Source organism: Mizuhopecten yessoensis, unplaced genomic scaffold (genome assembly GCF_002113885.1).
Source record: "Mizuhopecten yessoensis strain PY_sf001 unplaced genomic scaffold, ASM211388v2 scaffold4819, whole genome shotgun sequence".
In the NCBI taxonomy this organism is placed as follows: Eukaryota; Metazoa; Mollusca; class Bivalvia; order Pectinida; family Pectinidae; genus Mizuhopecten; species Mizuhopecten yessoensis.
Genome location: NW_018405737.1, coordinates 426,938 through 499,026, shown reverse-complemented (window position 1 = coordinate 499,026; position 72,089 = coordinate 426,938). Strand labels below are relative to the sequence as shown.

The following is a 72,089-nucleotide window of genomic DNA, read 5'->3' as shown; positions in this document are numbered from 1 at the left end:
ATGGTTGTTCGTCATTTAATAAAATAACATATACTGGACAGATTTTACTCTTTGGTGTTCTTGATGCATATTTATCCAACAAACTACCTCCAGTCGTGATTCGATGATCGTGATGGAGATTTATAGCATAACAAGTATTTCAACAAAGAGCTACAACAAAAACAACAGCATTTGGAAGTTTTTATTTTCATTTGATAATTAATTATTATTTACATGCATTGTACACTGCTATAGTTTGTGAAGTAATAAACAGTAAGGGTGAATTAATATGTCATCGTGGCATATAAACTATGACTTATACAATAAAGTAGAACGAAGTGAAAGGTGCAAGATCCAAGTTCAAAACCAGAAATCCATAGGTGACTCATTAACATACACTATAACCTGTAAACTCGTTGGTTATGAAAAACATTGTTATTGACGTTATAAAGCTGACAGTATCGCCCCTACATCAATCTTAATATGTCCGTAACAAAATTGTTTGTCACCTATCAAGATAACAAATATAAATCTAAAATTAACTTTGTACACGACGTTATATATACTTGCTGAAGGAGATGCCCCTCCATCATCTGTGCCTCTTACGGGGTCCACGTGCCCCTGTCAACACTTCCGCTAACAACACAGATTACTTTATATCACAATGGCTGGTTGGTGCTCGTAACGTTTACATTAAGATGTATTAAACAAACTTGAATCGGATACTAATATAGCAGTAGTCGAATGCGGTGCAAATCAGCGAAAATGTCACAAAAGAGATTTATTTGACTCGGGGTACACCGTTTCCGGTTGTTATGTCAGTTATCCCCAATGTGTGCAGATATAGGGGATAATATCACTTGCTGTCTTTGATATGACAGGAAGCTTGTGATAAGGACTGGGGAGTCGGGCGACCACGTAGGGGTACGGAATTACTCCATAATTGCCCCTCTCATCACTCTGTTACCATACATTAGCCTCAACTGGTTTTTAGTTGAATTTTGATTGTCGGAAGTAAGACCATGTCCTATCAATTTTAAAGACTCATAACTCTCCTGACAGCTGTTGTGCAATGTAAAATTTTTATAACCGGCTGGAAGGAAGGTATATACTTAGGTAATTAACAGCAGGCATGCAAAGTGACCTCTTGTACCCCTCTTAAGTGCATATGATAATATTTGTGTAATATATGCGTTTTGCCAATGGAATGTGTTTTTTATTTCCATATTTTCCTTCCAGCTTGTAGATAGTTCTTTCTATTGCAGTTAGAAATTTCATAACCTATGGCTCTGCGAGGAAAATCGTCTCAACTTCCAAGTGTTTCTTCTGGTTTCAAACGTTAGTAGCATATGTCATGACATAATTGAATGCACGTTTCTACAACATAGATGGAGAAAGAATAGTTGCTCTGGATACTTGTAGAGCGATTTACTTTTCTAAGTACTGTGCCATCTGACGCACTTCTATGATTGACAGGAGCAAAGATATGAATTAGTCCCAGGAACTTCAAACGGTCCTCTCACTTACGAACCTCATCAAGGATATTTAAATAATTTAATGTCTCGGTTCGGTCTTAGCCCCATGGTAATGTAGCAATTGTCAGTCCGCCATTACAATAATGTAGGCGGAAATGGGCTGAGCCGACGTGACAATTGCTGCGCAGTAGGGGCCGCAGTTGCCCGTTAATTGGCAATTGCTATACTTGTTTGATATCCACCACGTATGAAGAAGTCGTGTCTTTGGCGGAAGAAATTCAGAGGGAACGAATGTGAATTTGATGGAAGACAAGCCATCAAACACACAGTTTGGGATTGATTTCCCGACTTTCATTCACGGATTCAAGGGAATAGAATATCACCCGATTAACCATTGGATAGTACATGTACTCATGAAACTGGCAGATACTCAGAAACTCTGAAAGATCATAGAATCTCATAAAAATGGGTGATATGTAAACCTATAGAAGAAATAATCTGCGTATTACAGTGGAAGAAAAAATAACCAGAATTTTTGTTAAAAATTAAAGAACGCCAGAGCGGCTTTATTTATTCCAAAATGTATGATAATTGATGATCATTCTCTATAGCCTACACTGTCATTACTAATAACAACACATCAATTTGGACAAAGATTTATGGTAGCGGCAATAGTACCATCGTCCTATGGTCTAGGAATATGTTTCACCATCAAATGTGCCAGTTCTGAAATGTCAAATGCTAGAAAGTAGTAATTTATTTCAATATAATTACCATTTGTTAGGGAAATGTTTAGCCATTACCCGAGTTTACGCCGACCCAGTTTCGTTAGAACAGTGAACAGATACCTCAATTTAGGTTTACCAAGCATGAGTCAGAAATCTCCTGGGAATTTCTCACCTCGTGTCTTAAATAAATGGTAGTAATATGTATTTATTAACGGTTATAATACATATGACTCAGTACATTTACGGCGTTGTTACATACAATTAGGGAGGAGAACAGTTCCGGACATTGAATAACGTATCCGGTTTTACTAGTAAGAATTAATTACTTTATTTCCGGTTAAAGTAGTCGTGCTGCCTCTACCATGTCATTTCTGAAGTGACTAAAAATGTTCTTACAATAAACGATGATTATAATATATGTTTAATATATCAAAATATACAATAAAAATGCATTTTAACCTATTGAAATAATAATTTTGTATAGAGTCAGGCCCAAATATGCTAATTTTGTTTTGGAAACTATCACTCTAACGATTATATCCCAATAATACATTATACATGCAAGGTAGTGCTCGGTCTTGGTATTTAATGTCGCAATTAATTGTTTTACCTGATGAAAACTGGTTTTGATTAAAAAAATAATGATGCTTTCTTTTCGACCTCCTAATATCTTTCCTATAATAGATGAATCGATGCATTTGTATTTACACTTTTCACGAAAAGAAAAATTGTAGATAACATACACTTGAACTATACATTCAGTGTAAATATGGTTTCTCCATAACAGCTGCCCTGTACAGTGTGCAAGCGCATTAGTGATTACTTTCTTATACATTTTCTTTTGGAAGTGTTATTTCGCATGTAAAAATGAACCATGGAAATGAATTTTAAATGGAGTTCACACCTGCATGTTAACGAAATATACATTATAAATGGAATACATGATTTTCGTTTCAAGATGCTTCTGAAATATTGAAACAATGGCTACTTATCATTAGATAAAATGTGTAAACAGTTAAGGTAGATCAGTTACATGTATTAAACATGTATTTCCGTGACTCAGCATTCGGAATAGTGACGGTTTAAAGTTGAATTATGATGGTCAACATCATATAATAATAGTTAAAGTAAATGTTAGTTATCTACATTGTCTTCGAATTTCATTTGTTAGAAAATCAAGTTTATTTCTTTGTGCATATTACATACGTTTATCCCAATATATCATGCACCTTATATAAAACATAAACGGTGTAATAAAAATAAAAAGACATTTTGGAGATTCAGTTATTTAATCAAGCTATAATTGTATGCTTAGGTATCAAATAGGTACATACATTTTTTAAGAGAATTTTTTTTTACTCGAATGCATATAAATGCATCTAATTTTCATGTAATTGTCTTAATTCTAATTGTCTTAAATGTGATCATGTGAAAATCATAATGCAGAAAATAATAGGTATACTAATCATAACTCAATACCATGTAAACGTATTCAGATATACAATTACAACATATAGATAACCCCACAATGAAGACAGCATGGTCATATAGAATCAGAAGCCTTAACATGAGACTAACAACGGCTCATTCCCTCTCCTCTGATATCTCGGAATTAATGTCGAAAAAGAAAACATCTTGGCATTAATGTCTAGAAAAAGAAAACATAAAAACATTTAATCAAAGCAGCTATAATGTACGTAAAATTCAAGTTCAAAGATTTTGTTAATTTCGTCCTGTGTACACGTGCTATATGTTTTCAAAATAGAAAACGTGTTGTTAGCATTGCACACGTTATATTACCACGCAGATAGATGATGTACCGGAGAACTCGATTCCCATTGGATAAGGTAAAATTATATACAGAATTTCTGACATATTTTAATTGTGTACAGTGTACACTCAACAGTATGGATATAGAACAGTTTCTGAATAGTTAAGCATTCTTAATAGTCAGTCATATTTTGAAGGTACGGCAGCATTTGGCAATTATGGTTACAACGGTTTTTTTTAAATAGCAATCATTATATACTTTACCATTTTTTTTCAAAAGTAAAAAAGAATTAAATATACGTATTTAACAAACAAGATTGCTGTTGAATCTAAAACCTTCCCAGTATATCCATTGTACCACCATTCATTATTTTAAGATTAAACAACGTCCAAACTATTCCTATCTGTTTCAAGTCTAAAACTGCCAAACACAGATACATTTTTACAACTATATTGTTGACAATACAATTCAAACTATTTTGCTGGCTAATGTTTCAGGTGTACGTTACTAAAGAAGAAACACGTGGCCAGGGCCGTATTGCTGAATGCCAGGCAACATTCGCCCAGTCCAATGTTCGTCCTTCACTGGTACAACCACTCTAGCACAGCGTTGCTTTCACCCTTACCGTGTTATTTCTATGTTTATTATGTAGTGTACTTATTTATACTGTCATGATAGATTCGCCCTCATTGAGGAGGGCGAAAACGGGCAAACTGCGGCGAACAATTCTTGGTATAGAGTATTTGCCGGTGGTACATGCATGTACTTTGAGATTTCTTCTTTTATTTACTTACAATGTAAATACATTTTCAAAACGACTCACAATTAGATCACTGCAACTTTAAACAAGAATAGGTTTGAAACATATCATTGTGAATAAACAAAGACAACCCCCAAACAATATACAAAGTGACAATAACAAGAACTGATGGGAAAACAAAAGAGGAATCAAGTTGAAAGGTGTCATGTAACCTTAAAGGTATCGGAGTCGACCCAGATCTATCGGGAGGTTATGCACATAATATATTGCTATTTTAGCTATAAAAGTTTACGAATGAACGCATTACATGTACCTACAAATATAATACAACAATAAACCCAACCTATTTAATAACAAACTCGCTGTCGATACAGACTTAAGTTTAGGCTGCTCTTCCTTCTGGGAAACAAGTAGTGGGAACGAGGTTAGCTTGCGTTTGACCGTACTTAGATATGGTGCGCCTTGTTCCGTGGTATGATTCAGCATACGTTTTGTATGTATATATATGATTAAATTAACAAGTATAATGGACTATTAATAATTCGTCAAAACCTGTGAAACGTACGCTAAGCAACTGATGTGCTTACGTATTGACCATGTGGCATATTTCTTCCCATTTTACTCAAATGTTTGTTTGTGTGTCAGAACTAAACCGCCCATCAACGCAAAAGGTCATACAAAATCACTTGGTAGAAAATGGTTAAACGATAAGTGTACCGAAAGGGACACTGAATTAAAGAAGTTATAGAAAAGCGTTAGACACGAAACATTTAAATACGCAAACTGTTGATGGTGATGCAGCATGACACTCGTGCTGTCTAAATTGTCACCTAATGTGAGGAGAAAATCAAATCCCTCCCCTAGATTCTATAAACCGCTCCACATTAATAGCCTCATACAATCATTCAAATGCAGTATGCTTATTTTGTCCATGGGCCTGCAGACCAAACCCAACCAACAATACGTTGTAATGCTGATCATTAAACCTGTTCAGGTAAGCAGAACACATTCTTACAGTTTCGCGTACATGTTCTCTTGATAGTTCCATACATGTGAGACACTTACTATCAGTACCATCATAGTTGTATAAATATTTATCACACATGTGTACATATAAATTACGCTCTAGTTATCTTTTCTTATCAATCTTGTACAGCTGATCAGATGTACTGGTGTACGTTGTTGTATGGTATACATCTGTAACATTTGTGACTAGATCTTGTGTGTAATTCATTAAGTACACTTAGGTCGTTGTATATTAATATTTTGTATAAGCTCCATGTAAACCAATGCATATGTTGTGTAAATAACTCGTCAGTATTGTGCAACTTTTCATATTGCAAAGCTTAGATAAACATCCTGGATGATGATGTAGGCGTTAAGTGGCGTTGTTTTAATTTTGTGTACTGATTCAAAACCTCGTGTTCCGTGCATACAAATTTCTAAGTATGATTTTATTGTCGTCATGTGACTATGTAAAATGTTTCTGTTACATCACCGGTGGATGTCTCATTAGAATAGCTATACTTTTTAGCTAACTCATATAAAACTCAAAATTTGTTGACATTCTTTTCTTACTATTTGATTACTGTCATGGTATCGCTTTATTACAACTTACTTCATACCGCAGACTATTAGAATCATGAAAATACCGTTGAAATGAAATTATGGAAAAAATGCTATAAAAAGATAAAACAATGAAAACTTTGAAAGAAATTTTCCAATTTAAATAGTTTGATTTCATAAATGAAGACTAACATTCCTCTTCCACAAAGGAATAAACACTGTTTGTGTACTGTATAAGTATTACCATATCATGCTAACTAATTACATTAAAAGTTACTGTAGCTTTTGTTTGTGAACTGGATACTTTTATGTAATATGTCGAAAACAGTTTAGAAGTAAAATATTATAACGGTTTAATTTTTATGTACCATATTATATTTGCGCGCTACATGTTTACTCTAACATGTAACTGTATTATCTGTGTACGGCTGTGTTAATTAATTGTACTGGGCAAGGTTCGGTTAGTGTTTTGTGTACGGTATTACACTGTACAAATGTAAGGTACCATTTTTATACTATATGTGTATTTTGTCATGTTGGTGAAATGTATATGTAATGTACCATTTTGTATACTATATGTGTACGATGTCATGTTGGTGAAATGTATGTGAAAGGTACCATATCTGTGTTCTATTTGTATACGGTGATTTGTTTTTGAAATGTATGTGTAAGGTACCATTTTGTATACTATATGTGAAGGATGTCATGTTGTTGAAATGTACGTGTAAGGTCCTTATCAGTGTGCTATATGTGTTCGGCGTCATGTTGTTGAAATGTATGTGAAAGGTACCATATCTGCGTTCTATTTGTATACGGTGATTTGTTTTTGAAATGTATGTGTAAGGTACCATTTTGTATACTATATGTGAAGGATGTCGTGTTGTTGAAATGTATGTGTAAGGTCCATATCAGTGTGCTATATGTGTTCGGCGTCATGTTGGTGAAATGTATGTGTAAGGTCCATATCATTGTGCTATATGTGTTCGGCGTCATGTTGGTGAAATGTATGTGCAAGGTCCATATCAGTGTGCTATATGTGTTCGGCGTCATGTTGGTGAAATGTATGTGTAAGGTTCCATTTTACTGTACTATGTAGTGCCATACACGTGTATCTCTCCTCTGTTAACTATGGTATCTGCAGTGTGTTTAAGTACGGACCCGTCGACCCGTGTGACCGCCCTCTTAACCCTGTCATGTAACAAGTCTGTATCGTTCACAGCGAGACGATAATGTTCTGTTTGATCCCATATACAGACTCCCGTTCAACACTATGCACACATTCATTGAAACATGAACATCAGCGCTAACCGATATGGGATTTGAAATCGAAAACATCAAATAGCGTTAAACATCCAATATGTATGGATGTGACGTTATAAAGTACGAATAGTGTTTCTGCAGGCCTATGATAACAGTGAAAAACTACACCATTTTAATATATCGATAAAACGTTTAATATGGCAATAATAAGTAGTTATTATTATCAATAGAAATTCAACAAGACAGTCATGATGAAAGGCATCACTTTTGTCAATAAAACAATGCCAACGTTGTATTACAGTGATTTTACTTTCACAAAGCGTGGCCGGCTTACAGATATGCACATATCTATGGTTACTATTGCTCCCCAATGTTGCTTGAATTGAAATAACATGTCTTGAATCATACCTAAATAGCTGACGTATCTAAATAAATAGTTGACATTTCTAAAAAGTTGATAGTACATTGTATAAGCTAAATTTTTAATGGTTTAAGATCAACTTTAAAGTAGTTTCATCTCCGGAAGCTGATATGATGGAATTGATCGAACGATATCAGTCATCTCACTAACATACTCTGTAGTAGCTACATGTACCTAGAGTATAACAATAACTATCACCTCACTACCGAACTCTATAACAGCTACCTAGAGTATAACAATAACTGTCACCTCACTACCGACCTCTATAACAGCTACCTAGAGTATAACAATAACTATCACCTCACTACCGAACTTTATAACAATTACCTAGAGGATAACAATAACTGTCACCTCACTACCGAACTCTATAACAGTTACCTAGAGTATATCAATAACTGTCCCCTCACTACCGAACTCTATAACAGTTACCTAGAGTATAACAATAACTATCACCTCACTACCGAACTTTATAACAATTACCTAGAGTATAACAATAACTGTCACCTCACTACCGAACTCTATAACAGTTACCTAGAGTATATCAATAACTGTCACCTCAATACCGAACTCTATAACAGCTACCTAGAGTATAACAATAACTATCACCTCACTACCGAACTCTATAACAGCTACCTAGAGTATAACAATAACTATCACATCACTACCGAACTCTATACCACGTACCTAGAGTATATCAATAACTGTCACCTCACTACCGAACTCTATACCACGTACCTAGAGTATATCAATAACTGTCACCTCACTACCGAACTATATAACAGTTACCTAGAGTATAACAATAACTATCACCTCAATACCAAACTATTCCACGTACCTAGAGTATATCAATAACTGTCACCTCACTACCGAACTCTATACCACGTACCTAGAGTATATCAATAACTGTCACCTCACTACCGAACTATATAACAGTTACCTAGAGTATAACAATAACTATCACCTCACTACCAAACTATATAACAGTTACATAGAGTATAACAATAACTGTCACCTCACTACCGAACTCTATAACAGTTACATAGAGTATAACAATAACTGTCACCTCACTACCGAACTCTATAACAGCTACCTAGAGTATAACAATAACTATCACCTCACTACCAAACTATATAACAGTTACATAGAGTATAACAATAACTGTCACCTCACTACCGAACTCTATAACAGTTACATAGAGTATAACAATAACTGTCACCTCACTACCGAACTTTATAACAGTTACCTGGAGTATAACAATAACTGTCACCTCACTACCGAACTCTATAACAGTTTCATAGAGTATAACAATAACTCTCACCTCACTACCGAACTCTATAACAGCTACCTAGAGTATATCAATAACTGTCACCTTAATACCGAACTCTATAACAGTTACAAAGAGTATAACAATAACTGTCACCTCACTACCGAACTCTATACCACGTACCTAGAGTATATAAATAACTGTCACCTCACTACCGAACTCTATACCACGTACCTAGAGTATATAAATAACTGTCACCTCACTACCGAACTCTATACCACGTACCTAGAGTATATAAATAACTGTCACCTCACTACCGAACTCTATACCACGTACCTAGAGTATATCAATAACTGTCACCTCACTACCGAACTCTACACCACGTACCTAGAGTATATCAATAACTGTCACCTCACTACCGAACTCTATAACAGTTTCATAAAGTATAACAATAACTCTCACCTCACTACCGAACTCTATAACAGCTACCTAGAGTATAACAATAACTATCACCTCACTACCAAACTATATAACAGTTACATAGAGTATAACAATAACTATCACCTCACTACCAAACTATATAACAGTTACATAGAGTATAACAATAACTGTCCCCTCACTACCGAACTCTATAACAGTTACCTAGAGTATAACAATAACTATCACCTCACTACCGAACTCTATAACAGCTAACTAGAGAATAACAATAACTGTCACCTCACTACCGAACTCTATAACACATATCTAGAGTATAACAATAATGGTCACCTCACTACCGAACTCTATGACAGTTACCGAGAGTATAACAATAATGGTCACCTCACTACCGAACTCTATAACTGTTTCCTAGAGTATAACAATAATGGTCACCTCACTACCGAACTCTATAACACTTATCTAGAGTATAACAATAACTGTCACCTTACTACCGAACTCTATAACAGTTTCATAGAGTATAACAATAACTGTCACCTCACTACCGAACTCTATAACACTTATCTGGAGTATAACAATAATGGTCACCTCACTACCGAACTCTATAACAGTTACCTAGAGTATAACAATAACTGTCACCTCACTAGCGAACTCTAGAACTATCTAGAGTATAACAATAATGGTCACCTCACTACCGAACTCTATAACAGTTACCTAGAGTATATCAATAACTGTCACCTCACTACCGAACTCTATAACAGCTACCTAGAGTATAACAATAACTATCACCTCACTACCGAACTCTATAACTGTTACCTAGAGTATATCAATAACTGTCACCTCACTACCGAACTCTATAACAGTTACATAGAGTATAACAATAACTATCACCTCACTACCGAACTCTATACCAGTTACCTAGAGTATATCAATAACTGTCACCTCACTACCGAACTCTATAACAGTTACCAAGAGTATAACAATAAAATCTCACCTCACTACCGAACTCCATAACACTTACCTAGAGTATAACAATAATGGTCACCTCACTACCGAACTCTATAACAGTTACATAGAGTATAACAATAACTGTCACCTCACTACCGAACTCTATAACATTTACCTAGAGTATAACAATAACTGTCACCTCACTACCGAACTCTAGAACTACCTAGAGTATAAAAATAATGGTCACCTCACTACCGAACTCTATAACAGTTACCTAGAGTATAACAATAACTGTCACCTCACTGCCGAACTCTATAACAGTTACCTAGAGTATAACAATACCTGTCACCTCACTACCGAACTCTATAACAGTTACATAGAGTATTACAATAACTGTCACCTCACTACCGAACTTTATAACAGTTACCTGGAGTATAACAATAACTGTCACCTCACTACCGAACTCAAGAACTACCTAGAGTATAAAAATAATGGTCACCTCCCTACCGAACTCTATAACAGTTACCTAGAGTATAACAATAACTGTCTCCTCACTACCGAACTCTATAACAGGTACCTAGAGTATAACAATAACTGTCACCTCACTACCGAACTCTATAACACTTACCTAGAGTATAACAATAACTATCACCTCACTACCGAACTCTATAACAGCTACCTAGAGTATAACAATAACTGTCTTCTTACTACCAAACTCTATAACAGTTACCTAGATTATAACAATAAATGTCACCTCACTACCGAACTCTATAACAATTACCTAGAGTATAACAATAATGGTTATCTCACTACATAACTTTGTACAGGTGTAACAGTTACCTACTATATGACAATAATGATCACCTCACTACTAAGCTTTATAACAGTTAACTAGAGTATAACAATAATGTTCTTAATTAAAATTGTGACAGATTAACTTTGCTTTTATCGTTAGCACAAGTAACAATGTTTCACATTAGCCTGTTATCATGACCTTTTGGAGAGCTGTGTATTGCTGATCAGTACACAAGGGTTCCTGCCTGAGATGTTTCAATTTATCCTGGTAAGGTCAACATCGTGCATGCTTTCCTGTGTTAAGTGAGATTGATATGCTTTATGTGACTAAAGATTTGTTCTTAAAACTTAGGTCGTTGGTGAACTACGAAATTTCTCGAATATGACTGTTACCACTAATGGTTCAGGAAACCCTTTGCTCTTCTGGATAACATTGTTTCGGCACTTCTGTTTGTTGTTGGTGATTCTTCTATACCCTTCATTGAGTTCGGATCCTGTCCTTGCTCACTTATGATGTTTCTGTTGCCCTCAAATCACGGTACAGGAAATTCTATGTTATTTGTCAGATTTCGCTGCATTCCTCTCCGCAAAAGTTGGAAAAGTTCAAATTGGAAGATATTAAGATAACGTAGATCAAAGGCAATAGATTTTTATCTGAACTGAAATGTGCTGTTAATATCAGAGAGTTATAACTAAGACCCACGCTGCGTATGTAATCGGGTACACTGGCAATCAAGAGACTAGCACCACTAAGAGCCCTTTTTAATAGCTGGTAGTAATCTCATACAAATTAAACCACCCACAGAAACAACGGCGCTGGAGTACAAGGTGTGAAGTGTGGTGACGATTAACGCGCGCACGTGGTTGCTAATCCCAAAGTTTTCATTGATTTTAACCCACTCCCTAACTATATCACTCAAATGTTTGTTATGGTCACATAGGCAACATTTGGGTGTCAATGGATACATTATGTATAAACGTCCAGAATTGTGGGCAATTTTACGTATTTTTAGATAAAAAAAACCTTTAAATGAGAAATTGCTTCCCCTGTGATACTACCATTGTGTTACCATGAATATGTAAGAAAAGGGTCATATAACTAACGAAACTACCGTTTATTTTTTGCCATTAAGCTTACAATGCATGCAAGTAATATGCATTTCTGACGGATGTAATATATTTTTAATTAAATACACCTAAACATATCACGTGTAAATGGAATTCCTGTGTGCCGTTTTATGTTCGATACTAGAACTCTGTGTGTTTGATGTGTCCCGGTCGTTGTGACGTCTTGTTTACATGCACCTGCTATATGACCGACGTTTGCGTATGTCATACAGTACACAAACTAATGAAAGTCCTACTTTTAAAAACCAGGGCATCATTGAGTATTCATGAAATTAATGTCATACTGCATCAGGTTTATCATGAAAAAACTCTCATCGTAGAAACAAAGGGAGACCCTATATAAATCCCTGGAAAGCTTCGTCTTTAGAAAAAGCATCTTATGATATTTGCGGTGTTTTTTTAAACCAACAAGATGAACTAAGAAAACTATAATATCATTATCAGTATTTTCCTAAAGCAAAACGTCCAGCACTTCGAGTTGTATGTAAAGACTATGGGAGGCTTCATGTAAAGTTAAAATGTACTGTTGACATAAATAAAACAACAGAAACAATAATATAAACTCTTCACAGACAATAAAATTGTTCTTCATTGACTGTTTACGTCAAAATTGTGAACATTTTTATATCATAAAGATACCATTACCTACATAATATCATTCCGTACCCACTTTACTGATAAAAACCTAATTAACTGCATATGCAGGTCTCCTCATGTGTAATTAAAACGGAGCTACACAAGTGGTGTTCGATAAAATTCTATTTATCTACAGCATTCAAAAACCTTCCCCGATTCCTGCTTTATTCTTCTATCACGTACAGTTTATTTTGATATGTGTCTCGGATTTAGATTTAAGCTTGCAATTTTGCAATTAACATGGTAAATATTACCTCTTCCAGTAACGCTGATGACATTTTACAGTGTTTGTTTTCTGTGAACGGTTTTTATATTCTGTATATTTATGAAACTAAACTCAATAATCTTTTCGTTTAATTCTTTATTCGTATTATGTTAACGATAAACAAGTGACTGTAGAAAATAGAAAAAGTTTTAATATAATAATACAGTAGTAAGTTAGGTTATTATTTATCAACTGTTCACAATACAGCATTAAGATAAATATCATCTGTAATGAACAGGATTTCCTTTTATTTAAACTAATGAAAAGCTTGTCAACCATATTTACATAAGTAAGTGTTCAAAGCACCTTGTATACATGGATCCAGACCACGGACATACTAATATAGACATTTTCCATGACGTAGTGCCGCTCATGCGTTGCACTTTTATTTTATGTCTGTATTTTGTATCCTATACACGTCAATAGATAATTAAAAATGGACTGAAACTCGAAATGAGTAAAGTCATCTCCCCTCTTGAGTCGTGCACATCAGCATCATCAATGCAGAACAGGGTCTGGATACCATTTACAAGTTCTGCCTAGACAGTCTTTTCTTTTGATCAGATAAGTTACAAACGTGGCCATAAAAATGTTCCAGAGACATGTGTCACACTCGTTTATCAATATTTAGCTTTTACCCAATAAGTGTTTTGAATTTTCATTTATGTATCAAATGTAGGCAAACTTCAAACTACTCGAATCGTTTTATTCGATCATTTGATATCCTCAATGTCGTTGATGCGCATGCGTGTTCATCGACCAAATGCACGTCCTTTACCTGATGTATATTGTGTGTGATGTAATGTCTCGCATCACGTCATACACAATTTGGTACAAGAGAAGCATGAACATAAATGTCTGTATCGATTGCACGAAACATCAGTTAAAGAAGAAAGCTAAGGTCGGTTTTTGGTTAAAGGCTCCTAGCAATTATTGTCAGTGACAATGTTCTTTTGATGGTTAGCCATGAAATTGGTAAATACATGCGCATAATGCGTACAAGTCCAATGCAGGCCCTCTACCATAGCGATAAATGCACAAACCACTCTGCATAGATCCCTAGCAGATTTGTGTTAGTTTTCTGTAGTACAATAGTACAATAATTACCTTTTATATTTTTGTTCGATTTTTTCCCCCTTTTGTACTAGGATTGTTATGATATCAGAAGACTGTTAAATCGTTTTATGCAGTAATTTGTTTGATCAATAGGTACTATGTAATATATTATACCACGTGTGTCAGGTCGATTGTAATAAGACATGCTATATGGAAAACAATTTATGATTTTAACTAAAATCTATACTGACTTATGGTCGTTCATTATTTTCAAACTTCTTAATATGTACACATTTAGTGATGAACTGATTAATAACGGACAAACTTTCGTCTATTAGAAAAGGAGCAATGACAGCGGGGAACCAATTACAGTAATTGCATTGACCTTAAACAAACAAGAGAAATTGTTTATCATTTCACAAATCCCAAATCTCTTATCGAAATAGTTAAATATCATCAATGCTGGACGTTTGCTGATTACCTTTTCGTTTGTCTGATGGCATTTCCTTTAACATACTTTATTACAGTTTTATTGGCCAAAATGACTTCATCTGTGTTGAGAGGCCATTACCACTGTAATAACACAACAAAACTTCCTCAATGCCAATTTGAGGGGATTATGTTGCCTTTGCTTTTATTTCGATGCCTTCGCTGTTTCTTTTGTTTGATTTACGTATCCATTGCGTCTTCCAAACTGTCTCAATGTGTTGTCGTTAGGTACAGCTATTATTTCTAACATATTACCTGATTGTTGGTCTCTTTGTATATATGTGTGGATAAGTTGTCATTGTTCTCTTACATTAGGATTCGCTATGGGAATTACTTTTAGTACGATGCCCTTCTGATATATACTTACCGTAGTAATCAGGATTATCATCATACGATTGAAAGGTATCTGACACGTGTTGACTGATTATCGATAAAGATATATTATTTCAGTATTTAAGTCGATGAAAATAGTAGACGTCACCAAAGTAGGTCACGACAGGACCTTAAATGGGATGTTATTAGCTACATTTTTGTACTTCGTACTTTTGCATTTTTTACTTGACTTTACTCCATTGTATTTTATATAAAAAAAAATCCAGATATGAAAAAAAAGTTATCCATTAAGTTCATTTCAATAATTACAAGAGACGTTATCGCCTTTCAATGTTTTGTTACACTTGAAGAGATATTATCTGTTCTCGGCTTGCAACAGGAGGAAAACATCCTTGTAGGCAAGTGATGTATGACACTGTGGTTGAGGATCAAGAGTCAACGATATGCAGCATGCCCTTCCCCGATAAGATAAGTGTCACCCATTGTCTACAAGGAAGGATATTTAATTCTTTTCTCATCGAGTGGCGCTCTTCAATATTTCCTTAGCTATAATAAAGAACAGTAAAAAGGGGGCAAGCACTTTTTGATTTAATCACTGTGGTCAGACCTAAAGAGATTTAAAAAAAAAACATACTGATATACTACTATTGTAAAGCTATATTAAGATGGATATACAGTAGACTTTTAGCGAACTCATCAATCCAGAAAACAACCTGTCCTTGTACGAAATACTCAATTGAACTTTATATGTGAACAATATAAAGCATTATTAAATAAAAATGTAATACAAAATATTAGGTTTAATTGCATTGTTTTGTTTATGTTGATTCAAACATTCAAGAAGAATGAGAAGCACGGTAAACTGATTAATTAGCAAGTTAGGTTTGTTTAGAACTGGTAAAATGTTATAAAAGCAAGTTGTATGCAAAGAATCAGAAATTGAGAAATACAATAAACATAAAAGTGTATCCTTGAAGTCAATAACTGCCTCCATTGAAAGTTATTTAGAATTGTTTACTCTGAGGTATGAGAGATAATTTCAATAAATAATATTAAATATTTTTAGAAGGGTCGATTCTTTTTTGATATATTTTAACAACATATACTCAATGCATTTTTTTTTTTATTATGTTTTCCAAAATTGTATGACATAAACATGTATGTATAGATATATATACATACATGAGCGTCTAGAATCGACTTTAAATAATGTACATACCGTGATAGTACTTCGTACATACTTTTCACATATTACTTTCAAGATTTAACACACTGATCAGTACATCTTTCATTCGCCTTCACATTTCATGCTGACCGCTTCACTTAATTCTTCTCCTAATAACAAATTTATTATTTATATATTATATTGCAAATAAATGCATAGTTTTACAACAGATAAAGCATTTATTTTAGAAAGTAATATTGATCAGAAGTTGAGACATTACTTTTTAATACAAATTTTAGCTTTTTTGCTGAACGGCCTTCATTTGTATTTACAACATCTTTTCGTTTCCTATTATACGTCAGGAAACTTTTATGGCTGTACCTTTACGGTGCATTATGTACCGAGGATAATTATTGTGAAACCATATAAACAGTGACAGCAAATAAAATCAGGAATCAATAACAGACCATTAATTCGTTTGTGATTATTTTCAAGCACATTTTTCATCCCGTGATATCATTACACTATAGTAAAAGTAAAAATAATGCATTAATTACAATTATATTTAAACTCAAAAGAATAATATAAAACATAATATACAAATTTGTTTTACGATTGTAAATATCTTTTTTAATAAAGACTAAAAGACTTACACATAATTTCTTTTACGACGTTTCCATTCAACTTTGCACTATTTTTTAAATTTATATTTACATTTTGTCCCCGTGTTTAAGGGTCTGCTAACAAATTCTTATTAAATTATTGACCAGGAATGATATTAGGTTAGTGTCATGAACGCCGATACGTGTACGTGTTTGCATTATAACACTGAAAATTATAAGGATTGTTCGTTAGATTCGATGTGTTTGTATTGTAATCCTAAAAATGACGATAGGTTTAATATTACATACATGTGTAACATTTGTATAACGCTGAAAATGTTGATAACTTTAATATTACAATTATCTGTATGTGTAATAATATTATTACACTGGAAATGATGATAACTTTTGTATTGCATATATGTGTTGGATAATATCATAATTCAAAAATGATGAAAGATTTTATAATACAAATATGTGTGTGATAGTGTTATTACACTGAAAATGTTGATAGATTTTATATTACACACATGTGTGTGATAGTATTATTACCCTTTAAAGGATATGTATTTGTTACATTACATGTGTGTCGAATGTCTGTATAAAGACATCTTTAATTGCATTATTTAATCGTTCAATATTTTCAAACGATTAAAAGAAATAAGACAAAATAATATCATAATGCGCAACTGTTTCTAAGTATCTTCAATGTTCAAACAAAGATCGATCACTTGATCCTTGCAACATTTTAACACCCCCACCACCCCCACCCCCCCTCACCCCTTAAAAAGGGAACCTATATAGGTTCAACTCAGTTTCTAAATACGTTATAATTCTATGTTACTGTATGTTTTGATTTCTTAGACTAGACATTGTGCTGATACAAGGTCTTACAAAAAAAGCCATCACTAATACACTTTTTTTGCCAATCATAAAAACTGGTATAGCACACAAAAGACTAGGAATCTTTATCCAAAGGCGAGGCATAACGTCTTTAGTTTTCTAATCGTATGTTTGCAATAAGGTTTCCACGACAACATGTATGTCTTCTCAATAAAAAAAACAACTTTAAAATGATAGAGTACTCCCGTGAAGATGGCAGGTGATGTTGTAACAAGTAATTATCGAAAAACATAATGAACAAACCCTCGGCAATAAGTGCTTCAGAAATACATTTTGTCAGCTCTTTGAATCCTAAGTGTAATGTTGTTTTGATACATAATTCTAAGTACCCTACAAGTATTGCTATCGCGAGGCAATTTCCAGTCTTGGTTCTCTGCCAGCGGAGTCAGGCGACAAGATTATGGTATTTGTTGTAAAATATTTTGTATGAATTCATATGTGCTGTTACACTTTGTATTCACAACGAAGTTTTTAAACTTTAAACTTGCACCGAATGGTTCTACATAGTTATCAAGTATCGTTGTATGTAAATTTTCTCAATATGTCATGTCCTCTTATTTTAAATGTTTGATACATAAAGACCTTGTCAATAAAATGTGAACATATATATATATATATATATTTATACAAAAAAACATCCGAAGTTCTTGTGGAATAGAAATAAAAGAAATGACACAAAGAGTACTTCGTCAGTATGCTTCTTTCTTATGAGGTTCATCCTAAATATAAAGGTATTAAAATATTCGTATTTGAATTTATTACATGAAGGGAAAATTACGTACATAGGAAAATTACTGCAGTACTAATGTTACAACATAAGTTTTCAAACACAACCCTTACACCTGTAGTTACTTTCACATTTGACCATTTTATTTAATAGTATTTCCTATTCTGGTAGTCAAACTTTGTTCGAATATTTCGAAATAGCGATATGGTTAATTTGTCACTATTTGGTAGATCTATATTAGGTTTCCACGTGTCAGCCTTAAACAAACTATGACGTATGTGCTGAAAGAAATATAGCCCCTTTAGATTAAGTCCCTCACCAATTATCCTGGTTCTTGGTTTTATAGGTTTAATAGCCTGACAAGTGTCTTGTTCCTTCTCTACGGGCTAATGAGCAGTAGAATTGTAATCCCTTCGACCACAAAGTACGTTACTCGGCCTTATTATAATAAATACATCCTCTCCAAGCCTAGAGTTTGATCATGATCGTTATTATACAACATCATATATGAAACAGCTGTTTAAGTTGAGAATCATAGTATACACGCAGCACAAGCACACCTCAGATTTCATATCTCAAAGGACTTGCTTATAAAGTAGTAAATATTCACAGATAAGTTTCTTTTCATTTGTAAATATGTAAAGTCAAAAAAGTGTCCGTTGTGAGATACTGACACTCGATAAAGAAAGGCCCCTAGAGTCCCAAGTGTTCCCAAAGAAGCTGTAAGATGAATATCAATGCAAGCACTTGTCTGCAAGCCTCCTACAAACCCTTACTTCTAAGTAGCATTACAAAATTTTGTCTATATCAACATCTATATATTTACCTGCCCAAGTCATTTTCAGCTTTCGTATTGTACAACAGAGAATACAACATCTTATTTTATTCTCTCCACATGTGCTTCTGTTTGATTACGTGTTAATAGTTTATTTTGAATATTGACCACATGACATCTGGATACATTCTAATATCGGGATTATACAATGGATATTTCCCATGCTTGAGGTAGGAACGCTTCCTTTATAAATCAGCAATTTAACGTTAAACACATTTTGAAAATGTCAATCTGTCAACATTTTGAAATATTTAGTTGAAACTGAAAATGATGGTCACACTGTCATAACTATATTTCTGTATTAAGCACCGCAATCCCTACTAGCTAACTAGATAAATGTTACCCTTTATCTGACAAATATGCCATTATATCAAGCTTGGGTAAACCCCTAGATTTGAATTTTGAAATAATTGACATTCAAATTCTGATACAAATGCTTAATGGCATTGTCTACTAGATAACAGATATCCAAATCTTATCAGTTTAGGAAGGTTATTATATTCGTCCATACGTAAAAAGAGTATATTAATTAGGAAGTGTGGAGTCACGATTTATTCCGTTGGCTTGCTATCTGATTGTCACAAAGACGACGTTCAGTTTATCGGCCGGGCGGTGTCGTCTGGCGGTGGTGCGTAATAGCAACCTACTTCAGTATACGGACGTATAGATTGAGGCCTAAATTGTACCGCCTATTGAAAATGATGTTAGCTGTAGCCAATTCGTCCCAAGTTTTCCTAACACAAAATAGTAGAAGTTATTCTTTTGAGGATTTATGGCAATCTGTAAGTTAAGTAATACGCATTTGACCTTTCAAAAATAATCCTGATATGAAGTCTAGGTTTCGGATCTCTTATTTAAATGTGTTTTACGCCTTGGCTGTGTATCATTATGACCTTTTAAAAATTGAGATATGATATGTATACGCGGTCATCACTATGAATTATATTCACATGTCTTACTGAACATTGCATATACAAAATATATCAATTTATATGAAGGATATATAATAACGAGAAAAGACAACGGAACTGATACCATGTTACAACATCTGTATGTACAGTTTAAGTAAGTAGGGGTGATTATTACAGATTTGAAACCATATTACAATGTTAGATATACAGATGAAAATGTCTAGCAACGATTTTCATCATCGAAGACTTATTCCAAAGTGATATACAATTTATATAATGAGGGCAGAGATTTAAAGTTTTGATGATATTACTGTATTATATAACGTTATATTACAGTCTCTTTAATTAGGAAAAACAATTTACAATACCGAGATAGTACAACGTTATATATACAATATCTTTAACTAGGAAAAGGGGTTTACAATTCTAAGGGAATACAACGTTATATATACAATATCTTTAATTAGAAACAAGTATTAACAATATCGAGGTATTACTACGTACGTTATATCACATTTTCTTTAATCAGAAAAAAAGGATTTACAGTTCTGAGTAATAAAACGTTATATATACAATATCTTTAATTAGGAAAAAGGATTTACAATACTGAGGTAGTACAACGTTATATTACAGTCTCTTTAACTACGAAAAAGGGTTTACAATTTTGAGATATTACACGTTATATATACAATCTCGTTAATTAGGAACAAGGATTTACAATGCTGAAGATATATCTACGTTATAATATATATAGGTTTTGTTTTAAGAAACCATATTACACCGTTATATACAATCTCGTTAAATAGGAACAAGGATTTACAATGCTGAAGATATATCAACGTTATATAAAGGATATGTTTTAATAAACCATATTACACCGTTATACACAATCTCGTTAAATAGGAACAAGGATCTACAATGCTGAAGATACATCAACGTTATATATAGGTTTTGTTTTAAGAAACCATATTACACCGTTATATACAATCTCGTTAAATAGGAACAAGGATTTACAATGCTGAAGATATATCAACGTTATATATATGTTGTTTTTTAAGAAACCATATTACACCGTTATGTACAATTTCTTTAAATAGGAACAAGGATTTACAATGCTAAAGATATATTAACGTTATATATAGGTTATATTTTAAGAAACCATATTACACCGTTATATGCAATCTCGTTAAATAGGAACAAGGATTTACAATGTTGAAGATATATATCAACGTTATATATATGTTGTTTTTTAAGAAACCATATTACACCGTTATATACAATTACAATCTCGTTAAATAGGAACAAGGATTTACAATGCTGAAGATATAACAACGTTGTATATAGGTTATGTTTTAAGAAACCATATTACACCGTTATATACAATTTCTTTAAATAGGAACAAGAATTTATAATGCTGAAGATATATCAACGTTATATATAGGTTATGTTTTAATAAACCATATTACACCGTTATATACAATCTCGTTAAATAGGAACAAGGATTTACAATGCTGAAGATATATCAACGTTATATATATGCTGTTTAAAAAAAACCCCATAATATACCGTTATATACAATCTCGTTAATTAGGAACAAGGATTTACAATGCTGAAGGTATATCAACGCTATATGTAGGTTATGTTTTAAGAAACCATATTACACCGTTATATACAATCTCGTTAAATAGGAACAAGGATTTACAATGCTGAAGATATATCAACGTTATATATATGCTGTTTAAAAAAAACCCCATAATATACCGTTATATACAATCTCGTTAATTAGGAACAAGGATTTACAATGCTGAAGATATGACAAGGTCATACATGTACATAGGTTAGTGAATCAGAAGAAAATATTCTAACTACCGAAACAATATTACAATATTAAATAAATAAATTCCATTTTTTCATTGGTCATACTGTAGAAACGTGTGGCCTAGGAACACTGTATGTAATATTGGACTGTTATCAATATAATTTAAGCCAACACTTACCATACCATGATTTGTGATGTTGGATTATCTGTAAATATATATATATGATCAATTAAGCATAAAAGCAAAGAATTCCCTGTGTAGCAGAAATGAAATCAAGAATTATGTGGTATTCTGCACTTCCAACGTTCAAAGTTTAATAACAATAGACTTATACTATCACCTTCTTTAAGTTACAGCAAATGAAATGAAATTTGTGCTGATATCTTATAAGTTGTCATACTAAAGAAGTTTATTTTTAAAACTTCACTAATAATGGTTTGAAAGAGGGCAAAATATTTTAAAATAACTCTTATCTAAATGTGTTTGAGATAATGGTAAATATTGTATGAGATGCAGTTGTAGAATTTATTTCAGCTACTTATTCTGTTTAAGTGTGATTGGTTTAACAAGAAAATAATATATGTTTTATGTTGAATAAATTATTTTTTAAATAGAGATGATAAGGTTATAATATGGCTGTTTTTTGTGATAATATTTATCATCCCATGGTGTGACTTCAAAATCTTCAGAAAATAACATATTTATTAATTTAGTTATATAATAACGTTTTAGTATATGATTTTGAATTCCTATTCATGTGTTAATCCATACTTTTATTACAATTCAGAATAACTGCAAAACATATTCGTATGACAAACATAGCAATACCTATACGTATTTCAATGTACGATATATATTACTTTGAAAGTTAAAATTGGGTCCTTTGTGTGTTGACGCTGTGTAAGATATATTCTTCTCACAGGACACTGCTTAACGGAACTCAGTTTTATCGTTTCTGTCACTGTATGATAATACCCACGAGGGACAGCTGTTGCGTGTTTATGACCGAAGTGTGGTATACACCCCCCGTATGGAAATAATCTGTTACAAATTACACATTTCTTTCAACTAAAAATGCAAAGAAATTATATAAGAACACAAAATGACAAATTCTAGAACAATTATCGAATTTAATACTTTTGCGGTAAAAATATTACCATCTTTTGCCATGTATGTTTCGTCTTAAGTCTTATTTGTATCTTTGAGTTTTTTGGTCTTTAGAGTAACATGATTGACGGTGGTTCTGTCTTTCACATATCTGTTCCGTGGGAATGCATGTTATAATTCTTCCTCCGGCGTTGATGCTGACCACAACCACGGGAGCATTTCCTTAAACATTTCTATATCGCGCAAGGCCAGGTTTTATTCCTGAGCTATTTTCACTTTTCTAGAAATAAAACGTTACGTGTACATTGTAAATACAACATGTAAGTTCATCTCCTGCGCGGTGTGTGTTCGGCGAACTATTGCTTAATCTTATTAAAATTGACGGCGGATGCCATCAATAATTATCGTGGGTTGTAGTTTTTACTCCGAAGCAAAATAACTATATTTAAATAGAAAAAAACCGCAATACAAACCTGAACGTTTTTATAAATATCGTTTTTGTAACTTTCTCTATCAATCATATGAAATAGGTATACCACCCGGTAAAATACGTATTCAAATACAAACAACATTAACAATATATCGATTCCTTATTGCTATACAGCCTAATCGATTTGTGTTTAAACATAAATCATTGGTCCTTCGTCATAAAATATAAGATATTGTGCATAATCCAATGCTAAGATAAATCAGAGATAAATTTCTATTCCTGATTCGTACATACATTATCACAACTTCCAGCTATTTTTCTCTTTTGTTTGACAGTTTGAAGCGAATATCAAAGTATTGCTATTATAATAAAATAGTAAAGCCAACGGTTAAATGATAAATACCTTCTGGCATGATTAACGCAGCTATAAAATGTTCAGACCAATTATCTGAATTCTTATACAGTCCTAAACTACAATACAAGTTTGTACAGACATATTATCAAATAAAATACCGGTAACATCATAAGAGAATTTGACAACATGTTTAAAATGGTTTGGTCGAATGTTGCTTCATGGTATATTTTTCCATAATAATATGATAGTACTGATATATATATACTCACAAAATTGCACTGATTTACAATTATTGTTCCTAAACAATGAAATACGTCATGCATTTGAAATATAATAAATTGGATAAATGAAATATTACACTTGTTTTCGAAAACTGTTTTGCGCTGCAATATATTTGTTTTGTTAGGCAATTTAGTTGAAACTGAATTTACCGCAACCCTCTGAAAATTGACCCATCCACTTTAAGAATATTGTCAAAGATTAGAATACCCTCCATCATATGATACATTTGTATTTTGATTTTTAAGACAGGTTAAGCCAATAAGTGTTACGTCACACATTCTCTCACGTTATAATGTATTTTTACTTCTACTGTACGCTGTTCGTGTGGTACATGTACCAGAGACATCAGCACAATCTAGCCAAATCTATTGTTACTTGACACACCTGTTTTATATACCCTACATTGGTTACTGAAATGAGTAAACAGTTATTTTGACCCTTATCATTATTGATATTCCAAATTGTCAACACGAAATGAAACAAGAAGAACAAGGTCGATGCAAAGCAATAATAACTAAAGCGAAATGAACCAATGAGAAAAATAGGTGAGGAAATAATACGCTCTAAAAAGAATTCGTTTCCTAAACCAACTGTTGTCCCGTCATAATGTCTACTGCAAAAACAAGGAAATTACGTAGGAGAACAATTTACTTCTAACTAGTTGAATGCATCAAATAAACTTGAAACTTATACAATATTGTATTTATCATATTTCCCAGAAGGTATGATAGTATTCTTTATTTCCTGTATTCTGATCATCATTAAAGCTTCAGGCCGCGTCGGCCGAGTGGTAAAGGCGTCTGACATTCTGCTATCACAAGACCTCCACCACTATGTCGCGGGTTCTAGGCCCACGTGGGGCAGTCGCCAGGTACTGGCCGTACACGTAGGTCGTAGGTCTCCGGGAACTCCGGCTTTCCTCCACCACAAAAATCTGGCATGTCCTTAAATTATCATAGCTGTTAATATGACGTAAAATACACATAAACCAAAGTAAACCATTAAGGCTTCAACGGTGTTGTCTTGAGTTTATATAAAGTGTGATGACGTCAATTGTTTACCTTAACCTTAACATCACAATATATCAGAAAATACTTAAACAATATATCAACTGTGTGTATAAACTGCCGTAAAAGATGGATATAAAGTAAACACATCAAGGTAAAGCTTAAGTCTGAACAGTATCTTGCCCAATGCTAATAAGTTGGACTGACGGGGAAAATATATTCAAGGGTAAATAACCCATCGTTATTGGTGTTGTTATTATACCTAGTATTGTCCCTTCCATATATCACCATTCCATGCATATTTTGCATTTATCAAAATCTGAATCTTGCTAACAGAGAGAAAAATAAATCTTTTACCTTTATTCGTATAACAACTTAGAGGATTGGTGTGTTGGCGGGTGAATGGGTGTGTGTTTGGGAGTGGCAGGACAAGGAAAGATTCAACGTTGATGTCTACTGCGGTGCCGGGAGAGTAACGATAAATTCATGATAGCATGCTGTTGTAAAGTCATTCTTCGAAAAACATATAACATACAATACTACTTTAAAGTTGAATCTTATCAATATCCCCCTGGCTTCCCCATCGCCCTTCATCCACCCACACGGCATTCTTGTGTAGCGTCACCCTAAAAATACTAGCGGTTTACGACAAAATGCGCCATCACCTTTCCGGCTTTAGTGTATGACGTTCACGTCCGGTATTCCCAGTTAAACGGATAGACAACGTCTAGTGCGATGTGCGCGCGCATGCTGAACGTCTGTATTATATTTAACTTTAATGCAGACCACAGGTATGTTGGTTTATATAGAAATACAAAAGGGAAGTCTTCCTGTTTTCTTGCGAAAAGAAAATATATATACAAATATGGATTTTGCAAAACATCAATTTATATTTCCTAGAGAAATGTTGCCATACTTGCGCTTTCGTTTTGGTGTTACCCAATACAAACTTACCCTTAATATCAATGCCATCTTAATTTTGTTAACCATAGCATTTGGCATTTAATAAAATCTTCGAAATTTTTATCACATCGTTTGGGACCAATTTTTTTTGGCTCGTCAGAGGAAGTCGTTGGGAATTTTAATGACGTCATTGTTACCAAAGGTGACCTTCGGTTTGATTCTACTGTTGAGCTGAGATTGAGAAATATGTTTCGTTGTGATAGGTCGAATACATATTAAAGTCAATTCGAATGGCGTTGTTGTTGTAGTGTGTCACTATTAAAATACGTAATTAATCGTTATTATATGCAACTGTTTAATATCTTGAAAGCTAAATCATAATTATATCTCTGTAGAAAAACGACCAACAGGAGCGAGTAAAATTAGTTAAAGGCAGTAGACGTTATAGACAAGTGTTTTGAAAGGTAGGTTGTACTATACAAAGAATAGGGCTGCTGTACCCCATCGCATTTTATAATAAGAGGCTAAGTATGTCAGTTTCGATTAATACAGGTGTGACTTATTGCATGGTTTACGCATGCGTGTAAAATGTCGCTCATTTTGTCGTGTGCAAATCTAACAATAAAAATACTATACGTAAACGTCAACGTTTTCTTATTATCTTATATGCTTGCAATTACAGCAGATGAGTGGTACTAAACATAATATTGTTAAAAACTAGCCATTTTTTATTTTTGTGATTTCTTTCTTCCCATTTTCTTATGATTATTTCAAACCAGGCGACAGTTACGTTAACAAGAATCAATAATACCACACACACACACACACAAACCGAAACAGGAACTGTGGCATCATAACCATAACATGGAAGACCACGTGACTCTCTTTAACATAGTACTGATACAGTACATGTATTCGATATTGCAACAAACAAGAGGACAACAAAGCATCAACAAAACCGTTAGTTGAATTCAAAATCGATCAAACTCGGACAAAATATGAACAGAGTAGGGATTAACAGTACCAGAAGGTCAAACAAAACATACTGGTTATTAGTTACTCTTTTTTCTATAGTATTTATGCAAATCTTTATTTTTATCCTATAATTATCTATTTAAAGGTGAATTTCGATTTTGATGTTTCTACGGTATATTCTCTTTTTTATTCAATACAAGTACTGTATCTGTAAAATATAACAGAGGGGCACTTGTGTATTGATTTGTTTACCAATAAGGTCATGGTGGTGTATAAAAGGTCATTCAATCTACTTTCAAGGCATTTTATTTTTCTTATGTTTCTTCGATTGAAGGTAGCCTACATACTTTCTCGGATTTGAAGGGAGATATCACATGGGTACAGGAAACGGCTATCCATCAAAAACAGCTAGTTTATTCCCTTTCTGTTAGCTTTGTGGTGTCTTTCCTTATGTGTTGGTGTCTCATTTCTTGTTGTTTTTGTGTATGACATGGTTTATATATATTTTCCCTGCTTTACATTTCGTCGATGTAATGATGCAAAACTAGTAATATATTTTATAAATGCATTGATACAATGTACTAAATATGATAGTTTATATAATTGAATCCTGGATTTATATATCAGCATTCTTATTTTGGAGTTGATCTCTTCAATGTGTCGATTTTCATATGATGAACTGAATTACTGTCTAAATATGGTTTCGGTCTGGACTTGAATGTTTCTCTTTAAGGCCGAAACAGAACGATATCATTTGAGCGCAATATGCAACATACAGCAACACAGACTGTGAACCAGTTTCAAACCTTTGCATTTTATATCAAATAATATCAGACCACGGCAAACATTTATGAGGGAGTAAGGTTATCTGATGTGGCGGAGAACATGTATACTTACTGTCGATCCTATCTGTCAGCTTTCATGTGCCCCCTCCTGGTGTTTTATGGGTAGGGACAGATCGTAGATGCCACACGCTCGATCATTGATATATACGTATATATGTTACACAGTCCGTGGTAAACGAACAAGAAATGCTGCAGTAAAATTCCTGTTAATATGTATAATGTAATTTTTATATAAATTACTATGTTTTTCACGACCTTTTTCTTATATTCCCACGTTTATTATCAATCTACTGATAACACGGTAAAGCCTGAAAATGCATGTACAATTTTAAATCACCATAGAAGTCGATTATGAATGAAAACGTTGCTCAGGCCTGGTATTAATGTATATTTTATAATGGTAAAACAAATATAGACATTATTGGATATATAGAGATTGTTCAATACTCAAATTTACTTATTTTTCATTTTCGGAGCATTTTTATGAACATGTTACTCTTTAACTATTATTGAAGTTGTAAAAGAAAGTAGCCTTCCACATATTTCGGTTTGAATGAATATATGGAAATATAGTGTACAGGTGTTTTTCAATATCACATTATCACATAAGAAAGAATAAAATTCAATTTCTAAAAGAGTATATCTTGATATATATGTAAGGAAGGTTCCATATACAACGGAAGTATATTTAACAAAAAGATTTTCGTTGCGAATTTCGTGCCTGTTTTAGTCTGTCTGTGTTTAGAGTTATATTTCTGTCATGTTACTTTATGTGCTTTAAGAAAAGATTTTTCTGGAGTTCTGTTAAGACATGTTTGTAAAACGCGCATTGATATTACGAATTATCATTGCACATGCATCTTTTAATCTTTTTAAAAGATTTAGTTTAGTTTGATGTATTCCTTTTTTGTGATTATACATTTTACAGTGTTTTTGTCGTTAAATAACTTATATAGACGATGGGCTTTAAAACAATACAACTCTAGCAAGTATGTCTGTGTGTTATATATAGGCAAAACAATATGAAGTATTGAAAATAATAATATGTGGCATTATCTTGGAACGCTTTCAGATCCAATGAACTATCAGGATATACTTACTATTTTCACAAAATAATAAAACAATGGTTCCATACCTCCTATTGATTATGAAAAAAAGTCATATATTTTTTGTTATTTAAGCGCAGTGTATGACCTAAAGCAACATATTTTGAAACCTAGAATTAACCAGAATTTGTCTAATTTATGAAAGTAGTATAATTAAATGGTCTAACGCACTTGCCCTTCTGTTTCAACAGTAGTTTAGACCAATTAAGGTTTCCGACTGTTTGGCCCCTAACATCACTGATGAGTCCCAGAAGGACGAAATAACTGCATTGTGCAGTGTTATTTATTTTTGGCATACTATATCAATTACAAAATTGTAAAATTGCATGTGTCAATCAGATTGTCACAAATATAACAAATAATATTTATCAATATTTCAAATCCAATTAACAAGGAATCAAAATATGGAACGAGTTATAATGTTTAATAGTTTTGCCGCTACATTTAGCAGTTATTTTATGGATTAAAACAAAATGGATGTGCCAATTCTATCAGACGTGTCAGCTGAAGGTAATACCTTGCACTTTTGTTTATTACAACACGAACTCATATATAAGCTGATATAAGGAAACATCATCAAACGTTTACAAGCCAAATCGGTACACATATTAGTTAAGGACTTACCTTATCTCCCCGTGTGTACAACCGTACTTATGTTACTTCTTACAAATAAAGAATTGGTATTCCTTCCTGATAGTTTAAGCAATATTATTTAATTTGATTTGTATCCTTGGTTTTGATAACTTGATGTGTTCATCTGTAAATGCCAATGGTGTAATTAAACCAGATGTTTTACAGTTTACTGTGTTAAATCAACATTAGAGTATTTAAGTTTCGGAGTATTTCCTGATAGGCTGACAGCCGTTAATGTGTTTTGATCTCCTTCTGAAGATCTTTGAGTTGATCAGTTCATATTTAATTCGTTAAGTCTTCAAAAAGGTTCACATTGGAAAGTCAATAACGATGCGAAGCATTTTGACTGATACAGTTTGATTGATAGATCAATCTAGCATATGTATGACATTTATATCATAGGCGCAATCTCAGTTGATTTGCTAGCAGCAGAAAAAATATCAAATCGCAGCGGAATTTATCTTGGGGTGATTTATTTTACAAATTATATTTCCTCGGAAAGCAATTCGAGAATTAGGTAGAGCGATCGTTAGCTTTAGATACGTTTCACCGATTAGAAATGTTGCGTCCAATCAAACACAGACCTAACGCTAAATTAATGTCCTGATACAAATAAAACAGTTTGAATGTCTTAGTTTCAATACCCATACATGTGTTTATGAACATAAAACTGCATATCTGTTTAAAACTATTGGTCGTGTTTTGCGCAGTCAACTTCTTTCTTAAACTTGCCCCCAACTTAACAACATCCTTCTTGTGTATGCGCTATATTAGGACAGTTCCTACTACTGTTAAATCGTTATTTTACGTAATCCCTCGGCTCACGAGTCACAGTTCAATTATTTTTAATAATTTTAAAAAACCCAACACTAAATTCTTATGACAAACTGAATATAATACTTGATTATATGTCAATTGTTTCCAGGTATATTGTAGATAATACAATTTACATAGAAATAATTTCTTAAATGTTAGATAAACTATGTAGTATTTCCCAGAAATGAAATACGAAAAAAATGAAACCCATCATGAAAACTGTCACTGGTGCTCACTTGTATACTTTCTAGAATACGACGAAAGACACATACAGTACAGATAAAAAATGATTCATGGGCTACATTTGATTTCGTGTCCAATTTTTCTTGAATTTTGTTAGGTATTACTATTCATTTGGTTGTTTCCTCGGTTCCTGTTGTTGTCGTTACTTGTTAACTTTGAGGTCAAATTCTTGTCTTGTCTGTTTACGCTGTGGTATATTTTTGTCCTTGCTAATGACGCTACGGTATATCTATTGTTCCTGTCTAATGACGCTGAAGTATATAATTTGTCCTTGCTCGTTGACGCTGTGTGGTTTATATTTTGTTCTTCCCTTTGGAAACTGTGGTATATTTTTGTCCATGCTATTGACGCTACGGTATATTGTGGGGTTTTTTTCTTTTTTTTTTTGACGCTATGGTATATCTTTTGTTCCCGTCTAATGACGCTGAAGTATATAATTTGTCCTGTTTGTCGACGGTGTGTTGTTAATGATTTGTTCCTGTTTATGGAGGCAGTGTTGTTTTATTTTTGTCTATTTCTATTGGCGTAGTGTTATAATATATATTATTCATGTCTAGTAATGCTGTGGTATATGTTTTGATGTATACTGTGGTACAGTATCAGAGTCCAATTTTTCAGAGGTTTTTGTAACAAAATCAGATTATAACATCGTTTATAGCATTCCTTTCGGAGAAAAGGCGTACATAAGCCAGACTCCTCTTTTTTTCTCTTTTTTTTATTCGCAAAAAGTTTGTGTTGGTGTTTTAATACGGAGATGGACAGAAATGATTAAATGCGTCTTTTAATAAGTTTGCTTCAAATTATTGTCTGGTCGGCACAGCGGAACGACAATGTTGCTTGGACTTATAAAAAAAATACCGGAAAAACAGAAAACAATATCACCAGGACTATATTCGCAGCCAAAATATGTGTAGTAACAGATTCCTTCATACTCGTCTACTTTTTGTTTGCGAATTGGTGTTTCAAGACGAAACCGTCTGATGTTATATCCGACGTCCAGTCAGACCTTTAAAAGGTTTAGGTATCATTCAAATGGCAAATGTGGTAACTTTCGTCTTGTTTCTTTGCAAGATTAAAAAAGCAAAAATTGTATAAAATCAAAATATAAGTATGCTTACGTGATGTCTGCGGAAAACATCCGTATTGATGGAAAGCAATATCATTAAAAGATCCCAAGCAATTATAATGTCTTATCAAAAGAGCAAACATAATAATTAAAAAAGGCTGCCCTCATTAACTGATAGTGACGTGTAGTTGTTCACGTTTCGAAGTTGATCATAGATTCAACTGACTAAGGTAAATGTTATGATGCATAGGCGCTCTCTCATTGACAATGTAGTCTTGGTGACTCCAATGTCGTTTTTGATTATGCTCATTAGTATGCCTTGTGACTTGAGGACGTGACAATCCTCGATTTAATCTTAATCAATATGGCGGGCGTCTTCCATGAAGCATAAGACGCTTTCCCTTCTGGAACACCTGGTCTTATTTTTTCTTTTTTTTTCTCTGTTTTTTCCAATGCTCCTTTTGTTATTTGTTTTCTTTCTTCATATCTCGTCCTAGTGTTATCGATTTTAAGTTAAATTGTATCTACATGTTCATGCACTGGTCTAGAAATTTAGCCGTTTGCAATTCCATATATCGTAATCTAGGCTTATTCTAACACGCTTTTTATGGTTCTCCAAAAACTCACCAACTTGTTATGTTATCGTTACACTACTTTTTATGTAACAACGAATTCCTACTTTAGTGAGTACATGCTATACTCTTTTACGAATCCTAATAGCGGACAACACGCAATAAACACCAGGTACATAAAAGACGAATATCTATCCTAATAAAAACTGAGTATAGGTATAACGTGTCACTACCAGAATCAACACTCGATATATGGACGCGGTCCTACATTACTGGGTCCTTGATATAGAAACAACGAGTTTCTCTATCAATAAGAAGAAGGAATGGTTACCGTAAGTACACATGTACAAAAGAGTCTATCCTAAGGAGAACTAGAGCTACAAAAACAACGAGTCTGCCCCTTAATGAGTACCATGTGTTGCACATGTCGATTCCTCAATAAGTATAACGATGCCAAACTTTGTCACCACTTTACTCGTGATATATTTTTTGTTTCGCTCATTTGTTTCCTGTAACTAACTAGTATAATGCCAACGCATCGACCATATGGTTATGTCATGTTGTATGCAATGGAAAACGCCAGTATTGAATGCAGATGAACAGTGATTCCTGTTATACTTATAATGTATAAAAATTCTTTGTAATATGTATTGAATTGCTGCATTTTTAACAATCTGATTATTTTCAAAATTGAAATTTTGTTTTTGTTATTAATATAAACGATAATGTAATTCATAATTTCTATTTGTAATATCTAGGCGTAATATTACCCGTCATACCAAATTTTAAAAAATATGAATTTTATTTATAACAGTTGTTGATAGCGCTCATTTAATTCATCATTTACTCGTGAGTATACCAAATGAATGATTACAAAAGTTACAAATACATTCAGTTTGACAATTTTGCTGACACATGCCTTACATCAGAGATAAAAGGTGTGCGTATGAAGTTATTTTAGAAACAAAAATGAAATAGAAATGCTGCCATGACGAAATGTTAGGTTAGTCTAATGCTCATTACTTAAAATGTTAAATGAACGTAGTATAGATTTCCTTAATATGAGATCCTGTGTATAAAACCTAGGAAATCATGCTCACCAATACAGTGAGTGCTATATATTCTCAATGTGAATAAACATTATGTTATGCTGAAAATGCTGTAGAATAACAGAACATGCAATCATCATTGCAAAACATTACCTATTTCATATTATCATAGCAGCAGAATAAAAGGATTTTCTCCCTCGCTGGCTACCTTGAATTGATTAGGTCATGTCGGATGCGACATATGGTGTGATAAAAGATTAAAGTCAAGATACCCCGTATGTTGCTACCAAAGTAAATATGAAGCCTTTCATTTTTTGTGTGTTAATTGGTTTCTGATTTTTGTCCTTATAGTTTGAAACTTTGTTAAACTTTGTTCTATAGTTGGTTCTATGTTTTATTGCGTTCTTTGTCTTTTGATAGAGCTTTCGGTACATGAATCCGTATGCGTTGACACAATTGCATATTTTGTCCTTGAATGATGGCCCATGGATCGATGTTGACGCGCAGGTACATTTTGTCATTGAATGTTTCCCATGGATGTTGACGCGCAGGTACATTTTGTCCTTGAGAAGTGGTTCTATGGTATATTTTCCCTTTGGTGTCCACACGCTGGCATATTTTGTGCTTTGATTTTATTTCAAAAGTTTATTTTGACCCTGTGTCGTACTTAGGAAATGTTTCGTTTTATAAACAAATATCCATTGTAGCTATTTTATTATTAAACAAAAATGGCAGAATCGTACCAAGGAAATGTTTCGTTTTATAAACGAAAGTAGCTATTTTATTATTAAATAAAATGGCAGAATCGTACCAAGGAAATGTTTCGTTTTATAAACGAATATCCATTGTAGCAATTTTATTATTTAATAACATGGCAGAATAATATGCTTTGATAGCATGAGGTGATAAGGTAGAAATGTTATTCCAGGAGTAAATTCCTTACAAAATGAATTTGACATAAAGGCTTGCATATAAACGTGTTCGCAGGTATGAAATACATTGGTACTAACATTATATATAAACCAGTAAAAGGAGAAATATATATATCTTGACATACTTTACTCTACCTTTTGGTGTACTTATGTATTCTTTACAAATTACAGCACGAATTATGCTGAATTATATTTAACAAATGGAGGGTAAGCAATGTAGAAACTGTTGTTTATTTTTTACAACGTTAAGGATTTTTCAAACAATAACGGTTTCCAAATATTAATATCAGAACATATAATCTTATTTATAGGATAAGGTGCTATTGATCCTAACTTCGAATATGTTGTTTAAATAAGTTAAAATAATGGTTTAACAATTTATAAAACTGCATTTGCATTTAAACTAGGTTGGAATGATCATTTAAAAATTGTTGCTTCCGAATAAATACATGCAATGTGACGTAATGAAGTAAGGAAGTCACAACGTTTCATGAAAATTAATCAAGAACTGGAACAAAGATAGTAAAAGGACAAAACGGATATTATTGATATCTTGTTTTTAATTAAATGTCTTTATAAAAGATATTGTCATCAACATGTGTAATAGACAGATATGACGCTGGCGTTCTTCCTTAGAAAGTAAACTGGCGTTAATCATTTTCATTCCAGTGGTAACTTAATATTGTTTCAATCTAGAAATTCAATTTATAGTTAAACAATTCTTTTAAAGTTTATATCAAATTTGCTTTAAGTTACATTTAATTTGAATTCATGATTATCAATTGAAATTATTTTGCAGAAAATCATAAACGACCTTCTTAGTTCTACCACGTGATAAAGATAATAGAAAATTGCGGAGCTAACCTATTTGTATCCTAGCATACTAGAAATCAGATAAGGCAACTTCTCAAGCGATGAGAGACTGGCTTTTAACCTACGAAAATTTAAAACTTATTTTTATTTAATACTTTAATAACTGGCTTTGGAATATGGTTCTTTCACACGCCTATATTTACTGTGGCAGAACACCAGCGCATACAACGTTCATCCGAACTTCCATCTCCATCGTGCTAAGATCACAGAAAAAGACAAAATTGAAAACTTATCTATCAAATCTATATGAGTATTTCTGTAATAATTGAGAAACGTAGCCAAAGTGTCGGAGATAGCGTGGCTTTTCGTCAGAATGTGGTCGGTATAGAGTTATATGGATAAAACGACTATAATGATACCCGGAGCGATCTTGTGGTGAACACGCAGGATGCCACAGCACCGCCAAAGAGAACTGCTTTCTCTTATCGCCACTGGTCTAATGATTACTTCCCCGTTAGGCCTTATGTATATATTTAATGATTATGGACAAAATCAAAATGTCCCTATTTGAAACTGTGCAGCAGCACATCTGCGTTCTCTCGCCATTACAGTTCCTAGTCAGCACTACATTTGCTTCACATATTGTTAGCATAAGAATGAAACATATGGTTTTCGTTTGTAATTATAATATTCATTGTATTTCATAAACATAAACCCTTTCCAAACTATTTAATTTGATTTCTTACACACTTAAGAGAATGATAAAACGTATAATAAACACATTGAAAAGGAGAATGTTTTATAAAGATATTTTAAGCTGACAATACTGCGAAAATTGTGTTCTCTTTCTGTTTTGTTGCTTGTATATGCATGCCGTTTAATTTGTGTACACTGGGGTGAAAGGTCACATGCTACCACTGCTTTAAGAGAAATTGATTTTATTCGAGATAAAAAGAAGTAATACAGATATAGTGACCTTTTGTCGGGTCACCACCCCAGTAACCTCTGTCCCTACGCGTAGGTCAACTTCTGTTGGTGTGTGCATGTGTGTGAAATTTTGCTGGGAACATTCCTGCTCAAACATGTTTCCCAGCTTCGACACAAACACATGAACAATATGGTGGTCGCGTATTCTTTTTTAGCGTATTTTATTGTATTTTGTCTTAGAATAAAGATATTATAACGATTTTCTTTACAAATAGAAAATGACAAAATGGCGTTCATACTTTGGAACGTATGTTATATATCAACAAGCTAAAAAGATGTTTATACATGCATGTCCTATCAAATATCTGTATCTTTCATATTTAATTGCAATATTTATTTTTAAATATAGTACATTGTTCAGAAACTAAAACTTATGACACAATGAAAGCAAGAGACAATTATAGCACACATGCTAGTAACTTCGTGCAGTCAGTAGAAAATCTGTCCAATTAAACTCTGGGGAACATTCCGAACATGTATCAAACCATGTATCACAGTTCATCACTTAACGAAATGGGTGTTTTTCTTTCCTGGTTCCCGTGTCAAGTATACGGCGCCTGGTATGGAAATGACTACGTTGTAATAATCACGGGATCTTGTCTCAACTCTATTGTATGCCAACATCTATTTTGATGAGTATGCTAAATTTAGATCTTACTTTATCATGCTATTGCTGTTCAACCGGAATTGGACAATCACTAGTTTTTATTTAGTGGAAGAAAAGTACTCCAATTTAAGTGAATTTAAAAACAAAAACGATAACAATTTTAAGTGAATTCAAAAATAGTAACGATTCATATCTAAAAAAAGCAGGAATTGTTGATACTATTTCCGGGAAATATTTATGTGACCTTGTTTATTTCACTTGAAAGCATTTTTTTCTAAAGGAATGATAAATTCAGTTTTTTTGTAACGAAAAAATATATTAACTTATTCGGAAGACCTACGTTATGTCAGTCATTATGCAAATATATGTGTACTCTTTCCAATCGTACATTTCTTAATCAACATAGCACATTATGGCTGTTGGTCAGATAGGCGTGTGTATATATAAAAGTATCACTTACAACGAAAAACTTATTTTGTTTTCAGGTCTTTAAGGTTATTTTGGTAGTATTGCATTCCATTATATCGAACGGTCTGACATATATATACATGATTATCACCACTGAAATCGTTATGAAATGAGGATGGAATATTTCAAATGGTTTTGACGATGCTTGATTATAAAAATCTCTCAACATGAATGCTTTATGACAGGTCTTGAGTATTTTATCTAATTGGTCAAGTGATATTTACTTTATAGGTCAAGTGTAATATATGCAATAGCAATTAGCGAAAGTGTTGTTTGGTTAATGTCGCGGTTGTCTTCGTATCTAAATATAATGTTTACACACGTAGCCGTAGCTATCCAAACAAATAAGGCTAAAGTTAGATGAAAGATCAGTTAAATATTGATGCACACTATAACGATAGAATGAGTTAATTTTGTATTCTAGTACACTTATTTCACTACACGTTGTTGCATATATGGGCAAACCGAAGATCCCTTAATAATTTTAACTAACGTTTGCAAACAATTAATAAAATCATCTTTATTTAAGTCTCACATCGCTTTCTATTGTATTTGCTATGTCCTTGATCTATAAATCTACATTATGTTGTGTTTCTCTGTTTTCGCTTCAAGCTTCTGTCAGAACTGATACAAGACTTCATTTTACATACTGCAAACCATAGCACTGAGGAAGGCATGGATTAACCACAAAAACAGTTTTTCTAGGAATGTCGTACAATTTGTAAACTGGTAATCATAATAATCGTAATATGTTTTAGAAATATGTTTGAATGAAGGATAACTGTGTTTAAGTATGGCATGTCATATACCAACAACGAAATTATACTATTTCATATAATATATTGTTCTTATTAGTTTAATATACATTTACGAGATCACTGTTTCAAATAATTTTGAGAACAATTTAATGAACAACGTTTGCAAAAGTGTGCTTTTCCCTTTTTTGGTTCAGGTACGCATGGTATGCAACTAATTGTAAATTATGTTACAATCGTGTATTTAGTCTTTATTTAACATAAAGGCTATTTTGTTTAGAAAAAAACATTTGGAAATCAAAACGGTTGAAATTGAATTTTTCTTACAATGTATCAAATCCGAAATTGAAGAAATATACATCGGGATTATTTCATTAAAAGAAATATCTTTTTTCCTTTTGTTGATAATTTGAACCAAATTTCATGATATCATTTATGCATTTTTATTATATGTTTAAGAAATAACAAAAATATATATCTGTAGACAACCACTCAACACACATACGCGGAAAGGGCTTAATATAAGTTGTATAACTTATTCCCAACCCAGCTGTATTATAGCAATAAAATATGATTAAATCAAAAACAAACAAAACACACACAAACACATGTCTCCAAAAAACATCCAAACATTAAACTTCACATGTTTACACTATATGATCACCATATTGTTGCAGTATTTAAACAGGAGTAAATGCAAAATTCAAGAGTTCAAAAAACAGAGTTAAATGCAGCCAACCTTTTTATTGAAAGATGGTTGAATCAGCGTTTTGATAATATAACGAGTCGTTTTCAAACATTTCTATTTTAAGAAATATACTCTGAGATGCTCTGATAACACAAATATCAATAAATCTTTCACTATTTAGAACAACGGAAAAAGATTATTTATAATTGAATAATTGTTTCATCAATCTGATCTGGTAGAAGTGTGCTTGACGTTGAGTCATATGGGTCATCCGTCTCTTATTTCCGGACATACATGAAGTTTCACATGCTTGTCACATGATAAATTGTGACCACGCCGGTTAGTCATCTCAAGGGTAGCTGACCTGTTTTTCGGACATAACAAGGTCTTGAAATAGATATTAATGGTCGAAATGAAATACCAAATATGAGGTGGATATAAATACTTTATTTGAACCATTTAAAATATGAGTAATATCTTATGTTAATTTTTTTATTGATATAATTGGTAAGTCTGGTAGACTTAAACTATATCTTAGCGTCAGCGTACAGTTACAAAAATTAACTTAATAAAAAAAATAGTTTTAAAGAAAGGACAATACTATACTTAGAGGACATTCCAACACTCTTACATGAAGATAAAGATCGGGTGGCACTTCACTCAACACCTGCTTTCATACGAGTATTATCTACTAATTGAATCAATCACAACTCTTCATATTTAAACCAACCTTTCAATATCTCCAACCCTAAATTGTCTGTTAGCAACTTTTACAATAAAGGAGGTTAAACCATAGCAAGCGTGGTTATTCCATAAGTTCCTATCGTATATTGACTTGCAGAAAACATCACAGTCAATTTAAACCTTCCTCAGATCAAACGGAAGTTAACGAGATATTTCATCGTCTTCAGTAAATGCAATGGAACTCCGTTCGAAACTATTATCTATCAAACAAAAATATGTTTTGCTTATTTATTCAATGTTTCAAGGTCTTAAAACTGAATAAAAATACTAAATGACATAATCTTTTGTATCTATAAATGGACTCAACAAATGCTCATTGATATCACCCAAACAAACGGTTGAGATAGAGCTCAAAATGTATTTAATTTTATTATGGTGTCAAATCTGTCTTCGCCTTATTCTTTTGTTTGATTTTTTTTTCTGTTATGTTATTGTTGTGTCCTATTTTGTTCTTTCGCGTGAACGTTGTGTTAAAGTTCATCATTTTGTTTGAACGTTGTTTTATATTTGGTCATTTTGTGACAACGTTGTGGTATATTTCATCTTTTTGTGTAAACGTTGTGGTATATTTCATCATTTTGTGTGAACGTTGTGGTATATTTTGTTATTTTGCGTGAACGCTGTGGTATATTTCATCATTTTGTGTGAACGTTGTGGTATGTTTCATCATTTTGTGTAAACGTTGTGGTATATTTCATCATTTTGTGTAAACGTTGTGGTATATTTTGCTATTTTGTGTAAACGTTGTGGTATATTTCGTTATTTTGTGTGAACGTTTTGGTATATTTCGTTATTTTGTGTTAACGCTTGTGATATATTTCGTTATTTTGTGTGAACGTTGTGGCATATTTCGTTATTCTGTGTTAACGCTGGGGTATGCTTTGTTCATGTGTGCTGACGCTTTGCTACAAATATATGTGTCTATTTGTGTTAATGCTTTGGTATGCTTCGTTAAGATCTTGTGTTTATGCTTTTGTATATTTTGGGTTTTTGTTTTAATTCTTTCAGATTAAGTTTTTTCTACAAAATGTTTGGTGGTTGTTTGTTATGCTTTCCGTTGTTTCCTTTGTCAATGTTTTCTTTGAAGAATTTGTCAATGTTTTTCCTCATCTTACTTCATAATACAGATATATAAGTTGTTGTATAAGTTGACATGTTTGACAATTAGACAATTAATATGTAGTAACTAATACCCGAGGTAGATAAACAAAGTTCTCAGCATTCCTACTTTATTATATTTAAAATAGGCATTGCAATAGCCTTCTATTTGATAATTATAAATAGCTTTGACGTTTTTATTTCATTCTTATAAATGAGACTCACTAGGTGTTTTTTCAGTAAATGATTGAGATTTCAAAATATCAACACAATTATGTTTATATTAGTATTGGTTTCATAAAAGCTTAACTATAATAAAGATTCATTTGGTTAGATATATACAATGTAATTATGAAGAAGAAACCAAGAGACCATGCATTTATAGGGATTGACCGGCGATGTTTTAATTTTCATGCCGGTATGAGCGAAAATCGGTTACGTACATCCATATTGCATGAAGCCCAGAAGGGCTTCATATTAAATATTGATGTAACCGATTTGCGTTCATACCGGCATGAACATTTTAAAAACGCCGTTCAATCCATATATTTACATTTTTACTATAAAACAATTGTTTGATTTTATTTATTTGTTCTTAAATTATTTATTTATTTAACTGCGTTTTGTATATGCGTCGTCTTTTAAACGACATTGGCTGAACAGCCCTTTTTAAATCAAATTGACGCCAATAATCAACCGTTGTCATTTGAGCGTTTGACGCAGGGTCACTCTTCATGTTATTTGAATCGAAGCGACAAGACTCTCATCGAACAAGGTTAATCCATGACGTCATAAGTAAACCACGTGTTACGTTACGAGAATTTTTGTATTTCTTTTTATTATTGGTTGTATCTGATAGCAAAATAAAACATAAAGACTATACTCGAAGTTGATATGGTATATGTATATTGATTGTTATCAATGTATTCAATAAACCATTTGTACGTTGTCGTCAACAGTTCCTTGACACACAACTAAAAACCTATTTAAAGGGTTGTACATTAATGACGATAACATTGGTTTACACTGTCGGATGTCAAGATGATCAAATTGCAAATTCTAACCCTGCAGGTATCTGTTTTGTATGCTAAAAATATACACGACTGTATTTTCTTAATATCTTATTTTACGTTTTGTACAAGTTCCGATTTCGTTTGTAAACGTACTTTTAAACTGGATGAAGGAGATTATTCAATATCTGTTGTTGATATGAATTTGTCCAATATATATACTATATATATTAGTATATATATATATCATAAATGACAAGCATTTTATTTCGCATTTAAAGAACTGAATAGGAGTTTTCTCTTACCTGCTGTATACAAGGCCTATAGCGAAACAAACGAAAACGCAAAGGCAATCGGTTTACGAATTAGTTAGTCATATACTTTGGGTCATGTACGTGTATATGTACTTATTAAAAATAATGTATTACAAGTATTTACAACTTCGCCTTTTTTGACAGGATAACTTGGTGACCTAGTGGCATCAAATGGAGCACTTGACCCCGGCGAACTAGGACGGCCATCTGTTCTCCAAGAAACAGTAATGGCACAGTAACCCTTCTCAGTCCGACGGAGGGACAGGTAATAGGCCGTTATTCATCGAGGACCGTAGCTTTGTACATGGTCTGTATGTCGATCAGTATTAAAGTAAATAAGAATAAATGATTTATTGTTTATTGTTGTGTGGTGTTAAGGTACGAGGCTCTCCGTGGAGGATGTAAGATTGCAATCTTAGCCTCATTCCGGATCTGACTTCCTCTTTCTCGGATACGTTGCTTAGGATTACAATGGTCACATTGATATCAAATTTTACTATAAAATAGCATAGTGAATACGTGCCTGAATACACTCTGCTCTCTGATGTTGAACATCGTTTACATTGTAAGAGTCTCAACTCGAATTCGACCCTTGCATACCGATGACGTCAAATAATCCCACATGTATTTTGAAGTTATGTAATGAATTATATTTTTGTAGATGCTTTCAAGTCATAACTGCAAAAATAATGATATTGCAAAATCCTTTGTTGGAGTGAGTCAGAATTGGAATGAAACTGTGGAATAGTACAGTTTCATAGAAATATTAAACTGTAAAGAATTTTTATTGAACACATACATTGTTAATATGTAACAATGAACAGTTAAGACAATGCCATGAACACTTATTCACCTATTCGATGACTGGAAAATCTTCTCTTTATACAGTGTAAAGTTTATTTGATCTTCCGAATATACAGCAATACAAGCAAAGTACAAAACGTGCAATGTCATAATCGTTTATTTTCATCAAAATAGTACCTCGGATACCATGGATAGGAGCTCCGTATATAATATCAAGAATAAATCAATGTCGGAAAAACAAACAAGTTCAAAAGTAGGATACAATTTATTGGAGCAGTAGGCACGTTTTTGCCACGCCATCATAACAATCAAACTGCAGCTAATATAAAAATCCATTTTGTGAAATTTCAAACTCATACAAAATATGTTTACAAATGACTACCACAAATGGAAATAATTTGTATTAGCACTGACAACTTTGTAACATTTGTGCACCGACTTCTATATGAATTGGCATTTAAATTAAAAAGGGTTTTAAATTGCTATACAGTTGTATAGAGTGCTGAAACAATGTTATGATAAAGAGTGTGCAAATCCTTTCTCAATAAGATACAAATATAATTAATGCATGCTTGCATATTTCTTAAAACATCTAAATTGCGTTTTAAAGTAGAATACTGTAGTCGGTAAGTAGGTGGTATAATATATGTATTAATCTTTGACTCAATGTCTTCAGTGTTCTTACATTAAAAACCTGTGTATTATAATTGTACGTGTACACAGACTTATTTATTTCATGCTTTAACATATTGCCTTTATAAGTATATAAATAAATTAAATTGTTTAGAATTAAAGACAAAAATAGCCTACATACCCTAAAATCTGAGTATTTTTCCTATTATGATAAATGATGACGCCAACCACAATGACACAACAGTTTTACGACCACAAAAATCTGTCTTAGAAATGACGTGTATTCTGTTTGTAATATCATCTTCCTCTATGTTAGTCACTATAGTGGTTTTGTTATATAATTCAAAATACAAAATAACTTTACGAGCCGTTTTCCAGAACGCGACATATCTTATAGTACTTTCTATAATTCCTGTGCTTTTAACGCTGAACCAGAGAACGTCTGTAATTCTACAACTTCTCCTTTACTGTTTCCGTCTTGATATTCGTTTTTTAAATGTATTACATGCCTTGATGTGAAATGAAACAAACAATATTACACGAACATATCTTTTACAATTCGACTTGTTCTCTATTTCTCTTCCTACCTTGAAAAAGTCCTCTCTACCTTAAAATAATATAAGATATGTCATTACAAGTTGCATGATGAATATCTAAATATTTTTTAATACGTTTGATATAACATACGTCATTGCAAGTTGCATGATGAATATCTAGATAATTGTTAATACGTTTGATATAACATATGTTATTGCAAGTTGCATGATGAATATCTACATAATTTTTAATACGTTTGATATAACTTATGTCATTACAAGTTGCATGATGAATATCTACATAATTTTTAATACGTTTGATATAACATATGTCATTACAAGTTGCATGATGAATATCTACATAATTGTTAAAACGTTTGATATAACATGTGTCATTACAAGTTGCATGCACTCATTTATTATTGTTAATGCTTTCCATGTTACTGACATAAATTATTTTGACTACTTACCTGTACTCAGGATATCAAAGGAAATAAACAAATATCGAGGGGTTCCAACCAAAAGGTTGGAAATGCATTATGTTCCTTTTCATCGGTTTGAATTATTTTCAAAATAATTGTTTTCTTTCTTGATTGTTATGTAGAATTAATGCTATATCCTGGTATTCTGAACCCAAATGTGTTAAGTTTATTTTCCAATTCATTCATTCTTTCGCGCATTATTATCAGACAATTTTTCAATACCATATATAGTAATGCCACAGTTGTTTCCAATGAAGTTAGTTATACAATATCCGTGATGTAGTTCATTAATTCACTTTATTTTGACAAAAATGTATTATTTATTTGGTTATATACATGTATAAGGTATATAGTTTAGCAATGATACTTATAGATAAGAACTGGCTTCATAAGCATTATTTCAAAGGTCCATTTCAAAATAGCTTCAGTATTTCAGCTCTCAGTTTGGAAACACCCCCAGTGGAATCTTTTCTAGAATAATAAATGGTATGAAAAATGTTATATTTTAAAAACAACAACAGTAAACCACATTTTTACAAAAGTGAATTTACGACCTGTTGTAATGTAACAATTTCGGAAATCGTTCAGCTCTTAGGTGACAGTAAGTGAAAACCTATTGCACATGTTAGGATCTCCGATCATGATGTATCAAATGGTAAAGTAAATTAAAGTAGTACCTGTAGTGGCGTAGGAATATGTTCCCACGGTTTTGACCCATCGCAGCACCTTGAGGTTTTATTACACGAATGTTATACCAGATTTATGACATGACCGTATAATACAGTGAAATAGGTCAGTTGTGTAATAATACATTTTATTTCCATTTTAATTCATGAAACAAGTTGTGCAAGTATTAGGAATAACCTGTTTAAAACAATAGTCCAGTTGAAAGGTAAAATGTTGCAAGACTTTCAGGCGTGTTGAAATTATACATTTAATGTGTTCAAATAGATCGCTAGTGATGTTTATAAAGGTAATTCAAACTTAAATATGCTGTGAAATTTTATGAAATTGTTACTGGGCTTAAGCATATTTAAATTAGGATAACATTGTGGTTGTAATAAACAGAATATCAATATCTGCAATCTTTAAATCCGTTTTCCCAGAAATTGTAAACATCAACTTACGACCATCGACCTGGAACCGCTCGATATATATTTTACACTTGATTAAAGAACAATCCAAGCTGGAATTCCTTATACATGTATTACATTAAATAAGTTGTTGTGTACGTTTGTAACGCAATAGGTTTGGTCGCAAACGGGGTATCCATACAAATACAAATACATTAATGACAGATTCTCTTCTGGACCCGCTTCCATATATCGCAGTTCTAACAGTTGACGCGGGCTACTTTATAAACTATGTACGGAGTAAAAAAAAATTGGATAGCTATTTCAAAACAAGTTTAAAGCGTCAGAATTCTATAACTTAAGCGTCCTATTGATGTTAAATGTCAGTTTTGTATCCCAAGGGAAAATCCAATTATGGCGGATGTATGACGTGATGAAGGAATTTGTGACCCTCCCAAAAAACGCTTGATTTCGCCACCGTGTTTTATTGATCTCTCATGATGTCGGGTCTGTCCTTGATTATTCTTGTTGTCGCTTTAAATCCTCTACTAATTTCTTTTGTGGTAAAATCATTTTTTTTTAAATATCCCACTAGACCATTCCGTAATGGTTTGTCGTATTTGCAGTAACCTCCCCTTAGTTTGACAAGCATTGGATCGTGCATGTCCAGAGTGCGAATCCTAATATGGCACCGTTGTATTTTGTTATTTTACCTGTTTTATTTGTAACAAAGGTTTCCTCAAGTAGGGTTTATCAAAGCTATACAATTATGCAGGCAAAAGTTTCCAATACATAATTACAGTTTCTGGCTGTGGTAAGGGGATCATTAAAGAAAAATCTCGCCAGCAAAATGACGTTTATGTATTTAATGACATATGGTATTGTTGGATACTCTTGACCTGCATGTATAGGATAGTTTACATATAAAAAATATCAAAGTATCTGGGATATGTATTGCGTTTTGAAGTGCGAACGATCATAATCCTGATATCAGTACATTTAGTACATGTAAAAATGAGATCAGCCGGTCATTGTGATTATATATATATATTATATAATATATAATATTATAATATATCATATATTAAAACCTTAAGCTCTCACGCAGGATTCAGAAATTAACTGTTCGTGTCTTGAGTCATCAATTTTATCTTTCTCGGCTACTCTTTTCCGGTAGCCAAATAGTCATCGGCAAACAATGTGTTTATGTTAGATACGGTCAGGTCGATGGTTGTTAATAAAAGTGTGTACACGGCCTACAAAAACTATTATTTAGAGATAAAATAAAACTGTACAGAACACACTAACTGGCTCTTAAGAAATAAGTGAAAAACAAACCGATCTAATTTCATCTTGATCTTGATCTCCACGCCATTCGTCCGCATTACGCTGAAAATTGGAGATACTATGATTGTAATTTTGATTATAACGTTTGAAGGACTAAGTACGTGAATATCGAGTCATTAGAACAGATTCTAGCTTAAACGTTGTGTTGGTTCATAAAAACTGATATTGCTAACTTTTATCGGACAAACAATTGCAATGAAATGCAAACAAATATCGAATTTCTATCTAATTCTTTCTTTCTATTTTAATTCTCCATTTCAGTTACACCTACATGTATTTCAAAACCAAATTGCTGAACTTTCAAAGACAGAACATGTCAAAATGTAACTCCCAGCTGAACAACTGGAACATCAGTTTTGTTAGCATCATTCTGCCTACCATCAGGTATATGATTTAACACACTTATTAAAATTGGCATATTTTTAGAGGCTGTCTTCATAATTCGATTTCTGCGCCTTTTAATTGAAGATACTCTAAACTTTCAATCATATCTATGTAGGAGACCAAAAGGATTTTGTTTTCGAAGCTGGTAAAGTACCGATAACTATACACAAATCTTCAACTTGAGATAGTCATTGTTAAACCACAAAAAAAAAAAAAAAAATCTTTTAAAATTTGATGTTTCATCCGATTTTCGTCAATTTGTGCAATGTGATGCAAACAAAAAGGTCTCTGATAATCCAACGCTCTTTAGACTGGTATATGATCCTTAAAATTATGATTATGAATCAAATAATACACTATCCCTAACGGAACAGTATAAATATCATTAATTTTAGTAAGTAATTCAGTATTGATTAGTAATTATGCGTAAATCATACACTGTCTTTCCCATTTAATGCTTATATAATAAGCACCGAGATTTTTCAAATACTCGTTCAGTTTATTGAATTTAAAAATCTGACAGCTGGTAAAGAGGCCTTCTTTTAGAACACCATGTTCAAAGTTTATTTTGATACAATATATTATTTATAATTGTTATCTTAAAAATATATATAGATCTATATATTGATATTTCAATTAAGCCATTAACCAATTAATAACTTATTAAACTTGTGAAATTGACAATGGATCTAAAAAGAAATTTTCAAAGAAATTTTTAGATTATCATAAAATAATAAAATTCCAGCTATATACCTTTCCTTGCTAGAAACCACAATTTGAACATTAAATTTTAATTTAAAGTTTTTAGCAACATTATTGATCTCATTTATATATCAGGTCGAATCACAAACTACTTTGTTTGTGTGAGTATATTCATGACCCACAACGATGAACATCTTTTTCAGATTTGATATTTGTTTCAAAGTACATGATGTTATATTCAATATTACATAGAGAAACTTCATACAGTATTATGTGAAATATATTGGAATGGGTACTGTAATAATATTCAGACAATCTGGTGCATAAGACGATGAAGGTAATCCAAAGGGAGTAAATTTTGTATCAATACAAACGATTCGTACTTGCACCAAATTGTACTTCTTTGATTATTATTAATAATAGTCGGTAAAAAAAATCGAATTTTACGCAGAAGAACTTTTGAGAAAGCTTTGGGTCGACAGGCATTTGATGATTAATCATACTTAGGACTCGAACTTGCACAGATATGCTTCTATTAGAATCAAACATAAGATTTTGTAAATAAAAAAATGCATGTTGAAGTAACTCCAATCAGACTTATTGACAAAATGAATCTGTATTGATTGTGTGTAAGGGTTACTATTTGCATGAAACTATTACGCATTATCTAGACATAATGTACAGTACTATATAGTGATATGTACATTGTGTCATATTCACTTATTTGAATGTATTCATTTATAAACAAAAGAAAAATAATGTACGTTATAGTTCTTAATGACGTAAATTCGACAGCGATCACATACGAAAAAATCTTAATGCTTAAGTTTTATCACTAACGTTTCTTCCTTTGTGACCAAACAAGTTCATTTTTAAATTTCTCGGATCCATAGATTGGCATCTTATGCTAAATTCAACGCTTTGACTTCAAGACATCATTTTTTTAAATAAACTACTTGTCACACAATAAGCGTAGATATTTTCCAGCCAAATGTTTATTATGAAAAAGTTACATCGGTTTTTGAAATAGACTTTAGTATTTTTATTGTTGGTAAAAATAACACTGCCTCGGCGTTCATTTATGAAAACATAAAATATGTTTAAATCCTAAATTACTATCCCTATCCCTTAATTTTAAACCTACCATGAAATATTTCAAAGGTAAAATACTAAACGATCAAGAAAACAAGTATATTTTTCATAAAACAAAAAGTAAAGAATACACCGGCACCTTAGTGATAACACGAACCTTAATCATTTGTTTAGATTTGTTTAAACTTTTAACTCGTTAGACCTGTGGACGTGTTTCATGACATATCCTTCTGACCACGAAAATATGATTACTTCGCCATGTTGAAGCAAGCCACTTGTATTATTCTGACGACGAAAGTGGATCCAGATCACGTAATTCTTTTATAAATCGAACTTATTTATTATAATATTAAAGCATGAAAAAAGATAGTACATGTAATTATCAACACATGTACTGTATGATAAGGCATTCAACGGGCCAACTTTGCAAATGTTTTCAACTGGAGTATACAATGTGCCAGTAGAATATTTCATCAGGTAGAGTACATGGACGTAATATCTATGTAGATAGCGATCATCAACATTGGTCAGCGAAATGTGTATTCCTCAGATCTCAGATATTTACCTTCAGATCTTTAACTTCCAAATAAAACTACTTTACGATTTATGAAGATATCATCATTCCAATATATCGCCTAAGTGGGTGGAGGCAATGTTGAGGGGAGAGTAATCTGCCTCACAATAGTTACTCACTGGGATCCAATAGGCAAACGTGAACATTCCAGATTAACCACTTGAAACGTAATAAACGAGCCGATAGTCGTGTGATAAGAGTCATCTTTATTTCAAAAATTACCGTTTACAGGACAACACTTATCTTAATTATCTATATATCAAAGGATTTGTAATGTGTTTGACTTATGCAAGTTAATAAGACAAATATTGCTTTTTGACTGTTATGTTCGTTTCATCTCAGGACTAATGTGTGTGTCTGTCTAAGTGTAACAAATAATTAGAAACCATAATATTTCTGTGATGGGTAGACGCTGGAACTGTGTCAAATAATTATACGGTGTATAAGAAGATCATAAAGACGTTTAATTAAGTATCGAAAAGATATGTGTCTTAGAGAACCTTTTCCTTAAAACTCTTGTTTATCAGGTTGAATAAGAGATACATTTTGGCTTTGTAAACCAGATTTCATGATATGATCGTTCGATAAATTAAAAAAAAAAAATGTGGAACATCTATAATTGGCTTTCATTATCTCAAAAATGTAAAAGTATACTACAAATTAAACTATTCAGGAAGTTATTTTTAATGAAATTGATAAATATTATTAAGCAGTGAGAGTTGCTAATCATTTTTATAACTTAAATATTGAAACATAAATAAAAATCCGTAAGATTGGTTTCATGCGACTACAAAATGAAATATAACAATGAGTAAATCTTAATTCTGATCATAACTATATAATTGGAAGCATATATATTCGTATAAGATAGGCAAACATTCCTATCAAGATCAAGAGGAGACACAACATTCCACATATCGGGGATACCAAAGTTCATTTATATCTGTATTAAGTGTATGTTATGTGATGGTATAAAATATAAGGTAACCAGATATGTTCCCTGGTGAAAAGGCGTCGATCTGACAACAATGCTTGACGAGACAAGAGTCCACATTCCACATACGAGTACTGTCATGCAGAATCAAGTGTATAGCACTCTTATATCTTCTCAAATCGTCCAATACACCATCTACCAACCCTTCGCAACATTAGGGCCTAAAGTTGATGAGACGTGATAAAGCTCAAAGATAAAATATGATAATAATCTTAAGATTAAATTGATTCAACTAAGCACTTTAGAATTTTGAACTCTTTTTTGATGAAACGAATTAACTTCAGCGATATAATGGAAGGTGAAAATGACGAGGTACTTGTGACGATAGATTAAAGACAGCTAAATAAACAAAAAAATGAGAAAAATACCATTATTCGTGTTTTTACTGCACGGTACGAAAAAAAATCATTACGGCATTATTCAACAAAATGTTAACTTTTCTTATCACTAATGACGAGTTCATGTAGAGTAATGTCTATATTTGATATTATAACTCAAAACTATCATCATTCTTATCATAATGAAGAATTATCAAAAAGACATATTCCATAGGTAAATATGGTTATTTCAAACTATAATCAAAATAATAACAAGATAATTTACGTGTGATTGCAATTGTGTTACATTTCGGTGTAATTATATTTTAATTGTTGCATTTGTAGACCCTTGTTCATATCACAAAAGTATTTTCGTTTTCTGTAAGTAACGCAACATACTTCTACTTTTGATTTGGTATCTTTGTTGTTTTGATAAGCGTGCAAAATGCATAATACAATTTACCATTATTGTTGTTTTCATAATTAACATAATCAATGGGATCATAATTGTATATAAAACAATCAAATTATTTGTTTTATGTCATGATATCATACACTATAAAAAAAACCAGTAAAAACAAATTCTTGGATAACATATTTTGGAGAAATATGTAGCCCGCAAAATATGCGGAAATTAAAAGTACGCAAAAGTAAAAGCTGTACAGTAAATTATGAATAATCTTATCGGTGGAACCGCTGGTAGTATCCCAAAATATTAATATGAGAATTGTTCTATTTTCATTACATCCGTCGATCATTGCACGGGCACCAAACATGAGCCATTGGCAGAAGGGAATTAAAACTTGTAATTAATTTGAAAATGAAACTGGTAAAATCAAACCTATCTCTGACGGTATTTACTTTGGAATTCCACGACATCGTGAAGCATAGATCGTACCGGGGATATGCTCGACTCTCGTCCCCCGGAGTAAAGTCATAATCTGTTCTAAACCCCTCAACATAGTGATATTCATCACCTATCGTCGTGCTTTCATCTTCTGACATAACAAGATAGTTCATGTACTTATTAAAACCGACGATAACACCGATATATTATACGCTAACCTTCCCTGTCTTAGAGGATCATAGTCGGCACATAGTTCTACTCAGCAGTCCAATTTTATCGTAATCATTCATCTGTTTTACAGCGAGTAAGTTTTGGCATTTTAATAAGCGTCTTGAAACAGATATAATAAAAGTTGTACTTTACATAGTCCAACAAATCCGGAACTATTTCTGTTAAAAATGCCTCTAGCATTGAGTACTGAAATGGATTTGATGGGGCCTTGATACCAGCGTATGTTTATATGAAAGAATCGATACATTCAGTACAAACATAATGCGATTGTGCTACACTCAAATTTGAACTTTTTTTGTCGGAAACAAGGGATCTAGAACTACAAGGAAGTGCGATATAATTTTGGTCATTGGTTTTATTTTTCGATTAAATTTCGTTAAAGGTACATTCAACGCCTTCAATTAAATGCCCTTCTACTATTTCAATATATCGATGTTATTTTATTTAAACAAATTTTAAGTTCAAACCTTCACTATTTATATATGATAACACTACGCTACGTAATAACTTAATTTTATATTGAAATTTCATTTTAACGAGCATTTGCATGATATGGCGGGTTCGGAACAAGGTTCGCCCATTTATTTAATGAAAACGAATAAACGATACTGTTCATTATATGAGCAATACTGTTTGCAATTTTTTAAACGAATACACGATACTTTTCCAAAGGTAAACAATAATGTTTACAATCAATTAATGGACAAAACCTTTTATGATATAACAAACAATACCAACAAAATGACGATAACTTTTATGATATAAAGCCAAAAAAGTCGTCAATTCAACAAATGATCGGTTTTGTTGTTTTGTTTTAATGTTTTTAACTCGGCAAATAAGCTTAACTATTCATTTAAAACGAATATTGTTTTCGAAACGACAAATCATCCATAACCTATCATGCTTGCTTATAGAACAAGTATCCTATTGGCAACAATGTCTGCAAATTTGCTGTAAAACTAAATGGTTGGTCAGCATCTCGTCATAAATGCCATTTGACAAACGAAGTAATATTCGCTGCATAAACTTGTTAAATACATAATTATGTTAATATTGTGTTCTGTTATTGACGATGTAATTGCTGTTTTTGTCACAGTTGGAAGGGGGCGTATAACAAATGCAGTTAGGTTGAGTGCATTAAGTATATATATGATAATCCTTTCACGTAAAACTGAGATTAAATTATTTAAGAAATCTATGTAAAAGTTCATTTAAGGAGTGACCCTTACTAGATAGTGTAGGTTTATATCTGAACATGTTCACCTTGTAAAATGTTAATGAGAGAATGGAAAGCTAGATCATTTCACATAGCTTAGGAAGCAAGGTGTTTTAACATCTTAATCCACTACAGCCGATGCATTATATACTGATATTCAACTAAATGCCTGCATATGATAAACATTTCTTCCAAACAAAACAAAAAACAGATCACAGCGTCAACAAACAAGGACAAAATCCAAACTCAATATAAAAACGAAGGACAGGACGGGACATCAAAACAGAATAGGTCAATGTGATAAATTCAAAGAAAAGATCATACGCTACACTTCTTATTTGAGTCGTAAATATATCAGTACACTGTTTCTTATTTAAATGACCATGTAATTTTAATACTTATGAGCGTTCGCGATAAATCATTACAGATCGAAGACCAGACAGGAAGCTAGCCTTTTAAAGTGACCCACTGACCATACAAAACACAGGGGTCATTTTAGGCACTATGTATCAACTATGTCTCAAGGATGTGTGCTTGTTGAATAATGTAAATTGATACTGGTGGTATCAGACATCATAATAAGCTACACTTACACATTCGAATGCCCGCGCATAAGTCCCAGCTAGCAAAACGAAAAATGTTCAATGCTAAATTGTATCAAGTAATATGTAGGCAATGCATTTTATTCTGGAGCATATCTAAAAAGTATAAAATGATTCGCCATTTACTTGAAATCATTTGTCCTTCACAACGTACCAGGATTGCGTGAATTTACCGTTTCATTCAGCCTTAAACGTCCGAGATTTATTCGAGTTAAGTACATATTACATTATAACTGTAGTTAATAAACTCATGGTTTCTACTGCATTTTTTGCAGGTTTTTGTTTTTTCTCGGTGTTTATTCCGTTCTTTATATTTATCAGAAATTCCGATTTTATCCTTCTGTTTTAAAGGAATGATATATTTGTTTCTATTTATTCAGAAAAATATGGTCAATTTAATACAAGTCCAGTCTAGAACATCCTTTACGGACCGACGGTATGTAAATGGTACTGATTTATAAACAATTGTATACCGTAACATCCATGCACTAACCATTGCATTCAGCTTAAATTATCTGTTTTGGTATATTCTTGAAGAAATTCTCCAAGAAATTAGAATACATTTGTTTAGATTGTACAAAATGATTCTATCATGATTGGCAACTTTATTGCATAGAATCGTCAGAGAACATTTTAAGAGCTGACTGCAATATTAAAAACATTATATAACCTAATTAATTTTCAAAACATTTTATAAATTGTCAAAACAATTCAATAATACAAATTTAAATATGTTTATTATGATTTAATTTAAGCTCAAAAACAATTAAAACCCTGCTTGTAAATTCAGAAACGATGCATTTATTGCAGAGACTAAGAGTGTTTTATATAATGTAATACAAATAGAAATGTAATTAATAAGATGCGATACGAATATGAATTACTGTTCAATTATCATAGTTAATTGATTAGTTTCCAATTAGTTATTCTTATACATATAATTACAAAGAAATATGTTGTAGAAGCCTTGTTTCTGTATCGTTTGTTTTCATTGAATTGAAAAACTTCCCGCTTCTGATGAGATTTTTATATTAAAGCAACATAGTGGTACAAACTGACAGTATGACGTGAAATTAAGATGCATTGTAATGAGAGTGATTGGTATAAAGAAATGGATATGGGTGAATACATATGTGAAAAAATGTTTTTATCTTAATAGTTATCTTAGATACCTTATTGCAAAATCAAGAATGTCACACACACACCAACTATTTAACCATATAAAGAAATAGATATAATTAAGTGAATAGGCTAGTGGGGACTATGACATGTCGCGTTCGGATATAGATATATCATTTCCTTCCTCATATACGGTTTCGGTTTTACAAATTCGAATGTTTATACGTTATATCACTTTTTTCTTTTCTACATCAAGTTATTTTTAAAAAGCATGTTTAAGCGTATATTACATACGTTAATCTAAAATATATTATATAGATGTATGAAATAAATGCTATATTTTGTATACATGTATGCGGTATACATGTATACAAAATATAGCATTTATTTCATACATCTATATAAAATAAAACAAGTATCACACACTGATTAATGCAAAAAAAGGAATGCATCAATTGCAGCAGTGCAAATTTTCGTCTCTAACTAATATAGCATGTCCCTAATAAAAATATATATATATAAAAATAATGCTAAAACAAATTACATTGATTAACAGCATTTATACTTCAAACCTGGCGTTTTGAATCAATATGTAAGCTCTAACTGAATCAATAAATGTTTTTAGGATTAACATTTTGGGTTGGACTGAACTTTTTAATAGAAAACTTTAGTTGAAATGATTCGCAATACATAACAACGTTAGAATAACTCGATGTTTTCCGGGCTTTGTGTTTTAAATTGGTCGAAGGTGGTTGGAATTTGCGATACACTCTTACTTTCTCCCATGTAAAAAAATCATGCATTATGCCTGGTTTAGCTTTCGTGACATGATATATACTATTAGTGTGCATGGCATAGAAGCGATTTCTGCAGTGTTTTTTAAGTCGATACTGGTTAGAAGACACAGAACATTAACAAATTGTCATGTTTGGTTTTAAACACATGTAACAGAGAAACCACATGCGGTGACATTTTGACACATATTTCATTTCAACCATACAGATGTAGCACTTTCTTATAGAACTTGGTTGTAGTTGACACCACACTTACCCCAAAAGATTGATAAAGAATACTAGTAGATATTGGAGGTCTTATTACATTGGCAGTTTATGTAGGAACAATCATTTAAAAACGTACGTTTCACGTAGGTCTATGTCGGCTATGTGGGTATCTGACAAGGCAGTTCTGATTAGGGTTTCTGTGTACATAGCAATGATACGTTACCAGATAGGAGCTGACATAGGATAAAAACAGAAAGTCGGGCCATTGGGAAGTCGGGACACGGCATTGTTAATGTTACGGCTGCCATGCTTCGATAAAATTAAACCTGGGAGATGGAAACGAGGATCTGCGACGACAGACGGCCTATACTTTGTTGTGTTTTGGGTAAACTGTTCTGTGACTTGCCGCCAAGCAGTACAGTGGCTGGCTAGCGAGAGAATAATACGATGAAGTTTGAGACAAACCACCCATAGCTCGCGGGCGGTAAACGAGAGAAAAATGCCCCCATTTACAGTGTAATCTACAACTTGTATCCAGTTATATACAGAAAGATGTCATTTGGAGGAAAAGAAATCCCTCGCATTCCTATTTTGAAAGGATTCTACACTTTAACTATCATATATCTTTTTCGAACGACTAAACAGTAACGCATCCTTGATTTCTAAAAAAAAAAAAAAAAACATTTTTAGCGTAAAGTATAAAACAACTGATAACAATTTTGAGAAATAATTGCTTTACATGGTATCAAATAATAAAGTTAAACATTTACAAATATAAAATTTGCAGAAATGAATAAGATATACGTGAAAATCCTTGAAATCTTAAGACATGTGTATGTCTTCAATAATACAGGGAAAAGAAAACGAATAATGAAAGTGTCAAAGTGGGGATTTTGAAGAAGTTTTTTATCGGCAATTATTTAAGACTATCGTGGTTCTGTATCTATACTTGTTTGTAAATCAGCCCTACACATGACTGTAAGGGAAGGTTCCTTCCTGTAAGTTTAAGCAGGAAATCCCTGCGTCCCGTGATACGAGGCCGGCGCGGTGATTGGCCGAGACGGATACTGACTGTGGGGTTGCTGTTTCAGCAGAGAGCGACGGCCCTATACTGACGACTACATCAGCATGTGCCCGTCAATATAACCGAATACCCCTGGCTGAAGTGTTAATGTCACCATCCTCAAGAGGAGTAGAGTACAGGCGAGTAAGTGGTTGAGAAACATCACAACACTTGTTGTCATCAGAAATAGTGGTACAACTTTATAGAAGATGAATTTTAACCATCCTCTATCTACACCGTTTTCTGTAAGAGACATTCTAGGGAACTGGACAGAACATTGTGCTTTAGATTATCCTAACAACATGAATTTCATGACTGGAAATGGACACTGCTTGGACATGACAGGTAACAACAGAGTAGGGGACCAGGTAGGGTTCGGTAATAACTCTTCCTGCCTTTACGGCAGTACACCATCGCCGAGTGTCACACCAATGCAACAACCTACGTACACTACCTTGTCGTGTAGTCCACCAACTGTGTCCTCTATGGGAATGACACTTCACACGAATCCACAGACATCTCCTCTCCGCTCGGACCACATTATACCCGGGGGCAATCACAATCACTCCCAGGCCACGGGGCAGGCCCCACCCGGTCACGTAGGAGTGACGGAAAACACAAACGCCAGCTCAACAAGTATGGATCACGAAATCCCTCAGACCGGAGCTACATCTTTACCCGCGACAAACATGCTGGACCAACATCAGCATCACCATAACAGCCTCCAGACAGCATCACATGCCATTACTCCAAAACGTGAAGAAGATGATATCATCGAAATGGTTGAAAAGCGTAAGTATTCTACTTTTAAGTGGAGATATTGTAAGTGGTAGGAATAGTGTCTCGTTCATGAGGGTAATCAAGTGACTCTTCATGCTGTGTGTACATACATCGATTGGGGCACGTCCCTACTCTTACTTTCAGGTACTCGAACATTTCAGTATTCTGCACTATCGATAAGAGATTACAAGAGGGTACACTTAAGGTTCTATACATGTAAATTAAACCCGTTTTTCGATAGAGTGCTTACTTTTGCGTCCATGGCATGTTTAAAGATTATATCAACACCAATTTTATCCTCATCAATTGTATGCAAATCTATTCTTGCATTGTTGTTTGTTCGTTAGTTAAGTCCTTGTAAATATTTCTAATACGTCTCTTACTTAAAGCTCTTAATTTTGACATCCTCTTTACTTTTCGGAAGTCTACAAGGATATTCGGTGTATGATATTTAAATATAATTCGATATCTTTGAAGCATATCTTCATTAAACAATAGCTTGTGTCTATAACTGAAGTGAACTTACAAAAGAATACGAACAATAGAGCGGATAAAATAGCACAGTTGACTACTTTAAAATACTTTCCGAGTTAAATTATCATTACATTTTATCCAACAAGACTTAAACGTTAACCGTTTACTTACGATGATCAAGTATTTTATTTGTTTCCCAACGCTTATTTGTCGTTAAGGAAGAATGTTTCCTATTTAATGTATTTCTATATAATATTGTCGCCCAACATTTATTAATGTTTTAATAAGTTCTGCATTTCTTCTTAATATTTCACATTTCATAGAGTTTGAAGCTGAAGTGGTTTTGTCACATACCGTGCATTCATTTGTAAAATCAAGATGCTTGCTAAACCATGAGACACGATGACTTTAAGAAAAGAACTGGCTTAGAAAACACATTTGTCGCGTTTTCGTACTTAAAAAATTAGTCGTAATTCCTTCAATTAGTGGTTTATTTTATCTGGCACCACTGTGAACACACGGTAGTCGGTGGCCGTTCAGAATCCTTTTGCTCTCAGCGGTCCCCCAAACATTTCACACACCCCGGAATATACTGCCTGCTGTGATTTTGAATAAATAACTAAAAGAGACATGAATCTGAACGCTGGAACGGCTTCATTTCAACCAAGATAATGGATCTGACACTGAACTGTATGTTTCTTTATAAGAAATATGTCCTAAATTCGTTTAAATATAGTCGAAGGATGTCCGTTAATTATCTGGTTATTCTGCAGACAATTTTGTAAGACGCGTAAGGATAAAGTTGGGGATTTTATAATTCAGATAAGCTCAGAAAGATTTCGGCGCTAGATAAATGGCATTTATAAATGCCGAGACAAAAAATGAGGAAAAAAAGATCGAGAGAAAAAGATAGTTTGAAGTAAATAACATGTGTGTATCGGTTCTCTAAAAAAAAAACTTAAGAGAAATATGTCAGGAAATAATCACAAAAAAATGTATAGATGCATATAAAACAGCTTGACAATATTTTGACTGCAGAGCAAATGAGCTTTATTTTACTATCATTTAAAGTTGTCGTTTATTACGTTTATAATGTAAGAAAACTACTCAAATATCCTGTGTGACACGTGCGAGGGGTTTAATTACTACTTCAATTCAATGGATAACTCTTAAGGCCCATCAGTAACTCAACAAAAACCAATATTCATAATCATAGCAGGGTTTATCAAAATCAAAATACCGTTATATTATACTCAGAAACAATAGAGTTTGTGTATTTAACTCTCGGCAGGTTCACGTAACATAACCAGACAGTGTGTATCTTCCTTGTCTAAACGTTAATTGGTTCACACATCTCGGAAATGTGTACCTGATTGTCAAGTCCCATAGTCTTTTATCTTAAAATTCCACTTAAACAGGCTTTGTACTTAGACCATCAATTAAGTACTTATAATAGCTGCTCGCGGTCAATTGTATCTCACCATCACACTTGAAAGTACTTTACAAATTACATTTTGACGAGAGTACTTTATCTAAAATTGAACTTTGAAGTGTTTAATTAACATTACAATGACAGCATCACGGTTTTTAAAAACGATATCAGATCGAATGTCCGTTTATTGATAATCAAATGAGGAAGGAAGTACTAGGTTACATTTTTTATTTATCAGAATATATTTAATAGAAAGCGATTGGTTGAAAGTGTCACTTGTGAAATCATTGCAAATTACCTACGTCACTTATAATGTATACATATTGTTTGGCTCTGTTATCAAGGTATACGTAGTATAAACTGCTTATAATATATATTGAGCGCTCGTCCAGGGCCTATTCCAAGAGATATGCCGTTTTGCTCCTACAGTCAAAATTAGAAAATATTAGATTGAATTGAATGCAAGCAAAGATAACAGCCCACACAATGAGTTGTAATTGGAGTATTAGTTCTTTGTTCGGGAAACAAAACTAATTCAAAAGTATTTCCGATCGGAACATTTCCTATGCCTTATTTTCCTTCCTTTCTAAGTGTGTACGATGTAAAACAATAACAACAACAACTCTAGTATTGCCAATATATAAATGATCATTGCCGTCGTCCGCGTGTCTACGTGATGATCAGCTGACATTTGACCCGCTGACTGGTCTCAATCCGCCGGATACGATAGAAAGGAAGTGCCCGTTGCACTTTAGGTTCTCGGGATAAGCTGTGCGGTTTTCGGAAATCTGGCTTGGGCCGTGATACACCAACGCAACGTGTCAGAACTGTACCAAACCGGGGAAATCTGAGTTTCGTGTACATCCGGAAACGTCTCATAATTCATCGTAATTTATCCTAATGTATGTAAATTGGGTATTGCTGTATATTGTTTTCATCTTTTTTTTATTGTATTCTCTTATTTGTATTTTATCAAAGGTTTTTTCTTACACGATCAAACTTACTTACATTTATAAAGATGAATGTTGCCCTTAGGGAATTTGTAACGGAAATTAAATCATTGTTTTAAATTCGTATGGAAAAAGATATGATGTATAATATTGTATCATATGTCCCAAAATTTGAATAAAAGGCTTTCTCGGTTGAACAGAAATAATAACAAAGAATTATTGCACACCAGCTATTAGTACTAAGTTCAACAGAAATGGTTGTGCTAAACAATAAACTCGTACGACATCAAAGTATATCTGTAATTAGCATATGATATGCTGCTACTTAATGAGAACGTAAAGTCTAGATGAAGGCTATTTAGACATCACGGGAAGGTATTAAACCGCATGTGACGCTGTCCTCTCGGACATAACATTGTTAATGACTGAAGATATACACTGATCACAGAAAGAAGGTTAGTACATGTATATTAAATGCAATGTAACGTTTGATACAGGCGTGTAAGGAAAGTGTTAAAGGAAGCAGCTTGGTGGCTTCAAATTACTTAAAATAAACAAAACATATTTATGTAATATTCTTACCCTGATTTATTTATTGTATATTTGTCATGTCACTGACAAATTAAAAAAAAAAAAAAGGGACAGATAAGAATTTTGAGTGTTATATTATTGCGAAAAACGCTACCTGTTTATGATTGCGGTAAGCTACTTAAACTTGTGTTAGCTATTCTCCAGACACCACGCTATACATATACAAATGTCATGGGCAGTTAGATCTGGAGATATATGGCTATGGAATAGTTTTATCACTCTATCCTCTCTGTAAACTTCATTCAAATCGCTGCAGGGGGCCAACTTGAATCCCGCCGCTGCCACCAATATGTAAGCGGCAACGCTAAGCCAACGTGAGGGCTCTAATCCTTGGTTCAAAGGGATCCCAAGTATAGGGTTGTGGCGGCATAGAGCTGGCGATCAGGTCGAGAGCAGGGAAACAAAAGTCGATAAAGATGTATATCACGGGCAAAGATCCGCTTACTAATTAGTCCTTGTACCAATTTGTGGAATAATATTCGTATAGTTATTTGTATAATTTGATTTCGTCTACAATTTCTTATCCGTTAGATGGCGAACACTGGTTGAAATAGGATAAAAGTTGAAGTGTTGGTTAAATTATGAGTCGGTATTCGGGCATTATGATATTAAGTGTCTAGTCCTTAATATAATCTATGCCCGTGTGTAGCCGGCTTGAGACTGTCAACTCGTTACCGCCGTAATGACGGGTTGACCGATTGGCTTCGCAATTCACTTATGCATTTACAAATCTCATAATTTGTATTAAAGAATGTAATGAAGAAAGGATATTTTAAGTATTGGAAAGTATTTTTTTTAACTCAATAATTTTTACATAGGAAAGGGTATGCTTTTTATACATCTTTCAGATAGTGGTTTTCTTAACCTATATTGCTTCTCATTCGTGGATTAATTATCGAGCGACAGAGTTGATGAATCAGATATGATATTAGAATAAAAAGTTGAAATTAAAAAACTATCAAAATGAAAAACAAAAAGAAAACTGATATTATATTTAAATGTAATTTCATGAAAGCAAAAAAGTAAATTTTCTTAAACCATGTAAATACAAATGTTCGCATCTATCAGTTATAAAAAGTATCAAAAATACGTTTATTTCTCAACATTCAAAACTTGAACGATCATTGTTATGTTTTAAAAAGTGCACTCCACAACAAATCCGAATCGGTTTGTAAACACGCAAGTCAGTGTAACATGTTTAACGTTAACGGCAAAGCGGAAACTTTTATTAAAATGTATAAAGTTATCGCTACGATCTCTAAGCCACAGATGTTTAAATTTCGGATATAAATCTCACATATGCAATTTCCTAAAGCGATTTCCTGTCAGGAACTGTATTTCATTCTCTGCAAGTTTTCAACACAGAATCATCTGGCAATTTCAATTTCATTCTATCCGCAATTTTTAAACACACGCAGTTTTCGTGACTGGTGCCGGACTAATATGTGCAACTTACAAAACAAGTATTATTTTTTTTATTTTATTTTTAAATCTTTACGTTTGGCAAAGGAAGTGATAAAAACGCCCACGAAAAACTGTTTAATATCTACATCTAGAGGTATTCGAAAAATAGTACGAAACTGTCACATTCTCTTGATTTTATTAAAATATTTTAAATTTTCCGTGTACTTTTTTAATAACAACTGAATATTTCCAAACAATAAGTAATTGTTCAATTTTGTATATTGAAATAAACCGTTGTTTTCTACACTTAATACACCAAAGCATTGTTTTAAATATTTGCATTACGAATTTGAACAGTAGTTTTTAAATACGAGAATTAATAAGGTGATTAAGCTACATGTATGTTGTACCCTGGTACTGGGTATGCTAGAGGTAAAATGGCTTTAGATAAAACCGGGAGATTCAGTGGTAGTTTAATGATACTGTCCGGTATAAGGGAACTTATTGCCGAATGTTTTTTGGAGATTACATGTCAGTACGCTATCTTATATGAGAGTAGCGGAGACATTTCACGAAAGTAATATACAAATTTGAATACAAATTTAAGCTCACAATATACATGTACATTGTACCGGGCATAAAATGATTTAATAAAACATTTAAAACTGAAAAGGAAAATGTTGAATACGTTGGGAATTACGTAAACCTATCAACCCCTGCGGCAGACGTGAGACGGTCATAAAATAAATGTTTATTTACACGTAGATATTATCTTGATTTAATCTACAAGTTTATAGTTTATTGTCTTTTTCTACCAAAATAAAACGAATATCAAAATGTATTACAACTAGCTTCAAAATTATAAAATGTTTCCTTATAAATAGTACGCCATGTATATTTAATATATATTGTACCATACACTAGCCTCCATTCATAGTTTAAGCATTTAGTCGACGTTCCCGATGGCTGATAAAGTTTCAGAAAAAAAATAATCGTCAACTGTTTTTCATCAGAAAAGGGGGTCAGTCAGTTCGTTGGGTCTAAATATACGGCAATAAAATGTGTACCTCCCTGCTTGCTTCATATATCTGGCAGATTTCACGCTTCATCGTGATTCCAAGAGGACCGTAACCACATCACACGCGGAGCTTATTTATGAGTTATTGTATACCCTTGTGAAGTTGTGGACTTGTGTTCCGAGGAGTACCGAATGGGTACTGTTATTTGGGATATCTCTGGTATTTAGTTTGTATAAAGTTACAGAAGCTGATGGTGGTTACTCAACCGTGGCATTAGCCTTGGTTATAGTGATGCGGGGGAGAGAGGGTCTTTATACTAAGTATACAATGAATAATCGCTTTTACTACCTCTCGTCATTGAAGCAGATTTGCCCACCAGTATGTAAATATAAACATTCCGGAAGGGACAGACCATCTCCCCCTCCCCAGCGTATCACCCTTGTTAACATACCCCCTCCCCAATATATATATCGCTCCACGTATGGAGCCGTACCCAACAGAAGTTATCAGGCCCGGGACAAACCCGGGTCACTGATAATGTGTACGTGTGTTTCAGATGCCAGTGTAATTGTTTACAAACGTTGGCCTCTTTCATCGAGAGGAAAAGAACAAGATAAAAATAATTCCTTCAGCCAACCGAGATACCGGAAAAATAACCTGACAAAAAGGCCTGAAGATATTTATTTAAACACTTGAGGATGTCAATGAAATTAGAGGAATATCGAATGACATGACAAAGAAAGAACTAATTTGATATTTATGACCAACATCGGAAAAATCTTGTTTTTGCTTCAATGTATCTGTTTACTGAATGTTGTTTATTGGCTTAAATTATTTATCATAATCGACTGGTGAACATGTTATACAGATTATAATAATATTGTAACAAGGACAGTTCTAGTAATTGTTGATAAATAAATTCATTTCAAAAATACATTTACCAGAGTGATATTGGATCACAAGCTAGGGGTTATGTTTAATCCATCTCCTCTGAAACAAAGAAAAACTGTTAAAGAAAAGCACTAGGTAATCAACATGTTTTTAATTCCAGTATTAAATTATATTTCTAATACACGTAATTGAAATGATGCACAGATAAACATAATCTGAAATTGTTCCAGGATTCCGAGTAAATCCTCTTATTTAAAACATGAGACTTCCGCCTCTCGCGCATAAGCCGTAGACAGGTGAGTCGTATTTCCGGTACGTGTGTCAGGGATTTGGGAAAACCTTAGTCTTCCGGGATTATTTTCCTGAATCCATGCCAGCGGTTTTTGTGTGTTTAAATCATAACCCTTCATTACAACCAAGATTGCTGTGTGTGTATACCTAGTGTCAATGCCTGGATAATTTGTTTTCTTTTCCGCTTTGCGTTTCTTGATATATTCACTAATCGTCATATGTTTAAACACATATACAATGTATTTACAACTCATCTCAACCTTCAACACAACTTTTAATTGTCCAATATTCCCGATACTCCATGCAAATGTTATGTTTCTCTTATCAAAGACCTTATAATAAAAACACCATCCGGTTCCGTGTAAGCGCTCCGCATCCTCGCCGGTCCACGTGGAGTTGAATATTCAAAAGTGTTTCCAATTAATACTACGGAAATAAAGACACCGTACTTAATCAACAGCCACTTAATTTTAATAAAGAAATGACATTCCGTGAACATTAGTATATCCGTGAAGCTGGAGACGAGGGGTTAGCAATAGGCTGCCGTATACATGGTGTCTCAGCCTGCGGGTCTGGAAACAAAGTATAAAGAAAGTGCTGGGGTATAGGACCAATTACCGCGCCACAGTTGTACAGTTGGTTCTAATATCCGCGAAAACCGCCCCACTGTTGATCTTTGTAATAGTGAAGTCGTCCAAAAACCACATAGCGCTCACAATCATTCGTGAATTCCCTCATTTTTTAGTTATTTTGTTGTGCGTCCCTTACTCTACGTTTCTACATTTTTCTGTCAATTGGTCGCCATCAACTAATCTTTTCGTCCGATCGTTTCACTGTTGTCTGCTAATAGTTCCGTCTACTAGTCTTTCCGTTAATTTGTTTTCTGTCTGTCCATGGTTCCGTCTACTTGTCTTATTAACCGTCCGTTAATCTGTTGTATGACTATCCAATGATCTCCGTTTTTTCCGAATATGTACTGTACGTAATTTTTATAATATATTTTCTATTGGGTGACTTGCCTTTCTTCCAAAGCTCAGTGGTCAGTGGTTTGCCAGGCATTGCAGCGTGATTATACCCTAAATATATGCAGATTTTCATTTAAAAGTCCCAGTCTAGTACGCTGAACAAATCGACTATAACATGGTGAGACATTGTCGCCGGTATAGTTGTCCTGATATATCGCAGACCACACAAAGCACTGGTTGACCTTGTTATGACCTTATGGGAAACATGATTCAAAATGGGCATGTAACTGCACACTAAAACGTTAGATCTGGAACGACCCGATAACAGATGTGTGAAAGAAAGCTAGATTCGCCAGTAAAACTAACTGTTTAGTGTTGTACGGGTGTTTATCTGTTTGTTTACTAAGTGAACCACACACGGAGTCGAGCCCGGCGAGCTAAAACTAAACATAATGTCAACAAAACATGTCGTCTTTACCTTCCCGTACATTTAATCTGCGTCGGATACAAAAGCCACATACAGAGAGAACCAGACAAACGCAATTTTCCCTTTTTAACATTTTCTTTTTTTTTTTAATTTTATAGTTCTGACATAAAATTGTTTTCTATTGCAGCGCTAGTCAACGATCCAACATAAGTTATTTCAGTTTTCATTTTCTATTTCTTGAAGGAAAGTTGACCATGTGTTTGGGATTTTAGTTGACAATGTGGGAAGGGTGGTCGGGTTGTGCAAAGATAGCGCACTTGCCTTTCATCAAGGCGGCCGGGGTTCGATTCCCCGATCGGACGTGAAAAGGTTGGGGTCACCTGCCCGATCACGTGGGTTTTCTCCGAGTACTCCGGTTTCCTCCCAGACTAAGACCCCTACACGCTAACATCCAGGCTAACAAGAGTGATTAATATAAGTTGAAATAACTTGTTTCATAATTGTTGTAAAAAAAATAAAGTTTATATTTATATTTTACATGGTTTTAGTTCTCAATATATATATATTACCCCCTGCCCAAATCAATAAACATGATTCATAAATGATTTATTTCATCACAAGATGATGAGGATAAAGAATGAATTACTAAGTTGTCGCTGTACGCCGAGGTTTGTTCGTGACTGAAATATACATCATATCCGTCCGCATGACCTCGCCATCAATAAAACTAACACACAAACTGAAAGTGATAAGGCTGCATGTACACAACCGTACGGTGATGTTTCTCAGTCAAAACGGCGCAAATGATATCTTTTACATACAGTTCTACAAACATTATAAATAAAAGGTTCAATGTGGATGGTGTTCTGTAACACATTATAAATTTTATTCTAATAAATTTTATTCTAATAAATTTATTCTAATAAATTTTATTTGGGAATTTCCAATCCACTGTTACTGGAGCCCAGCTGTACACTACACCAATTACACTTGGTTATACTGTATGTGAGAAGACGACCGGAATGCACTCCTTAAACATGCACTTAACTGTGTTCTAGTTTAACTACAACACTTAATTACCATTATATAGCAACTTGAGAGAACAAAGCTATATTTTTATTTCGATTTACACTAATTGCCCCATTCGTATTGCTCATATTTGATTGTTTGAATTTTAAGATACATTTTATAGGTTTCGTTGTACTCATTTCCTTTCCTCTGATAAATTTAATTGTAAGTTTCAGCCCACTTCATCTCTCAAACTTGTTGCTTTAAATGTATAACTCTACACAATCGGTAAATTTGGGAATTTGATTATTATCCAAGAAAACAGTGATCCGTGATCAGAAAATTTTAAAAAAATGCATTTTATATAGTTATACATAATCGATATGTATTATAACTCAACCAAACCTGTGGATTTGTATAGAAAGTATCAACATATCCTCCTTACTAACACATGTTGCGAATACGAACCACACAGAGGTATTTAAAGGTGAATACTTCCTCATACGAACATGAACTTTAATCTTGTTTTGCTTTGTGTATTTTCAGATAAACCAAGTATCCTTAACGATTCCAGAAACGAAAATGAGAAAGACAAAACTACGAAAGACAAACAAGCAGAATGCCATCTAATGAAACAACGACAAAAACGAAAACCCAGGGTACTATTTTCTCAGGCCCAAGTTTACGAATTAGAAAGAAGATTTAAACAACAAAGATATTTATCCGCACCGGAAAGAGAACAATTAGCAAATATTCTGAAACTTACCTCAACGCAAGTTAAGATATGGTTCCAAAACAGGAGATACAAATGTAAGCGCCAACGACAGGATAAAAACGTGGAAATGGTCAGCATGCAGCCGGGACCACCTCGTCGGGTCCATGTCCCGGTCTTGGTGAGGGACGGCAAGCCGTGCCAGAACGTCACACAACCGTATTCCGCGCCTTATAATGTCAACCCGTTCGCCTACTCAGCACCACCTTACGGAAACACCATGAACAATCACGTGTCAACGATGAACCCAATGAACCAAATTCAACAAAGTGGATACATTTCACAACAACAGTTAAACCAGGGGATACGAGCCTGGTGACAATGAAACACGTGACAGGTGGTTTATTAATCTACAAGTGACGTTTCTGTATCATAAAAAGTAATGATCACCTAAAGACGTGGTGACCCGGAAGTCACCTAGAGACATAGTGACCCGGAAGTCACATAGAGATGTGGTGACCCGGAAGTCACCTAAAGACATAGTGACCCGGAAGTCACCTAGAGACATAGTGACCCGGAAGTCACCTGTAGAGAAGGTAACCCTGAATCAACAACAAAACAACACTTTCCCCACCTAATCCTGCTTGGTAAGGATAAAGTTATGCTCAGAGTGTATTGAATCGGGATTACGGATGATGCACAACATAAACAAACTAGAAGAGGTTGTTTGATTAATTTAATGCCTGTTTACTATGTCATGATCAATAATGGCCATGTCAAAATATACCATCAGGAATGCACCTTATGCTGACAATATGATGATATGTAAAATGAACGGTTTTGATAAATATTTGACTTTATGTGTCTAATGCTGTATCTATAGTTTCCGAAGTTAGACATACTTAGCGCTTTCTTATGTCTGGTTTTGCATATTCAGCGGCTACTGACAGTTTGGATAACAAAGAATATTTAAATCTCAGACACGTGCTATTTTATTATTTCAATGTAAGTTATACTCAGAATGTCATCGTACATGATATCGACAGTATCAGAGAATGTTCTGTTTCAGAGAGAGCGAAATCAAAGAATTCTTAAGTAATTGTAGGTGATGAATCACATTGAGAACGTCATTCTCTATTTTCATTTTATTTGAACTGTTTCCTGATATTTTACAGCATTAATTGTTTCGTAAGGTAACTGCTCATTGTTTTATGTGAGAATTGCTCTTGGTTATTTCCATTTGATTCGAAATGACAGCAACTTATTAAAATACATATTTTTTATAAATTGGCATTCATCCAACATGACAATGTGGCAAGTGTTGAACAAAAACTGACAAAAACCAAACAAACAATGTTGATAGCAAGCACCAGCTCCAGTATTTCTGGCGTCGATATAACGTAAATGTTATCCATGATAAATAAGAAATGATAACGCCAATAGGTAACATTCTCTACCAGAAATGATTATCATCAAAAAGGACACATGATTTTTTTATTTCTATCTGATCTAACAAAAATCTCCCAAGTGGCCACACATACTGATTTTGGTGCGAAAAGATTTAATCTTAAATAAAGTCACAATTAATAAGTATTTTGTCATTTGTAATCACGTATCACAGGAACACAAGTTTGCTTTCAATTACCCGCCTATAACAAAGACATTACATATTTGTTTGCTTTACAAGATCAATGTAAATACTTGATTTCAGTCTTACTCAGGAGAAACCAGGCATAACGCCGACTATAATTGTCGTCTCGCTTTGAACTCGTCTCGAACACATTCCTATGGTTTTTACCCAATCTCAGTATTGTAAGTTTGTATAACGCTATACAAACATTATTTTGTCATTTTTAAGCTAGTCATATACATATTGTTTTATGTTCTTTCTCAAATGTGGATGGTTTGTACAGAATAATAGAAAATGTTGATGAAGAGATAATTTTTTATGCATATATGGATTATATGTGATGCAATGTACAGATTGTTTAATACGTTTAGATTTTCTTCCCTTGCTTGATTTACAAATATTAATTACTGGAATAGCTCATTAGTTAAGATTCATTAGTAATTAATTTTAAAATGTTTCATGTTCTTTTGTTAGTATCAAAATGTACCAGAGTCACGTGTGTAAGTGTAAATGTTCGTCTTCACCTTCCTTGTGTGCTGACTGTGGAATCACCTTAATTGGACGTGACTGCGACAATTATAATATGTGTGTGTGACGTCACTCATGGAGTGGGTGTATGCCATCATCCTTAACTGCCTTATACGATTGTTGTTGTAAAATATGTGTGTAAGAATATACAAAGTATGATGGTGCAGCGAAAGATTGATCGATAATAAAAATCTATGGCGATTTGAAATAAATATAATTGTTTTTGTCTTGTGTAACTAGTTATACTGATCGTCTGCTTGTGATATTAGAATTTCGTTTTAATTTAAAACTAGACTCTCTAAGCAAATTACGTTATAAGAAAAACACACAGTAGGCTTTTCATAAGACTGGCGGTTATTATACTCTAAAATCAGTGGTCATTATACTCTGATATTAGTTATTATACTCTGAGATCAGATCAGCTATCATACTCTGAGACCAGATATTTTCCAAACAATCGACAAGTTGCGTTGTTCAGCGAAATAAATCGCAAGTACATTTTCAGCATTGTCGGAATACTATTAAAATATAAGTAAACAAGGATATATTTACAACGACGCAGAACAATCGAAACAAGCAGAAACCCAACCAATTAAAACCGGAAGAAGAATGTTAGGTCATTGAAATGAAAACAAAAAAATAAATGACAGGAAAGGATGACACGTGTTAAGTACAAAGTCAACTAGAAATCTTGTCTTACCAACGCACTTTAAAATCTTTGGCAGCAGCCCCGATCATACGTGCTACACAAGTGTTATTGATCATTATAACACATATGTACATACTCATACTACATGTATGACTATAGACAAAACGCCCTGACACGTCATCACGTGTAGGCTTGATCTATTACGTTCACCGTCAACACACTGAAACATTTTGTTGTAATGTCTTCATACGTAAAATATTGTTCTCTTAACACTGTCGTCAACACACTGACACATTTTGTTGTATTATCTTAATACGTAAAATATTGTTCTCTTAACACTGTCGTCAACACACTGAAACATTTTGTTATAATGTCTTAATACGTAAAATATTATTCTCTTACCACTGTCGTCAACACACTGAAACATTTTGTTGTAATGTCTTAATACGTAAAATATTGTTCTCTTACAACTGTCGTCAACACACTGAAACATTTTGTTGTAATGTCTTAATACGTAAAATATTGTTCTCTTAACACTGCCGTCAACACACTGAAACATTTTGTTATAATGTATGGTAAAATGTTTGTTCTTTTGACACCATAAAATGAAAGACACGGGAATTAAAAAATAATGGAAAATTATTGATTAAACGTGGGTCAAAATGGAACCTCTAAATAGAATATGTCTGTGATAAAATATGTTGGGAAAAAGATGTTTTCTTTAGTGAAAAAGAAATCGCTGGGAAGGAGTGTTTCATGCCGTTTCGTATGCGCCTCTGGTTGATTCACTATATATATTTTTGTGATTAATTCCTGAAATTATTCGTGATTCTATCCAGAGAAAAGCATTCGTATGTACGCATAATATATATTTATATACTGAGAATTAACCATACAAACCAAAGATAAAAGATAGCATAGCTTAATCTGTTTGTACAAAAGCGCACCAATAGGTCTACCCCAGAGTAAATAGTTTTCCTTCGGGGAGACAGAGTGACGGGGGAAGGAGCTGAGGAGGGGGACGAACCATCGTCAGTGTGTACGGAGCATGGCCAGTACTGTGAAAATAGCCACGCCTGGTCTCTGTCAAACCAATCTCACTCCTTCCTTCACCTAGATTCTCAGGTTAGTATAGCAAATCATTTCAGAATAGTCGTGAATTGAATAAACATTTTATTCCGCTAGATAACGCTGGAATTCTAACGGCCACCAATATGAGGGGTCAAACTTAATGACGTTGTGTA

General features: G+C 33.2%; 2 protein-coding genes and 1 long non-coding RNA gene across 3 annotated transcripts in view; all 3 read left to right on the top strand.

The window, feature by feature from the left end:
- The window catches only part of LOC110449768 (transient receptor potential cation channel subfamily M member 3-like), a 27,069-nt gene extending 27,045 nt beyond the window's left edge, over positions 1-24 (top strand). The window contains exon 26 of the mRNA XM_021496825.1: positions 1-24. This exon is cut by the window's left edge and continues 3,741 nt beyond it. The gene's annotated coding sequence lies outside the window, so the exon portion shown is untranslated.
- Positions 25-19,477: 19,453 nt separating this feature from the next.
- On the top strand, positions 19,478-42,426 carry LOC110449767. Its single transcript, XR_002462898.1, has 2 exons — positions 19,478-19,711; positions 42,222-42,426. It is a non-coding gene; the product is annotated as an uncharacterized LOC110449767 (long non-coding RNA).
- Positions 42,427-57,132: 14,706 nt separating this feature from the next.
- On the top strand, positions 57,133-70,408 carry LOC110449766 (homeobox protein vnd-like). Its single transcript, XM_021496823.1, has 2 exons — positions 57,133-57,886; positions 67,873-70,408. Exons 1-2 carry the CDS (start codon positions 57,304-57,306, stop codon positions 68,415-68,417), a joined length of 1,128 nt encoding a protein of 375 aa, XP_021352498.1. The 5' UTR covers positions 57,133-57,303; the 3' UTR covers positions 68,418-70,408.
- Positions 70,409-72,089: the final 1,681 nt, after the last annotated feature.

Coding starts and splice junctions, on each gene's coding strand:
- LOC110449766 (XM_021496823.1), top strand. CDS start 57,304: ATGAATTTTAACCATCCTCTATCTACACCGTTTTCTGTAAGAGACATT. Junction 57,887..67,872: donor CATCGAAATGGTTGAAAAGC/GTAAGTATTCTA, acceptor GTGTATTTTCAG/ATAAACCAAGTATCCTTAAC.